This window comes from Telopea speciosissima, chromosome 4, assembly GCF_018873765.1.
Source record: "Telopea speciosissima isolate NSW1024214 ecotype Mountain lineage chromosome 4, Tspe_v1, whole genome shotgun sequence".
Lineage (NCBI taxonomy): Eukaryota > Viridiplantae > Streptophyta > Magnoliopsida > Proteales > Proteaceae > Telopea > Telopea speciosissima.
The window spans coordinates 23,942,067-24,007,027 of NC_057919.1; the positions used below are offsets into that span (position 1 = coordinate 23,942,067).

Below are 64,961 nucleotides of genomic sequence, written 5' to 3' on the forward strand. Positions count from 1 at the left end.
CACGTGTGCTAGGAGGACGACCATGAAGAGACTAACACCTATCCTTGGTGTGCCCAGTTCTCCCACAATGATCACATTTAAACCTGTCTCTCCCAACTCCACTAGCACCAACTGTCTCCACTGCACTGGCTGCCTCATAGTTAGGCCCTTGGCCTCTACCACCTCCATGGCTGTCTCGGAAAGAACTGGAATTGAGGGCTGACCTCCCATGAGATGATGCTGGTGTTGGGTTCGTAGTAACACGCCGAGTCTCCTCACTCTGTAAGTAACTACAGACCTCACTAAGAGATGGAAGAGGACACCGGCCTTAAAGTTGGAGTCTGATGGGCTCATAGTCAGGGTTCAGACCACCAAGTGAAGAGAAGACCCGTTCCTTTTCAAGGGTCTGATACACCTTTGCATCATCCTCTGGGTTGGTCAAATGGAGATCTCTGTAGTGGTCATACTCCTCCAAAAGACAAAGAAAGGCATTATAGTACTCAGAGATAGTTCTGTCCTCTTGCCTCATGGAGTGAATCTTTTGGTGAAGCTGATAGACCTTGGCAGAGTCACCCACTCTGTCAAAGGTCTGAGAGACACTATCCCAGATGGCCTTGGCAGTCTCCTTTCTTATAAATCTTCTCCCAATCTCGGGCTTCATGGAGAAGATCAACCATGTCATGACTGTAGAGTTTTCAGTCTCCCATTTCTCATAAGTAGGCGCACTAGGCTGCTTTGATAGCACCTGTAATGTACCCAAGTTTCCCTTTGCTCCTAAGGGAAAGCTTCACCGAATGTGACCGGTCCAAGTAATTAGTGCCATCAAGTTTCACAAAGGAAATCTGTAAAGGTGTGCTTTCATAGACCAACTGAGGGGCTGTGGGAGAAGGTTGGGAAGGAATAGGCTGTGAATCAACCGCACCAAGCCCAAAAGTCTTAGATTCAACCATCTTAAAAATACCTTAGGATATCAATTCAAGTGGGGACTGGGGAGTACACACTCTACCCAAATAAGGATTCCAACTAAAGCAGAAAAAATCCAGCAATTAAAACAAAGGAAAGAGCTTCACCCTAGCATCCAACAAGGGATAACACCAACTGAAACAAGCTTAAGCACCTCACACAAGCTGGTTCTAAGCATTTCTCAACCAAGACAGCAACACATTGCAGTCCAAATGCAAGAGGAACAGACAAACTGCAGTCTCGATATTACCTGGGCAGGAAAAGAGTTCCCACGAAAAAGAGCCCTGCTCAAACAGGGCTGTCAAGTTGCAGAGGGGACCAGATGAGATGAAAAGAGCACCCTTAGGCGATCCTATTGAGCCATTCCAAGGCTGAAACTCAGGCCGAGAGAGAGAGAACCAGGAACTTCAAGCTGAGGCTGGTGGTAACTGTTGGAGTCGCTGGAATGGCTTCAAAACTTCACGAGAGCTTTAACAAAGCTCAAAGAGCATCTTTAAACATCTGAGCAGGTTATTTCCAACCTATTTCATGCTCCTATACCAGATTTTTTACATTGGTGACTTCTCCTTGAAACCCTTTGAACCCTAGGATTCCAAAGAGAAGAAAAAGAATAGAAGAAAGAGGCTAAATATGACTCTCAAACCAACTGCTCTGATACCAAGTTGAGATTCAGGTTAAGGAAGCATGGGAGAAAGGAGGAAGATATTGGAGAAGAAGGAGGAAGAAGGAGGAGACAAGAGAGGGAAGAGGAGTGTATTTCGGTGGAATGTTGTCTGTTGGAGAGACTTCTCCAACACTTCTATATTACTTCAATAGAACTACTAAAAGTATTACATCCACCTCCCTAGGGAGGTAAAAGGTAAAAAGACATAAAAAGATAAAATACATAATAAGGCAACTAGTCCAAAGTCTAGTTCCTAAACTACCCTTGTTACATATCTACTATCAACTCTAACATAAGGCAACTAGTCCAAAGTCTAGTTCCTAAACTACCTCTGTTACATATCTACTATCAACTCTAACACAAAGATCCCAAGTGGAAGGCTGCTATGGTAGAAGAAATGCAGGCCTTGGATAAAAATGGTATCTGGGAGCTTACTCCTTGCCCTATAGAGAAGAAATTAGTTGGCTGCAAGTGGGTATTCACAATCAAGCAAAGGGCTGATGGCACTGTTGAGAGATACAAGACACGCCTGGTTGCAAAGGGATTCATCCGAACTTATGGGATCAACTACCAAGAAACCTTCGCTCTTGTAGCAAAGATGAACACAATGAGAGCATTACTGTCTTATGCTGCTAATTTGGGTTGGAATCTCCAACAATAGGATGTAAAAAACGCCTTCCTGAATGGGGACCTTGAAGAAGAAGTTTACATGGATTTGTCTCCTGGTTTCTCATTCCCGTCAGCTGCTGGTCATGTCTGCAAGTTGAAGAAGTCCTTATACGGACTCAAACAATCTCCTAGGGCATGGTTGGGTCGGTTTCTAAAAGCAATGCAGAAGTTTGGATATCGACAGAGTCAGGCCGATCACACTTTGTTTGTGGGAAGAGATGGAACCCGGATTACAGCCCTCATTGTGTATGTTGATGATATAGTGATCATTGGGAACAACGATGATGAAATCTCCCATTTAGAATCACTACTTGTAGGGGGAGTTTGAAACTAAAGATTTGGGATCTCTTCGGTATTTTCTTGGAATTGAAGTTGGAAGGTTAGATAAGGACATTTTCATCTCCCAACGGAAGTATGTCTTAGACCTTCTCCAAGAAACCAACATGTTGGGATGCAAGCCTGGAGATTCCCCTATTGAGGTCAATCATCAGTTGTGTAGTGACATGGGTGGCCCTGTTGACAGAGAGCAGTACCAGAGACTCGTTGGACGGCTGATTTACCTGTCCCATACTAGACCTGATATTGCCTATGTTGTGGGCATCATCAGTCGCTTTCTACATGATCCTAGAACAACTCACCTAGAAGTAGTGAATCATATACTGAGGTATTTAAAATCTGCCCCTGGGAAGGGAATTCTCTTCTCCAATAATGGGAACCTTCGACTAGAAATCTTCACAGATGCCGATTGGACTGGATCCATTGACGACAGGCGATCCACCTCTGGTTATTGTTCCTTCCTTGGTGGAAATCTTGTCATATGACGTAGTAAGAAATAGTTTGTTGTCTCTCGCTCCAGTACAGAAGCCGAATTCTATGCCATGGTACAGGGAATTTGTGAACTTATTTGGCTCAAGGGAATATTGAGTGATTTGGGAATCGTTTCCGAAGATCCTATGCACCTTTATTGTGACAACAAGGCTGCCATCTGTATCGCTCATAATCCTGTCCAGCATGACCGCACAAAACACGTGGTGATCGATAGACACTTGATCAAAGAAAAGCTTGAACAAGGAGTGACCTGCATTCCTTTTGTTTGTTCTGTTATTCAGTTAGCTGATGTATTCACCAAGGGCCTGAATTGTAAGGTGTTCCACTCACTGGTCTCCAAGTTGGGCATGTTTGATACATTTACAACAACTTGATGGGGAGTGTTGAGAACTATGGGATTGGAATATTATTGCTTGTCTTAGGGTTTTATTATTTTTCCCTCTTTACTATTTTGCCCCTTGGGTTGTAATTCTCATTATAAATAAAGTGGACCTCTGTCATTTGTGAGAAGTCCCATTATTCTCATTCTTTGATCCCGAACTGTTTATAACATCAAATTATATCTATCTGCTTGCAGAATCAGCATGTCCATGGTATCCTAAAAGCTGATGGAAAACAATTCATACACCAAACTTGTTTTTTTGTTCAGTTGGGCTTTATATTGAGTGAATATTAGTTTGATATATCCAAACATTTGTACTTACAATGCTTTTATGAGTTCTTGGATTTTCATTTTAGAAATTTTGTGCTCTGAAATTGTCATTTTTCAGCACGGTTAAATGTTTGGGTATTTCTTATTTCATATGCACGTACAAGTGTCAACTAATAAATGTATAAATATGTACACTTTCTTTGTAAGCAGACAGTTCTCTCTCTCTTGACCAATTGAATTTGTATTGATCTGATTATTTCCTGTTGGTATTTCAGGAGAGGAGCTGGTTACTGGGTTAGTTAGGATCAGAGAGACGGGTTGATTGGACTTTTTTTTCCATAAATACATTGGGTTTAATGGTTTCTCATATGAAAACCGATTGTCTGCGGTGGCGGAGAGGATGATCTTCTAAATGTATGGCAGATTTACTTTCCAGATGAAATTCACAAGCTTTAAGGATTTAAGCATTGGGCAACATGTGAACTGTGTATTCTCTTTATGATTACAGTGGGCTTTAGATATGGTTTTTAAACAGGTCCCAGGTATTTTGCTTGGAAGATGAAATTAGGAAATTTAAATTTATTGACTGTAGTACCTGTTCTCCTGTAGCTGAAACTTCTGGATCAGTGTAAAATCAACAGATTGATTCCAGGTGGTTGTAATTTGAAAATCTATTTGCAACCAGATGGCAGTGTTGGAAGATGAATAATGGATCTATGTTTGGAAAGAGAGATTTTTTCTGAAATTTCAGTGTAGTCTCTTCCTTTAATTGTTTCCAATGGCTGGTGAATCAGACAATGTGAAAAAGACAGTGGGTGAGGGAAAAGGGGTGCATGAGAAGTCTGTATTCTTGCATGGAAATTTGGATGTATGGATTAAGGAAGCAAGATCTCTTCCTAATATGGACTTAGCATCTGAAAGGATGAGAAAATGTTTTACGATGTTTGGGGCTTGCATTTCTCCCTTTGCCAGAGAACTCAGAAAGAATCTGCGTCAAGTTATTACAAGTGATCCTTACGTGTCGGTTTGCCTAGCAGGGGCGACGGTAGCTCAAACTAGAGTAATTGCCAACTCTGAGTACCCATCATGGGAAGAGCATTTCTACGTCCCAGTGGCCCACCCTATATCAAAAGTGGAATTCCAGGTTAAGGATAATGATGTTCTTGGAGCTCAGCTAATTGGAGTGGTGGATATATCTGTAGAGAAGATCCTGCAAGGGGACAAAATTGATGGTTGGTTTCCTATTGTCGGTCCATATGCCAGTCCGCTTAAACCATATCCTGAATTGCATCTTTCTTTGCAATTTAAGACTGTCAGAGATGACCCTTTATATAAAGATGGTGTTGGTGCTGGGCCAGATTACTCCGGAGTGCCTGGAACATACTTTCCACTCCGCAAAGGTAGTAATGTGACCCTTTATCAAGATGCTCATGTGCCTGATGATATGCTACCTGAGATCCTACTAGATGGTGGAAAAATTTTTCAGCAAGGTAAATGTTGGGAAGATATCTGCCATGCCATATTGGAAGCTCACCACCTGATTTATATTGTTGGATGGTCCATCTACCACCCTGTAAAACTTGTAAGGGAGCCAACGAGGCCATTATCCACAGGAGGTGAACTATCGCTTGGTGAGCTGTTGAAGTACAAGTCACAGGAGGGAGTTCGTGTGCTTATGATGGTTTGGGATGACAAAACGTCTCATGATACATTTCTTCTTAAAACGGTAGTGACCTTTACTTGTTCAGTATCAGCTATTTTTAATCCAAGTCTCAGTGTTTAAATTTTTATTTTTTTCAAAGCTATTCAACTTGTCAATTATTTTATTTGTTGATGCAACTTTTTGTTTCCATTCAAATATATGGCAGCTTAATGCCAGTATATTTGCTCTTTGTCAATATGTAAATCTGTAATTGTTCTACACCATTTTTTCAAGTTTTAGGTACACACTTGCATATGCATGGACTCACATGTACTGCCATAGTTCTCCTTGAGTATGGTAGTAAGGAACTTGTCTGTTAATGATTGGTTCCCAGAAGGATGGTGTCATGTAAACATGTACTAATATGTATCATAGAGTTGAATGCAGGAAGGTGTCATGGAAACTCATGATGAAGAAACTCGAAAGTTCTTCAAACACTCAAGTGTCCATTGTGTGCTTTCTCCCCGTTATGCCAGCAATAAGCTTAGTATTATCAAGCAGCAGGTATATAAACATTTCCTTTGGGTACTAAGGAATAGAAATTGTAGTCATTAAAAAAAAAATCACTTTTTTATTAATATAGCTAGATATTTCGTGCATTTCTATAATTTATTAAGAGCTTCCTTCCATTATTTATCAAGTTAAAAGTCCAGTTGCTTAGAAGCATATAGAGTGAAAATGACGTAAAATCAAACAATCTTTTTCACTTTACTTCTAAAAACGCACCCCACTTATAACTTTCCTTTCTTATTTTTTCTTTTCACTTCCCATCATTTCACTTCTAAGTGAATGGACCTAAGCTTTTGTTGATATTAATATAAGTTAATGAAAAATCTCTCTGCATTCTTTTTTTAAAAGTATATTTCATTGGGCATTTCTAGTTCAGGTTGTTGGAACCCTCTTTACACACCATCAGAAGTGCATTATTCTTGACACCCAAGCTACTGGAAACAATCGGAAAATAACCGCGTTCATTGGTGGTCTCGACTTATGTGATGGTCGCTATGACACTCCTCAACATAGGCTCTTCAGTGATCTTGACAGCGTCTTTGCAAATGATTTTCATAATCCTACATTTCCTGTAAGTTCTTCTCTTGTTACAATTTAATTGATAGTCTTGGTTGAGTTTGATGCTGAGATTTAACATCATTAGTAAGTCAATGCGAAATAGCCTCTTTGCGAAAGCAGGGGTAAGGCTGCGTATGTTATGACCCTCCCCAGACCCTGCAGTGGTGGGAGCCTTGTGCACTGGGTACGCCCTTTTTTTAGTAAGTCAGTAATTCCTTATGAACTGAGGGGGGAGGGTGTATATGGCACCATAGACTATTAACATTTATTTGGATTTTGGAGAAAAAATGATTATGTGATATCCATATTTCCACTATTAAGGTTTGGTTTTGACCAGTTGAACGCTAGTTTGGGCTTTCCACATTGGTGCCTCAACACCATATCTAGTAGTTTACCTTTGATTTTTTCCTTGGCGTTGACTAATATGGCATCATAATCCTAACCTTAGTAGTAAATTTGGTTCATTTTGGCCAAAAATTCTAGTCTGTTTCAGTGGCCAAAATGAATGACCATTTTGCCAAAATCTTTTCGTTTTAATATTTTGATAATTTCGATCATTTATGTCTGTTTCAGCCTGTTTCAGTCATTTTCAGTGTGTTTTGGCTATTTCGGCCGAAACGAATGGTAATCATGGATTTTGTTAAATTATGTACTCCTGAATACCATGGGGGTATTCTGGTCTTTTGGGTGTTTTATTTATTTTTTATTTATGTATTTATGAGCAAGGGTAGAAATGTAATTAGGGCTGTGACACTGTTTAAGTGAACAGTGTCGTGAGTGTTTCCCCTTGTAATCTCTTTTATTATTATTATAAATAGAGAGTTTGATTGATCTCATTAATCATTTAAGCATTATTCCACAAACTTGTTTTGTTAACATGGCATCAGAGCCAAAATTTCTCTGATCTAAGTTTTCAAAACCCACCCCCTTCCTATCGTTTTTTCTTTCCTCCCCTTCTCTCGATTTCTTTTCTCTCCTTTTTTCCCCTTTACTTCTCCTCCCTTCCTAAGGGCAGCACTACAGAGGTGATCATATGATCTAGTTGCTGCCCTATTCCCACCTCTGTTTTTCCCCTTTATGAGATAATTTATTTGGTTCGATTGCTGCTGGTTCTTGTCTGCGATTTTTGGAGTTTCCATAATTTTGAAGCCCTAGCCACTGCCATTGATCAAGGCTGGTTTTCTGCATATTGGACACTCATCTGCGATTTGGACCAGCTGCCCTCAAGCCTTTTTTGGTTGTTGAAGACCCCTTCTCCCAATCGATTCCTCTTTTTTAGGGTTTTCTAAAACCTTGATCATTATCGATTTTTGGGAATTGGGCTGTTTGCTGCTATTTTTTTATTGGAGCTTCTTCTCTTCATCAAGGACATCCTCTACAGGTTCCTGGACAGATTCGATCAAGCTTCTTCGTCAATTTTTTTTGGATCCCCATCACCACATCGATCTCCAATTTCGGGTTCTCTTCCAAAACCCTGACATTGTCGATCTTTGTGGAAGGGATCTCTCTGCTGCTGCTGATTTTTTGGGAGCTGTTTTGCCCTTCATACTGGGCTACTCGACCTTGATTTCAGCTCTTGGTTTGGTGTAATTGCTGGTTTTTCATTCTCCATAGCCTTGTTGCAACTATGGGTGACTCCGCTGATTCCACTGCAACTTCTAATCAACCTGGACAGGAAAAATCAGATGATCATATTTTTCAGCCCAATCCCATCAAACTTGATGGCAGCAACTACCTATTGTGGTCTCGGTCAGCCTCTTTTGCTATTGCTGGCCGTGGTCTCACTGGCCACATTGATGGCACTGTTCCCATGCCTGCTGCCCTGACTCGCTGGCTTGCCAACAATGGTGTTCTCATGTCTTATTTGATTGGTTCTATGACTTCGGACATTGCACATGGGTTCCTCCTGTTTGATACAACTTCTCAGGTTTGGTCAGCCTGTAAGGAAATGTACGGACAGCTTGGTAATGATGCGCAGGTCTATGAACTCAGGAAGAAGGTTCTTCATACTACTCAGCGGGACTTAACAGTCTCTAAATATTATGCTACTCTGCGCAACCTTTGGCAACAGTTAGACCACTTCTCTAATTACCAACCTGATAATGCTACTAATCTGGTTGCCTATAAGAAACATGTGGATAAAATCAGGGTCTATGACTTCTTGGCTGGGTTGAATGTTGAGTATGACCCAATTTGTGTTCAAGTGTTGGGCCATTCCCCTTTTCCCAAACTTGAGCAGTGTTATGCCTTAGTCTCCTCTGAAGAAAATCGCCGAGCTGCTATGTTGCACCCTGCTGTCCCTGATAGGTCAGCCCTTCAGACTACTGTACCGGCTCCTTCTACACCAGTGGGCACTCTCTCTGTGGGTGGTACTACTATCGGCACTATTACTTGTGAGCATTGTCATAAGCCTTATCACACCAAGGACAAATGTTGGAAACTTCATGGGAAGCCTGCCGACTTTGAGGCTAAACGGGCTGCCAAGCGAAAACCAAAAACCAAGGCCAATCACTCTGAGTCTGTCATTGCAGCCCCTACTACTGACACTGGCCTATCTCAGGAGGATTTACAGGCATTCCTACGTGTGCTAAAGTCTTCCACTGCTGCTGCCTCTACTACACCAGCTACTGCCACTTCGTCTACTCCTTCAGGTTCACACTTTGCTCGGTCATGGTATTAAATCTCGTTTCGTTTCGATGTTTCGGTCTGACTGAAATTTCCGAGATACCGAAATTTCGTCGAAATATGGTATTTTTCTGTGGGTGTAAAATGCCAAAATGATCGAGATTTCCGAAATTTTCGAAACGAGATTACCGAAATTACCGAGATTTCCGAAATATTGCACGTGACACTTTTAGTGACTTTTTCAATATCTCGCGATATATCGTGAGTCCACGATAGTTCGTCGATATCTCAAGAGATATCGTTGAAATAAGGTATTTTTCCATTTCGGATTGGTATCGTATCTCGGACAGCTCGAGATATACGAAATTTGGCGAAATATCGCCGAAATTTCGCGAGATTTTGAACCTTGTGCTTGGTCAAGTATTTCGTTTGGTGGTCATTGTGCCTCTGTAGCTTCCCATCCTTGGATAATTGATTCTGGAGCTACAGATCACATGACCGGGTCCTCTAGCCTCTTCCATCGTTATTCTCCTACCTCTGGGAAAGACAAAGTCAAGGTGGCTGATGGTTCCCTTTCCTACATTTCTGGAAAAGGAATCACTAACCTTCTTTCTGTTAGTAGTATAACTCGTGATCTTAACTGCAAAGTAACCTTTTTTCCTTCCCATTGTGTTTTTCAGGATCTGGACTCTGGGAAGACAATTGGATTGGGTAAAGTGCATGGTGGCCTATACCTGCTTGACGATGGACGTCTCACTCCACCTTCATTACTACCACTACATCAAAATTCCTTAGTATCTTCTGAAATTTATCCGTGGCACTCTAGATTAGGTCACCCCCCCTTAAGCATCTTAACATTTTTATTTCCTACTTTGGTCAAACATTATGATAAGACCGATTTCTTTTGCGAGGCTTGTGTTCTGGCCAAACAGACACGTTCAACTTATTCTATTTCTAATAAAAGGAGTTCTTCACTTTTTCACTTAGTACATTCTGATGTTTGGGGCCCCAGTCGTAAGACTTCGGTTTTTGGTCACCGTTGGTTTGTCTCTTTTATTGATTGTCATTCTAGACACATATGGGTTTATCTTTTACACACCAAAAGTCAAGTTTTTTCTTGTTTTCAGCATTTCCATAACATGGTCAAAACTCAGTTCAATGCTACTCTCAAAGTCTTGAGAAGTGATAATGGGACTGAGTATACAGAGACTCAATTTCAGAAATACCTTGCTGATAATGGGATTGTTCATCAGGCAAGTTGTGTTGATACCCCAGCCCAAAATGGTGTGGCTGAAAGGAAGAACCGACACTTGTTGGAAGTGGCCAGGGCGTTGATGTTTTCGCGCCATGTTCCCTCCCAATATTGGGAGGATGCTATTCTTACTGCAACCTATCTTATTAATCGGTTGCCTTCTCGTGTTCTTGACTCCCGCAGTCTGGCCGATATTTTACATGGGAATTCCACCTTTATGGTTCCTCCCAAAGTTTTTGGTTGTGTGTGTTTTGCCAGAGACACTAAACCTCATTGCAAATTTGATCCTCGTGGGTTAAGGTGTATTTTTTTGGGTTATTCTCCAACCCAGAAAGGTTATAAGTGTTACCACCCTCCTTCTCGTCGTACTTTGGTCAGTATGGATGTGGTCTTTCATGAAAGTCTTGCCTATTATCAGTCTACACATCTTCAGGGGGAGAATTCTGGTTCCAGTGAAGATGTGCTTGTGTTTCCTCCCCTTGAAATTCCTCCTTTGGCTGCTGCCCAGCCTCCTACCGCTGCTGCTCCGCCTTCTTTGGCTGCTGCCCAGCCTCCTTTGGCTGCTGTCCCTTCATCTGTAGGGACTCCTTTACAGGGGGAGTATGTAGGAAATAATGGTAGTAATGATCATTGTCAGGGGGAGTTGACTCCAGTCCAGAGAACCATCAGTGAATTTCAGAAGAAAATTGACAACTCTAATATCATCACCTATAAGAGACACTCCAATAGAGGGCAGCATCAATCCACTGTGGCACCAATACCTATCCAATTGCCAACCCAGGAGTCAGATCCTCCTCCTCCTTGTGGTGAGACCTCTCCTTCCAATCTACCTATTGCTCATCGAAAAGGTACTAGGACTTGCACCCTGCATCCCATTTCTCGCTTTGTTTCTTATAGTTCTCTTTCTCCATCTTTTCGTGCATTTGTGTCCTCTCTTTCTTCTATTCCTATTCCTAAAAACTAGCAGGAAGCATATACAAATGGAAAGTGGAAGGCAACTATGTTGGAAGAAATGAGAGCTTTAGAAAAAAACAACACTTGGGATCTTGTAACCCTCCCTCCAGGAAAAAAACCAGTGGCATGTAAGTGGGTGTTTGTGGTCAAACAAAAGATTGATGGGTCTGTGGATCGGTATAAGGCATGTTTGGTTGCAAAGGGCTTCACCAAACATATGGGATTGACTATCAGGAGACTTTTTGCCCCTGTTGCAAAATTGAATACAGTTTGGGTTTTACTATCGTGTGCAGTTAATCTTGGATGGGATCTCTAACAGTTGGATGTGAAGAATGCCTTCCTAAATGGGGAACTTTGTGAGGAGGTATACATGGATATTCCACCAGGTTTTTCTTTTGACAATAATGAAGGCAAGGTGTGCAAATTGAAGCGAGCATTGTATGGGCTGAAGCAGTCACCTCGAGCATGGTTTGGTCGGTTCCACAAGGCAATGACATCTGTTGGCTACAAGTAAAGTAATGTAGTCCTAGGTAGGAGTAATCCCACTAGGAGCCAGGGTAATGGGTTCACCTAACAAGGCTGGCCGATTGGGACAGCTTAGGCTAATTAGGGCAGATTGAGGGTTAGGGTTAGGGTTTCAAGCTAGGGTTTTATTTGGTAATGATGTGCAGGTTTTTATGAGTCTATTGGTGTAGGTTTAGATCAATTTGGATGAAGTTGGAAATCTAGGGTTTCAGGTTAGAGGCCTTATGAAAATGGACTGTTTGTGAGATCTAGGGTTTAGGGGTGGATTTTGGGAAAGGGGTTTATAGGGTATTAATGGGCAGGTCTAGGGGGTTATTTTGGTATAAAGAAGTTAGGGTTTGCGAAGGTTTTAAAATTCTGCAATTTAGGGCAGAATTGGATTTAGGGTTTTAATGGAGGTTAGGGTTTGATGGATGGAGGGGAGTTTGGACTAGGTCTAATGAAAGGGAATGGTTGGACAGATTAGAAGAAGAAGGTTTGAAATCAAATCTCAGATTCAAACTTACTGGATTTAAAGAGATCTTCAATGGTAGCAACTTTGAAGATGAACAATGGGGTCTCCCGATCTACAAGATGCAAGGAGATAAGTAGCAGCCCTCTCGATCTTCACGATGCAAGGAGTCGATTGGAGATCCACCAATCCCTTCACCTTGATATTACTCACAAGGCACACTCACGATGGAGCAAAGGCAACAACAAAGGCAGCAGGCATAAAGCTGAGTTTTTATTAATCAAATTCGTGTTCTATACATGGCCCCTTTAGAACCTTATATAAAAGACTCAAAATTAGACTTAGACACTAAAAAGGAATGGCCTAACCCAATCCTTAACCTATTAGCTAACTTAAACTGACTAGGAAACTGAAATAGACTCAAAATAGAGTCCTAATGACTTAAAAACAACTTAAACTACTTAAAATAAAGAAGATTCCCTACTAGCCAATAGGATATAAGAACCTCTTAGCCAATAGGATCACTTCACTTAAATTAGACCAATTGAACCAATTGGATGCAACCAATTTAAACCGGTTCAATTAAAAACACAAAATAAAACTAAGTATTGGGCTAATCCCGTATGTAACCTATGTACCCCTAGTTTAGGTTCATTAAAGTGGCCTAATACATAGAAAACCCTTGGGAACAAAGGCCCAACATGTATATAACCCAACCTTAGGGCTATTTCTAAAGAAATAATCCAATATCTATGATGAACCTGCATCATAAAGTAATGCTGATCATACTCTCTTTATAAAGAGGGCTGGTGAGAAGCTCACTGTTCTTATAGTGTATGTGGATGACATTGTGGTTACAGGCAATGATGGGGATGAGATCAGCTGGTTGAAGAGGTTTCTTAGGCAGGAATTCGAGATTAAAGATCTAGGGCCGCTATGGTACTTTCTTGGGATTGAGGTTGCCAGATCTTCTAAAGGCATCTTTCTCTCCCAAAGGAAGTATGTCCTAGACTTGTTGGCTGAAACTGGTCTATTAGGATGTCACCCTTCAGATACTCCTATGGAGGCTACTGTTCGTCTCAAAGAAAAGTAGGGTGAACCTGTTGATAAAGGCCGGTACCAACGTCTAGTAGGAAAGCTGATTTATCTCTCACACACTCGTCCAGATATTGCTGTTGCTGTGAGTACTGTGAGTCAGTTCATGCATGATCCCTATTCTTCTCACATGGAGGCTGTTCTTCGGATTCTCCACTACTTGAAGTCAGCTCTTGGAAAAGGCATTCTTCTGTCTCCTAATGGTAACCTACGGGTAGAGGCGTATATTGATGCTGTTGGGCTGGTTCTGCAGATCGGAAGTCTATCTCTGAGTCTTGTTCTTTTGTAGGTGGCAATTTGGTCACTTGGCGAGCAAGAAGCGAATGTGGTGGCTCGTTCTAGTCTTTGAAGCCGAGTTTTGGGCTATGGCACAAGGCATTTGTGAGTTACTTTGGTTGAAAGGCTTGCTACAAGATCTTGGTGTTCCTGTTCATCTTCCCATGATGTTGTACTGTGATAATAAAGCTGCAATCAGCATTGCACATAACCCGGTACAGCATGATCGCACTAAACATGTTGAAGTGGACAGACATTTCATCAAGGAAAAGCTGGAAGAAGGGTTGATTTGTGTTCCCTTTGTGAAGTCTGTTGATCAGGTTGCTGATATCTTCACTAAGGGATTATCTGGGAAATTGTTCCATCCCATTCTAGTCAAGTTGGGCATGATTGATATATTTGCACCAACTTGAGGGGGAGTGTTAAATTATGTACACCTGAATACCATGGGGGTATTCTGGTCTTTTGGGTGTTTTATTTATTTTTTATTTATGTATTTATGAGCAAGGGTAGAAATGTAATTAGGGCTGTGACACTGTTTGCGTGAACAGTGTCGTGAATAGTGTTTCCCCTTGTAATCTCTTTTATTATTATTATAAATAGAGAGTTTGACTGATCTCATTGATCATTTAAGCATTATTCCACAAACCTGTTTTGTTAACAGAAAGCTTTTTTGTTTCTAGGTTAATATTGCTTGTTTTAGTTGGGCCAAATGAAAGTCCTTTCTGAGTAAGCTTCAATATACCCACTTTGTTGCCCATTTCAAGATCTTCTTGATGTACAATCCAATTTTATGTACACTCAAAAACTCAGGACACATCATAACAAAAGAACTGCGAAGTCCTCTAATATAGTTATCCTCAATTGCTATTGCTCGAAGTGCCCTTGGCACAATGACAAGCATAGTTATCAAGGCGTCACCAAGGCGTCGCCATGGCGTGCAGACTCCTTGGTCGCCTTGGATGCCTTGGACGCCATGGCGGCTGCCTTGCCGCCATGGCATCGCCGCCTTGTTTTTTTACCCTCTAAAACGCCATGGTCGCCTTGCCGCCTTGATAACTATGATGACAAGTAGTGTGCATGGGCTCTGGTCACAAAAAGCACAAAAAAAAATAAAAAAATAAATAAAGTGGGGGTGAGCTTGTAAGTTCAATGAGTGCAACTACAGTTATACCAATAAACAGGCAGCTAAACTCATTATGCATTAACAATTATAGGAAACAGGTTATGTAAACAATTCATATCATTTCAGACAATTCAATCTCAAATTATAACAACTTTTCTTGGTCTAGTCATCTTTGTGATTGTCATTTGCACAACAAAAAGTGAGGTAAAACATCTCCATCGCAAGTTAGGCGGGGTAAAATCTCTCCATAGTTGGCTAGGCGAGGTAAAACATCTCCATTGCTTTCATTTTAGAACCAAACTGTAATGGTCACCGAAATGAAATTTACCACTAAGATTCCCACACTTATTTCAATTTACATTGAGTGGGGCCTATTGGGATGCAAGATTGTTGGCCAAGAAGACATGCCAAAAGTTGGTACCATTACATATTGTCTTTTCTGGAACTGAAGGTTGTACTTGTCTAATTGATTGTGAGAGTTTTACTTGTTCAAATCATCAATTGGCATGGAATCTGCATAATAGTTTCATATCCATTAAACAATATGAGACTTTAGTTATCTCATAAAATTAGATATGTGTGTCAAGTCTCTTCTTCTTCACACCTTGATGCCGCCCAACTCTTTTTATTGTCTTTCCTTTTTCAGGGCAAACAAAGGAGAATAAGTGAGGTAACTAGTACCATAGGTAGTTCCCAGTTCCCCCATAGCCATATATTATCACTCTGTTGGCTTGTTTGCTTTCAGGATATCTTCTTGTAAATGTTAAAGAATTAGGTGCTTATCACTGTACCATGTTTAACAACTATTAGTGCATATTTTTTGAGGACTACATTCGTGCCTCACTGTCTTCCTGACCTATTTTTCATGCTCAAAGCTAATTTTGGCAAATATCTTGATGTATGTGCCATCCAAGATTTTTATTTTTGACAGCTCCATTCCTGGTAATGTTCACAGTCCCGTGCCCGAGGACCAAGACAACCCTGGCATGATTTACATTGTAAAATTGAGGGTCCTGCTGCACATGATATAATGACAAATTTTGAGCAAAGATGGAGAAAAACTACAAAATGGAAAAAGTTTGGGATAAAGAAAGTCACACTTTGGCATGATGATGCTATGCTAAAGCTAGAACGCATTTCATGGATACTCACTCCCTCTACTTCGGCTCCTGATGGTGATCATAATATTTGGGTTTCTGAGGAAGGCGATCCAGAGAATTGGCATGTCCAGGTCTCTCTCTCTCTCTCTCTCTCTCTATATATATATATATATATATATATATATATCTCTTTCTTCAAATTTATCATTTGTTTTTTACTTTTTTATATTCTCCTAAAATACTGTCAAATCTTGACTCGTGATAATGTAATTTTCTAGATATTTCGGTCAATCGATTCAGGATCGGTGAAGGGATTCCCGAAAGTTGTTCAAGAAGCTGAGGCACAGGTTAGAACGGATACCCTTGGACTTGGCTTATTCAATGTCCACTACTGCTCTATGGATCTCACTATCTGCTTTCAATTTTTTTCGATTAGGTTTACATCAGTTCAGTTTACACATCTAGGTCTATTTCAGTATTATATTCTTTCTTTTTTTTTTTTTTTTGTAGAATCTTATTTGTGGAAAGAACCTGAAAATAGACAAGAGCATACATTCTGCATATGTGAAAGCAATAAGATCAGCACAACACTTCATTTACATAGAGAATCAGTTTTTCCTTGGTTCTTCTTACTACTGGCCATCATACAAAAATGCAGGTTTGTGTATGTCAAGATCTCACATTTTTATATTTTGGTTTTGCAGAAATATATTTGGGTAGAAAAAGTAACAGAACAAAAGTATTTGTAATCAGGTTGTCTGGATGTTTTTTGGTGAGGTATGCTCAAGGATTGAGATCTCAGTTTCGGACCTGGTTTCGGTCAGGCCCAAAACCAAGACGTGTCGGACCTTGTTTCGAGGTTTCGACATTGGGATTTGACCCTGGGCCTCCCTGTGTTGAAACTCAGGGTTGAAACTTGGGTTTCAACCATGGGTTTTGTTCGGCCAGGCCCGAAATCGATACAACCCAGAGAATTCAGTCGGTTTCGACCGAAATTTAGTCCATGGGTATATCTAGATTTTCACAATTATCACCATTATTAGATTCTGACATCGGATCCATTTCCATGATTTCTGTACTTTATCGGATGTTATAGAGATTCAGCATGTCTATACAACAACAACAAACTAAGCCTTATCCCATCTAAATGGGGTCGGCTACATGGATCCTTGCACATCAAAGTGAGAGAAAACAAGAAATGAAGACACAAGAGATGGAGAAATGAAAGTAAGAGGAAATAGGCCCAGCCCAGGAAGTCAAGGAAATCTCAGCTATATGGGGTCGGCAACATGGATCTTTTCCTTCCAAAAGGCTTTATCTGAGGTCATACTTGGTACAAGACCCAAGCTACTCAAGTCATTCCTCACAACCTCTCTTATGGTCATTTTGGGCCTGCCCCTAGCTCTTTTAGCTCCTTCAATCAGAATTAGATCACTCCTCCGTATTGGGACATCCTCAGGCCTCTATTGATCATGGCCATACCACCTCAAACGACATTCTCGCAGCTTGTCATTGATCGGGACAACTCCCAAATCTGCTCTAATACGATCATTCCTTACTTTATCCTTCAAAGTCTTTCCGCACATCCATCTCAACATCCTCATCTCTGCCACACATGGCTTCTCTATATGACACTTCTTAATTTCCCAACATTCTGCCCCATACATCATAGCCGTTCGGACAATCGTCCTATAGAACTTTTCTTTAAGCTTTAAAGGAATACATCGGTCACACAGTACTCCGATTACACCTCTCCACTTCATTCATCCTACTTTAATTCTCTGTAAAACATCATCATCTATTTCACCTTCTTTATTATGGTTGACCCCAGATATCTAGTCACTTTGCGGTATCTCTCTCTCCTCAATTTTCACCATATCATTATCCATCATAGAGTGACTAAAGTTACACATCATATACTCCGTCTTTGATCTACTAATCTTAAAGCCTCTTGTTTCAAGCGTTGATCTCCACATCTCTAACTAAGCATTGATCCCTGCTTTAGTTTCGTCTACCAAAACGATATCATCGGCGAAGAGCATACACTATGGGACCTCGTCTTGAATGCTCTTGGTTAATTCATCCATGATAAGTGCAAACAAATAAGGGCTTAGAGCCGATCCCTGGTGTAACCCAATCGTAATTGGGAATTCCTTGCCCTGGCCTCCCACAAATCTCACACTAGTCACCACGCCCTCATACATATCTTTAATTACATCAATATATTTACTCGACTCCCCTCTCTTCATGAGAACATGCCGGATTAAGTCTCTAGGGAATCTGTCATTTGATTTTTCCAAATCAATAAAGACCAAATGGAGATCCTTCTTGCTAACTCTACATCTTTCCATGAGCCTCCTCAATAGGTAAATAGCTTTTGTCGTGGATCTACCTGGCATAAAACCAAATAGATCTTCGAGATATGTCTCTCTTCTTAGGCGGGCTTCAATAGCCTTCTCCTATAGTTTCATAGTGTGACTCATTAGTTTTATGCTTCAATAGTTATTATAATTCTAAATCAAGGTTTAAAATCTCGTTTCATTTCGGTATTTCAGTCGAAATATTGTATTTTTTTTGCAAGGTTTCGGGAGGTCATTTCGGTGGGTTTTAAGCCAAGTTAAGGCTTGAAACTTCATGGAAACCCTATTTTAGGCTATATAAACACATGTGAATGTTCAAATTGCAAAAATAGTCACCCAAAGTGGTGTTTTGGATTTGCACCATTGATTGGCAGTATATGATCGAATCCTAATGTATAACTTAGTTAATTACACATACATTACACATAGACATTGTTTAAGACTTTAAGTACTAGAGGACATAATAACTAATAAGCAATTTAAACAAGTAAATTCACTTGGAAACATAAATTTAATGACTCATAAGTCATAATATTAAGTACAAGAAGTCAATAACATCAATATCCCAAATTCCCAATTCAAGTCAAGTAGTCATCAAGTGACTCAAATGTCTACTAGTAATAATTACTCCGCCGTCCAGGATCGGCCTCACTCATAGTCCGATGGAGTCGACGTGCATTGTTCTTCGACTGTAGGACATATGAATGCCACGTCATAGTCTGGGAGAAGAAACGAGTGTAGTCATCCATAGTTGCCATGTAAATAGCATCATCAACATGATGAAGGTAACCTATCCTAGGATATGGGTCACCAAAGTGTGAAGAACCATGACTATTCACTGATCCATTGTGATATAACGGCTTTGGAAGCATGTACGGATACGGCTGGTGGGTTGGGTAGGAGAAGATGTCATCCACAAAAGAAGATACCTTTTTTTTTTTTTTATAGATTTTTGCTGTAGGAAAATCAAAAATTTGAAACAGAAAAAAAAAAAAAAATATATATATATAAAAAAATATTTCGACACCGTGAGGTTGTAGATCGGCCTCCGGTGTCTGACATATATTAATTTCATCACAAACAAACATGTATTGGTCATATTTTTCAAAAAAAAAAACATTGTCGGAGAAAATGGTTTTACCTGAAATAGTGGAAAGGCTTCACAGATGTGCTAAGAAGGTTCAATCCTGTGTTCTCTAAGTGCTTCCGGCTTAAATGCGGCAAAGATTCGAAGGCCGGTTCAAAAATCACAAAAGAGAAGTGAAGGAGGAAGAAAATGAAAAAAGTAAGCCTTGTGAGCTCTCGGTCGAAAGACTCACAAGATTTTGACATTTTATAACTTGGGTTTGTAACATCTTGCCGATATTTCGGCGAGATGTTACAAAGTACCGAAATTTCACGAAATGACCGAAATTTTGGTCGTGTTATTGTGATTTTTCAATTCGAAGGTGTGTTACGTTTCGGTATCACCGAGATACTCAAAATTCTCGAAATCTCGATCGAGTTTTAACGAGTTTTTGTACTATGCTCTAAATATTGCCTTTATTTTTGTAGATCGACACTACAATGCTTCTCCTCCAATCATCCGGCATTTTCCTTGAGTCCATAATCTTGTTAAACAACTTGGTTAACCAGTATACCCCACAAACTCCTAGGGCCTTCCACATTTCAATTGGGATCTCATATGGGCTCGATGTCTTGCCTACTTTTATCTATCTTAAGGCTTCTTTAACCTCCGTTATATCAACCTTTTGAACATATCTATGGCGTGTGGTGTCTTGATGAACAATGTAATCATCCGGGTCGTTCATAATTGAGCTATCTCCATTTAATAGTTTAGAAATGTACTCATCCCATCTCCTCATAATGTCCTCATCTCTTACCAATACTCTTCCATCCTCACCTTTGATACATCTCACATGGTTGAAATCTCTACTCTTCCTTTCTCTTATTTTAGCTATCTATAAGATTAGCTTTCTCCCCATCCTTTGTGTTTAAATTACGATAGAGGTCCTCATATTTCTTCGCCCTAGCCTTCCCCACAATCTTCTTGGCCTCGTTTCTAGCTTCAATATACCTCATTTTATATTCTGTTTCTTTAGTCAGTTGCCATGTCTTAAAATACTCTTTCTTGGTCTTGATGGCTGCTTGGACTTCAACATCCCACCACCAAGTTTTGCTAGGAGTCTGACGTCTACCCTTCGCTTCCCCTAGGACTTCTTTGGCAACCCTTTTAATACAAGTCATCATCTCGATCCACATGACATTGGTGTCTCTCAAAGTCCCACTTCCCTTGTTTGAGCACATTATCATTAAATTTACCTAAGGACTCCTCCTTTAATCTTCACCACCTTATCTTAGGGTACTTGGGTTCCCTCTTCCTATGCTTCTGAGCGTTGAGACAAATCCAGGACCACCAGTCTATGTTGGGTGGTTAGACTCTCCCCAGGAATAACCTTACAATCTTTACACAACCTCCTGTCTGCCCCTCTAGTTAGGAAGAAATCAATTTGACTGGTATGATTCCCACTTTTATATGTAACTAAGTGCTCCTCTCTTTTTTCATAGATAGTTTTCACAATGAATAGATCATAGGCAACCACAGTCTAAAATTGATGTCCCCTCTTCATTCCTCTCCCCAATTCCGAAGCCTCCATAGACACCTTCATAACCTCTACGATTCCTTCCAACATGTCCGTTCCGGTCACCTCCAATAATAACCGATTCATCCTGGCCAAAACCCTACACTAAATCATCCATGCGATCCCAAAATTGACGCTTACTACTTTCATCCAATCCTATTTGGGGTGCATACATGCAAACAATATTGAAAATATTTTTCTCCAACACCAGTTTGATGGATATAATCCTATCTCCTGTTCTTTTTACCTCCACCACATCATTCTTTTGGTCTATAATCCTATCTCCCATTCTTTTTACCTCCACCACATATTCTTTAGGTCTTTGTCCACTATTATTCCTACTCCACTTCTATTACTTTGATCTCTCGAATACCAAAGTTTGAAGTCGTCCAACGCCTTAGCTTTGTTATCCCTCCATCTAGTCTCTTGGATACATGCGATATCAATCCTTCGTCTCCTCATAACATCAATCAACTCCAGGCTCTAACCCGTTAAGGAACCAATGTTCCAGGAAGCTAATCTAAACCTTTGTTTTTGGGCTGGTTAATTTCCTCTCACATGCCCTTGCCTACTTATCATCGTATCCAGACGTCGACATAGTGCGTTGCATACGGGGGAGTCCCTATCCAAATAAGGACGAAAAGACATGATAACAAGAGAAAAAAAAAAAAGATCCATACAGAAGGTAATTGGCTGGATAAAATAAAGTGCCGGCTGCCTACCTGACACACCATTATAGGAAAATATATAAATATGTTAGAAAAGTATTCACAAAACGGTTATAAAGGAGAGGACAAACCTAGTGTGTTACCAACACTCTCAATAGATAAAATAAGAAGCATAATCAAGCGTAGCAACACACAGAGATGGTAAAGCAGTGCGTGATACTAAACAGATAAAGATTCAGCATGTCTATGCAAGGTACTAAGTAAATACAAACCTAAACAAAGAATAGAGAAATGAAGAAAATTAACAGGAGATGATACAAACAATGATAGGAGACATACACACATTACAATTAACATAGAAATTGCATATAAATGCAAGCACATAACAAAAAAAAAGAAGAAGCACAAATAACTAAGGAAAGATAAATATAAACACAAATAGATTACCTAAAAATAGAACTTTTCTACTTAAAATAAACAAAAAGTTGAATTTAAACAAACTATACTAAATTGCCTTGCGTCAAAAATTTCATTAAATGACTAATTTGGATATGCTAAAGATATTACAAATTTAAGTGATGCACTGTGAGGTCAATCCAAACAAGCCCCTTATTGGTCCACATAGGTTCGGTTATATGAAGCTCAAACCGAGGCCTATTCTGGCCATTGATTTGACTCGTAGACAGGTCCACACTTGGGCCCATCTATGGGATATTTTAGCCCATTGGTCCAGCCAGGATTCTGTCCCAGATAGCCATTGATTAGCAGTTTTTAAAGATGTTTTGCTGCCTAGTATGGGAGAGAGAGTTCTAGGAGATTAAGGAGATATTCGGTGGGCTCCATTGGGTCCTTACGTGGAGAATAATCAGGGGAAATTTTCCAGACGTGATAAAGTTATTCTGGAGTTGGGATATAGCTTGAGTGGGAGATAATTCAAAGTTAGTAGCCTTACATAGAGATCATAGTTCAAAAACTCGTCTCATTTCAGTGTCTTGACCAGGTTGAGACAACCGAAATCTCGGTGAGAAAGTGCATTGTTTTTTTGGTTTTGGTTTGATGTTTCAGTGGGCATATGGCCATAGTTGGCTCTGAAACTTTAGGGGAAGCTTGTTTTAGGTTTAGTAAACTTATTTAAATCTTCAAATTGTAACAAAAAATTAAAATCCAATTTGGTGTTTTGGATTTGCACCCTTGGTTGGCAGTAAACGTCAAACCCTTATGCAATATTTCTTATTTTACACAATGTTTGAGTGCTATGAGAGATAATTGGCAAGTAAAACAAGTAAATTATGCAATAATGGATGATGACACATAATATTGAATAATTATTTAAGAAATAGTTAAAGACTTAAAGTAGAAACTACAAAGTACAGTGAACAATGCATATTACATAGACACCCAACCCAAGTATAGTGAACAATACATATGTCATTCTTACCAAAAAAAAAAAAAAGGAACAATACATATGTCATAGATACCCTAATTGAGATCTCGGAAAGCTCAACCAAAATCTCAGAAAACTTGATCTAAACAATGTAGGTTTGATATTCCGTATGTAGTTTCTGTTGAGTTACGTAGCAGCAAGGGCATTCTGGGGTTTTTCCCCCATAGCCAACTCAAGCATTCAGTTCTATTGGCTGTTAACATGGTATAAGAGCCAGAATTCTGATCTAGGTTGCGGTCCTCATTTTTCCTTTTTCTGTCTTCTTCTTCCCTGCTCTTCTCGATTTTATCCTAATCCACCCCCTTCTTCTTACCGCAACTTTTTTACAACCTCTCTCTCTCTCTCTCTCTCTCTGTTCTTCTCACCACTGAAGGGCAGCACTATGAGGTGATCTCTTCATGATCTAGTTGCTGCTCTCCACCTTACCTCATTCCAGATTATGTTTTGATTGAAGATTAAAGGTGCTGACCAGATTCTGTATTCGGTTCTCCTATATTTTAAAGATCGATTTTTTTGCCTTTTTTGGAGATTTTTTCTGCTACTATTGGTCAGCATCTGCTCCTGTTTGAAGACTGCAGATTTGAATCAAGACGAACTCAGATTCTGCATTCGGTTCTCCTATATTTTAAAGATCGTTTTCTTCCCTTTATCGAAGATCGATTTTTTGCCTTTTTTGGAGAATTTTTCTGCTGCTATTGGTCAGCATCTGCTCCTGTTTGAAGACTGCAGATTTGAATCAAGACGAACTCAGATTCAGCCTTGCAATTTTCTCCAGAACAGGTTTTTGACCTAATTTTTGACCAAAAAAAAAAAAAAAAGGGTTTTTATTGGCTCATCAGAAAGTGCTGATTTTTGGAGGTCATATTTGCCACTACCAGAGGGAGACTCGAACCACTTTTTGGCTTATTCCGATGGTTCAATTTGTGGGAATTCACAAACCCATCTCTAGGCTCGATTTCTTCACTGGTTGAGCAGTTTGGTTGACTCCAGTCTCTTGTCACTATGTCTGACATTACTACAGCTTCGTCTGGATTGGATGGATCTGGTCGTTATGAGTACCTCCCTTTTGCTGCAACTAACATCAAGTTAGATGGGACCAATTACCTAATGTGGTCTCGATTTACTTACCTCACTATTGTGGGTCGTGGTTTTACAGGACATCTTACAGGTACCATTGTTGAACCTGATGAAGGTCCTGCTCATGATCGTTGGCTCTCCCATGACTCCTTGGTACCGTCTTATCTTCTTAAGTCCATGCATCTTATTGTGGCACAGGGTTATCTTCTATTGGACACTGCTGTCCATATATGGAAGACTGCCAAGGAAACTTACTCCCAAGTTGGGAATGATGCTCAAGTGTATGAACTGCGGAAGAAGGTTCATGATACGAAACAGAAGGAGTTATCTGTCTCTCAATATTATGCAGAGCTCCATAGTTGCTGGCATGAGCTTGACCACTACACAGATTATTAGCTCACCATGCCACTGATATTATTGTCTACTGCAAACATGTTGACAAAATTCGAGTTTATGATTTTTTTGGCCGGTCTCAACGTTGAATATGATCAGATTAGAGTACAGATTCTCAGCAAAGATCCTTTCCCTACCCTGGAGCAAGCTTATGCATTGGTTCATATTGATGACAGCCGCCATTCATCTATGCTCCACCCTTCACCTACAGGCCGATCGGCTTTACATACTGGGTCTGGTTCGAGTACTACCACTGTTGACACCTCCAAATCTGTTAAGGAGCCTGTCAAGTATGAACATTGTGGTAAGCAGTGGCACACTAAGGCCACTTGTTGGAAGTTACATGGGAAGCCTGCTGATTTGAAAGCAAATCATAAACTTGGTGGTGGTGGCACGGGTCTGATTTTACAGACACTGGCCTCTCTCTAAAAGGTGTGTTGGCATTCTGCTGCCCTCTTAAGGTACTCTTGGGCTCCTCCTCTTTTGTTGTGCCACCTAGAGTTTTTGGTTGTGTGGCCTTCGCTCGCAATCATCATGTGCGTGCCAAGCTTGATCCCAAGGGGCTTTAGTGTATTTTTCTCGGCTATCCTGCCACTCAGAAGGGATATAAGTGCTATCATACCCCCTCACGGAAGTTGTTTATCACCATGGATGTAGTTTTTTACGAATCTGAGCCTTATTATCCATCTACTGCACTTCTTCAGGGGAGTCTTCTTCAAGTGAAGATGTGCCCTTAATAGCTTCTCTGGATATGCCTATGGTGGAAGATACTTCTATTGAACTTGAGGAGGGTGTGACAGGTCAGGAACAGGAGCAACCTTCAGTCCAAGGGGAGCAACATCAAGAGAGTATGACAGTACAGGAACAAGGACAGCCCACGGTCTAGGGGGAGCCGTCTGTTTTTTCTCCGCTAAAGGTTATGGTCCATAATCTGAGTAAGAAGCAAGTTAAAACGACCACCACTATTGCACCTAGCCAACCATCCTTACCATAGCCAAGTCTTTCCAAAGATCCCACTCTATCTAGTGAGCCTTCTCCTCCTAGTAATCCTAGTCTTAACTTACCAATTGCTGTTCGTAAACACCGTAGAACTTGCACTCAACATCCCATTTCTAATGTGATTTCATGACTCCCTTTCTCACTCTTTCTATACTTGTCTCTTTGCTGTCCTTTGTTTCCATTCCTAACAACTGGCAGGAAGCATTAGCTAATTCAAGGTGGAAAGAGGCAATGAATGAAGAGATGAGGGCCCTTGGGAAGAATGACATGTGGGACTTGGTACATCTTCCTCCAAGTAAGAAACATGTAGGCTGCAAGTGGGTTTTTGCAGTCAAGCAGAAGGCAAATGGAACAGTAGACAGAATATAAAGCAAGGCTGTTTGCTAGAAGATTCACTCAGACATATGGGATCAACTATCAAGAAACCTTTTCTCCAGTAGCCAAAATGAACACTGACTGAGTCATCCTCTCATGTGCAGTCAACCTAGGATGGGACTTCAGTAACTTGATGTCCAGACTGTGTTTGTCCATGGAGAACTTGAAGATGATGTGTATATGTATATCCCTCCTTGATTTGTGTCACACGAAATCCATGGGAAAGTTTGTAAGCTGAAACGGGCTTTGTATGGTTTGAAGCAGTCTCCCAAGGCATGGTTTGGACACTTTTATGAATCCATGGTGTTTATTGGCTATAAACAGAATAATACAGATCATACCTTGTTTATTAAGAAGTCAAGTGGACACATTACAGTCTTGATCTTCTATGTAGCTGATATTGTAATTACTTGAAGCGGTGTCGTTGAGATATCTCAACTGAGGACTTACTTGGGAACAGAGTTTGAGATCAAAGACTTGGGTAAACTGCGATATTGTTAGAGTTACTAGAATTTATGTTCTAGGGGTACTTTAGGAACTGGACTTTGTCTAGTTCCCTTATATTGTAATTTCTCCTTTTAACCTTTTACCTCCCTAGAGGGGTTGGATGTAATATGTTTAGGGTTGTTAGTTGAGTAATATAGGTGTGGAGAGAATCATCTCAAACACAACAATTACAACCAAACTCTTCTCTCTTGTCTTCTTGTTCTTCTCCTTCTTCCCTCTTTCTCCTTCAACTTCCTCTCTTCCTATCACTTACATCTATAACATAAAACTCAACTTGGTATCAGAGCATACAGGTTTGAGAGTCGTATTTCCCTCTTCCTGCTTTGTTTTTTCTCTCTCTTTGGAATCCATTATGCCCAAGGATTCCAAAGAAGAGACCTCTATGTGAAACAACTGTTTAGGTGTTGAAGGAGTATGGAATAGGTTCTTTATAACCTATTTAGATGTTTGAAGCCAGCCTTTGAGCTCTATTGCAGTTCTCTTGAAGATGCGAAGCTGTCTTGAAGACTTGAAGCTGCTCCTAGCTTTTCCACCAGTCAACAGTTGCAGGTCCAAGTTCTCTCTCCTTCGGCATGTGTTTGGACTTATGGATGGACCATTAGAATCGCCCAAGGGTGCTGGTTATGCCCCTGCTGTTCCTTTTTAGCTGCTTGAAGAAGTTCCTTGAGTTTGGCTCAGTTTCGTGAAACCTAACAGGGTAAAGCTGATTCCTGTTTCCCTTTTGCTCTTACATTTGGTCTGCAGTATATGGCTCTCTTGATTAAAACCATATCATGGACAGTCTTGGCAGTATGTTTTGAGTTTGCTTGAGTTGGTATTGTTTCTTGGAAAGAGCTAAGGTGGATTTTACCTTAGTCTATGCTGTTTTTTCTTCCTTGCTGGATATTTTCTTTGTGTGGGACTGCATATTTTGGTTGAGTGTGTACTCCCCATCTTATTTGGATACCTAAGTGTATGGTCAAGTGCCATTTTCCTTACATTATGGTTGATTCTGATGTCTCCGGGCTTGGTTCGGCTGTTCACAGCCCACTCTAGCAGATCCTCATTTAGTTTATGAGAACACCCATCTACAAATTTCCTTTGTGAAACTTGATGGCACTAATTACTTGGACTGGTCACACTCTTTGAAGCTTTCCCTTAGGAGTAAAGGGAAACTTGGGTACATTACAGGTGCTATTAAAGCCCCAGAGCCTGGTTCACCTACCTATGAAAATGGGAGATCGAAAATTCTACAGTTATGACATGGTGTTGTAATATGGGTTCAGGGGTAATATTGTCCTTGTACATATAGTGTCTAGGTTCATTATGCACATGTTAAATGTGTTAGTTGAGTGTTGAGCAAGTCATTCCATATTTGTAATTTTCTAAGATTATAAATAAAGGCATGGCCACTGTCACAGAGACAAGCCAGTATTCACGGAATTCTATATGGTATCAAAGCCAAAAATATTCCGGGAATATGGGAATTAATTTTTTTCAATTCTTTCTCCTCTCTTCTCCAACATGATTCTGCCCTAAGGAACTAGCACCGCCAGCCCCTCCACCACCAACCGCTACTACTGCCAGCCCCTCCACCATCTACCGCTACCATCGCCAACCCCTCTACCACCTACCGCTAGCTCCGCTAGCCACCGCCAGCCCCTCCACTACCTAGCACCACCTCCGCCAGGCCCTCTACCTCTACCGCAAACCCCCGACAGGCCCACCACACCCTTCCGCCACTTTCGCTAGGCCTCGCCGGCCTCTCCTGCCCTTTCCGCCACCTCCACCAACCCTGTAGGTCTCTGGCCTCCTTTTTCTCTCGTGCGAGAGGTTTCTCCCTTGCTGCCCCTCTTATACATCCCCTTAGTGGTGAGTTGACTCCCATCGAGGGTTTTTTCCCTTTCCTACATATGTTCTGAGTTTCTGATTTTTTTTTTTGAGTTTTATTTCACCGTTTTTTTTACCAGCCACCATGCCTGACATTTCCGAGAACTCTTCTGCTTCCTCTGGTTCTGATGGTTCATCGCAACGTGACTTTCTTCCTTTCCCGGTGAATCCTATCAAATTGAATGGCAGCAATTATCTTTTATGGTCTCGCTCTTGCTTGTTTGCGATTGGTTCCCGTGGTCTCTTTGGCTACATTACGGGCACTCAGGTTAGGCCTACGGCTGGTACTGCACTTGATCGATGGACAAATTTCAATTTTCTGGTTATGCCCTATCTGGTAAATTCCACGGAACAAGACATTGCCGGGCGTTATCTCCTCCTTGATTCGGCTACTAAAATTTGGAAGACAGCCCAGGACACCTATTATCAGGTTGGGAATGCTGCCCAATGTTATGAGCTCCGTCAGAAGATCCATTCTACCAAGCAGATGGAGTTATCTATTTCTTAGTATTACAATACAATGTGTACCCTGTGGCAGCAATTGGATTTTTTAGGCATATTTTGTGCTACCACTGATGTTGATTCTACGACCTTCCGGAAATGGGAGGATGGTTTACGTGTTTTTTATTTTTTGGCCGGCCTCAATATTGAGTTTGATCACATCCGGTCGAATATTTTGAATAGGGATCCACTTCCCACTCTGGAGCAGGCGTATGCCATCCTTTCAGCTGAAGACAGTCGGTGTACAGCCATGGTTCATCTTGTGACTCAGAAACGATTGGCCCTTGTTTCTGGTTCCCAGCCTTCCCGTGGAAATTCCTATCATCCTGCTACTACTGATCGGCCAGCTGGTGATCGCCCTCGATTAAGTGCGATCACTGTGGGAAGGAATGGCACACCAAGGACTGATGCTGGAAGCTTCATGGTCGCCCTGCAGATACTCAGGGGCATTGGAAGGGTGGTTCCAATCGGCCCAGTAATACCCGTGCTCATCAGACTGCAACTGAAGACCAGCCTGATCAGTCTCTTTCCTCAGTAATGGCTGAATTACACAATCTACGGGATATGGTGAATCGCTTGGACACATCTTCTTTTGCATCTGTATCTCCTTCCATGGCTGCCTCGGCTCTGTCTCTGCCTACCCCTTCCAATCCATCTTCTTCCACAGGTATTTCATTTGGTGGGAATTGCACCTGGGTCATGCCTAATTCTTGGGTTATTGACTCTGGGGCAACCGACCATATGACAGGTTCTTCGTCTATTTTTTCCACATATTTTCCTCTATCTGGTCATTCTAAGGTTCGTGTTGCAGATGGGTCTCTATCTCCTATCTCGGGAAAGGGATCTGTTCAGTACACTTCCTCTTTGACTCTTTCTTCTGTGTTTCATGTTCCTAAGTTTATAACTAATTTGCTTTCCATTAGTAGCATAACTAAGGATTTAAACTGCAAAGTAATTTTTTTCCCAACTCATTGTTTATTCCAGGACTTGGAAACGAATGATACGGTTGCATGTGGTAAGGTGGTTGGTGGTCTGTACATGCTTGGCGATTCTCGGACAGCTTTGACATCTCAGCCGGCATCTTCTACTTTTGATTCTGCACTATTTGAGTTGAATAATTGGCACCGTCGTTTGGGCCATCCCCCATTTGGAGTTCTATCTGATTTATTTCCTAGTCTAGTGAAACAATGTGATAAACACAATTTTTCTTATGATGCTTGCATTTTGGCCAAGCAAACTAGAAGTATTTTTCCAATTTCAGATAATCAAAGCTTGATTCCTTTTGGTTTAATCCATTCTGATGTATGGGGGCTTGCCCGATATGTTTTTACTTCTGGTTTTAGATGGTTTGTCACCTTCATTGATTGTTTTAGCCGGACAACTTGGGTTTATTTGATGCATAGCAAATGGTCTAGGCCAGTTCAATGCCAAGGTGAAGATTCTTCGATCAGATAATGGTAAAGAGTATATGGATGGTGCCTTTCACTCGTATTTGGACTGCCACGGGATCATACACCAGACTTCTTGTGCTGCCACTCCTGCTCAAGATGGGGTGGTTGAACGCAAGAATAGACATCTATTGGAGGTTGCTCGTTCTCTTATGTTTTCTATGGTTGTGCCTCCTCATTTCTGGGGTGATGCTGTACTCGTCGCCACTTATCTAATCAATAGACTTCCCTGTCGGGTCTTACATGGCAGCTGTCCCTTGGATCTGCTAGTTGGGAGATCCACTTTTACTGTGCCGCCAAAAGTATTTGGCTGTGTCGTGTTTGCACGAAATCACCATATACACGGCAAGTTTGATCCCAAAGGGTTACGGTGTATTTTTCTTGGTTATTCAGCCACCCAGAAGGGATATAAGTGCTATCATCCTCCTACAAGAAAGGTGTTTTGTCACCATGGATGTAGTTTTCCGGGAGTCTGAGGCTTACTTTCCGCAGCCAGTACCTCTTCAGGGGGAGATTCTAAGTAATGAAGAGGTCCCGCTGATTGCTCCTTTGGATGTTGAAATACCTACTATAGAGGATGTTTCGGTTGAACTAGAAGATGGAGTTACAAGTCAGGAACAAGAAGTGGGACAGACTGAGCAGCAGGTGCAGGGGGAGAAAAATGTGAAACAAACATACTCTCAGGGAACTGATTTTCCTTTGGATGGCCCTCGATACAAAGAGAAAGAGACCACCACCACTGCACCACCTACAAAATCGGCATCTATTCCTACTCCAAGTCGTGCTCCTAGTCGTATTTTTGGTAAGCCTCCTCTTGATCCCAGTCTCGATTTACCCATTACTATTAGAAAACCAAAAAGAAGTTGTACACAACACCCCATTTCTAACTTTGTGTCATACAACTCTCTAACTCCTGGTTTCCATGCTTTCGTATCTTCTTTACCTCTGTCTCTATTCCTAACAATTGGCAGGAAGCAATAGCTGAACAAAAATGGAAGGATGTAATGAATGAAGAGATGCTTGCCCTTGAGAAAATCAGACCTGGGATTTGGTAAGTACCCCTTTGGGAAAGAGACCTGTTGGTTGTAAATGGGTCTTTGTTGTGAAGCATAAGGCTGATGGCTCAGTAGAAAGATACAAAGCACGATTAGTAGCCAAAGGGTTTACTCAAATCCAAGGAATTGACTATCAAGAGACCTTGTTCCTGTAGCAAAGATGAATACTGTGCAGGTCATTATTTCTTGCGCTGTGAATCAAGGATGGGAACTCCAACAACTCGATGTGAAGAATGCCTTCCTACATGGAGACTTGGAAGAGGATGTTTACATGGAGATACCTCCTAGTTTTACCTCTTCAGAGACTCAAGGAAAGGTGTGTAAGTTGAAGAAGGCTCTGTATGGTCTGAAGCAGTCACCAAGGGCTTGGTTTGGCCGATTCCATAAGGCTATGGTTGCATATGGGTATAAGCAAAGCAATGCTGACCACATATTGTTTGTTAAAAGGGTGGGACAGCAATTGACAATCTTGATTGTCTATGTTGATGACATAGTAATCACGGGCAGTGATGCACAAGAAATCCAGAAGCTAAAAACTTATTTGGGCATAGAATTTGAAGTCAAGGACTTGGGCAAATTAAGATATTTCTTAGGGATTGAGGTGGCCTATTTAGCTAAGGGCATATCTCTCTCCCAAAGAAAATATACTGTTATGAATGAAACGAGATGCTTGATGTAAACGCGATACCTCGGACCATACATTTAAGAGTAATGATAGCGTATTAAAGGTTAGTTGGCGATCTATACCTCTTACATACCCGACCAAATATCACTTCTTGTGAGTGTTTGTCAGTTCGAGAACTGCGAGATCTCGCGAGATTCCGTTCTCTGCTTGGATGTACAAAAACTAATTCTCGACCGAGATCTACCGAGATCTGTGATATCTGAAGGTGAAAATCATGGTTTTTAGTACAAAAACCAATACAGAGATCTCGCGAGATCTCGGTTGACAAGATGCTAGTTAGTTGTATTTAGCCCATTTTCACCAAAACCATTTCCAACATAAGAGAGAGCGAAAAGTTCTTAGGCTTAAACAGGAAAAACCTCTCCTTAAATTTCTTCTTCTTTCTTTCGATTGTTGGATGGAAGTGTTTGTTTGGAGGTTAGATTGAAGTGCAGTGAAGATTGAAGCGCCAATTTGGAGCATCATCACCTATTTGCAAGATTTCAAAGGTGTTTTCTATTTCTTCCCCAAATCTATGGAGTTTGATTGATGTGTGCTAATTAGAATGTTTTGATTGCTAATTTGCTATGTTTTACTAAATTATATATAGATTATGTTGTTTTAGACTTTTAGTACGACTCGTCGCTAGCCACCAACCTATGGTCCAGTGAAACTCATATTTGGACTTGTTTTTTGCAATCTGGGCATGCCATTGTGTTTAAATGGCACTGAAATAGGCTGGATACCAAGTTTGGACCCCAAAATATGTGTACAACCCACCGAGTTGGGGGTCCGAGTCAAAAAAAAAAATTGCACCCGACTCGCCGAGATCTCGGCGAGATCTCGCTCGACTTTCGGTTTGGCCTAGCCGAGATGCCACCGAGACCAGTTCTCGAACCTTGTCGATCAATATATCGTGATCCCTACACTTCTCACTGAAGGCAGATCGACGGGATACTCTAGTATCTCAAGTCCTCTCTTGGAAAAGGGGTATTGTATTCTCCAAATAATCATCTCCGGATAAAACCTTTTGGGATTGGTGTGTGGTTTGTGATTACACTTTCATTAAAAAAAAATAAAAAATCATCTCCGGATAGAAGCTTACACTGATGCAGATTGGGCTGACAACCCTAATGATAGGAAGTCAACATCCGGGTATTGCACATTTGTTGGAGGAAACCTAACTACTTAGAGAAGCAAAAAATAAGTTGTTGTAGCTCGATCTAGTGCTGAAGCTGAATTTTTGGCTATGGCACAAGGTATTTGTGAACTCCTCTGGTTTATAAGGAAAGAAACTGCCAAGACAATCTGGGATAATGTCTCCCAGACCTTTGATAGAGTAGGTGACCCCACTATTATGATTCCTATACCATTTGCTCTAGTAAGGATAAGGTTAGGGTAGTTGACGGCTATCTTTCCTCCATATCTGGTAAGGGTATTATCCCCGTTACATCATCTATTTTCCTTACCTCCGTTCTTCATGTCCCTAATCTTACACTTAATCTTTTATCTGCGAGTCATTTGAATAAATCTCTGAACTGTTGTGTCACATTTGTTCCTTCTCATTGTCTTTTTCAAGATTTGGCGACGAAGAGGATTATTGGTAGTGGACGTGAGGAGCAAGGCCTTTACTTTTTTCACCCTTTTTTGCCCAAAGCTCAGTCCTATGTGTGTGGACATAATGATAGTAGTTCTGTGGAGTCTGTTATGTTATGGCGTCGTCGTTGTGGCCATCCATCTTTTGTTGTAATGAGGAAACAGTTGCCTCACTTATTTTCTTCTATTGCTTCTTCTCATGTTTTTCAATATGAACAATGTATGTTTGCCAAACATTGCCGTTCTTCTTATCCATATCATGGTAATAGAACTGCTGCTCCTTTCCATATAGTGCATACTGATGTTTGGGGACCTTTCCCTCCTACCTCTCTATTTGGCTTATCGTTGCTTTGTGTCATTTGTTGATGATTTTTCTCGTGCTACTTGGACTGTTCTTATGAAACATAAATGTGATGTTTGTGATGCATTCAGAATTTTTATCAGATGGTTCTTACTCAGTTTCATACTCGTATCATAATTGTTCGGTCTGATAAAGGAGGAGAATACATGTTTGGTAGCCTCCAAGCCTTCTTTACTAATAATGACATTATCCATCAGCTCCTGTATGTTGACACCCCCAACAAAATTGGGTTGCTGAGAGGAAAATCGCTATTTTTTGGAGGTCACCCGTAGTCTCTTGTTTGGCATGCATGTTCCTAAGACCTTCTGGTCTGTAGCTCTTCTTACTGCTTACTTTCTCATTAATCGCATGCCTACCAAACTTCTTGATTTCAAATCTCCCTTAGAAATCGTATCTCCATAGGTTTCTGCTTTCTCTCGTCCTCCTAAAGTCTTTGGCTGTGTTTGTTATGTGCATGTTAACAAATCACATCGTACTAAACTTGATCCCAAAGCTCTCGAGTGTCTCCTTCTTGGGTAGTCTTCTACTACCAATGGTTACAATTGCTATCACCCATCTTCTCACAAGTGTCTCACCTCCAAAGATGTCACTTTCCTTGAGTCTGTCCCTTTCTTTGCACCATCTCAGCATCCTCTTCAAGGGGAGAATTGTGGAAGTGAACAGGCTGCTGATTTCCTTCATTATCCTCTACCTATCTCTCCCGTTATGCTTGACATTGGAAAGCACAGGGTTGTGGATGTGGATGTGAATACAGATTTGGTTGTTGACAATGGTTTTGGTGAGGAGAAGGATTACCACATTAAATATAAGAGAGGTGAAGGCTTGCATAATGAAGGAAAGAAGACCTACCAAGAGTCCTCTTTGGATCCAGCTCTGCATCTTGAGATTCATTCTCCATCAGGTGACATCCCTTCTACTCCATCTGATTTAGACCTTCCTATTGTTGTTAGAAAAGGGAAAAGACCTTGTACTAATCCTATAGCCCAGTTTGTCTCCTATGATGCTCTTTCTCCTACAGGTCTTGCCTTTATTGTTGCTCTCTCTACTGCTTCTATTCCTAAGAATGTTATTGATGCTATGTCTGACCCAAAATGGAGACAAGCTATGTCTAAGGAGATGATGACACTTGAGAAGAATGGTACTTGGCAATTTGTGGATCTTCCCAGGGGGCGTGTCCCAGTTGGGTGCAAATGGGTCTACACAATCAAGTATAAATCTAATGGTACTATTGAGAGATACAAAGTAAGGTTGGTGGCCAAGGGGTACAGTCAAGTCTATGGAATTGACTATCAGGAGACATTCGTTCCTATGGCTAAGCACAACTCTATAAGAGTTCTTTTATCAGTGGCTGCCAATAAGGATTGGCCATTATATCAGTTGGATGAGAAGAATGCCTTTTTTCATGACGACTTGGAAGAGGAAGTGTACATGCAAACCCACCAGGCTTCAAATTGTCTTCAGCTGAAGGGAAAGTGTGCCTCCTCAAGAAGGCACTATATGGCCTCAAACAGTCACCAAAGGCATGGTTTGAGCACTTCCGGCAGACTATTCCGAAGAATGGATATTCCCAGAGCCAAGCTGACCACGCCCTCTTTACCAAGTGGGGCAACGGTACTATCACAGCCCTCATAGTCTATGTTGATGATATTGTGGTCACTGGAGATAATACAATTGAGATAGATAAACTAAAAAACTACTTGGCTCAACAATTTGAAATCAAAGATCTGGGTCCCTTGAGATACTTATTAGGGATTGAAGTATCAAGGACCAAGAGAGGAATCAACATATGTCAACGGAAGTTTGTTCTTGATTTGTTGACAGAGACAGGGATGTTAGGATGCAAACCAGTAAATTCTCCTATTGAGCAGAATCACAAACTAAGAGAAGATTGTGGTCCTTATCTTGTTGATGCGAGAAAGTATCAGAGACTAGTAGGGAAGCTTATCTACCTCTTTATGACTCATCCAGATATCTCTTATGCAGTGGGAGTGGTAAGCCAATTTATGCATGCCCCCAAGAGTGGTCACTTGGATGTTGTGTATCGCATCCTCAAATATTTGAAGTCTTCTCCTGGGAAAGGACTGTTGTATGCCAGGCACAATCACTTGAGAGTAGAAGGTTTCACTGATGCTGATTGGATTGGATCCATCACAGACAGGAGATCTACCTCTGGTTATTGTACATTTGTTGGAGGAAATTTAGTCACATGGAGCAGCAAAAAACAACCTGTTGTGGCCCGATCTAGTGCAGAGGCAGAATTTAGAGCTATGGCTCATGGAGTGTGTGAACTCATTTGGTTAAAACGATTGATGCAAGAATCGGGGTTTGGCACTGAAGGTCCTATGAGGCTCTACAGTGATAACAAGGCAGCTATCAGTATTGCTCACAATCCAGTGCAACATGACAGGACAAAACACATTGAAGTGGACTGACACTTCATCAAGGAGAAGATAGACTCTGGCTGTATTTGCACTCCTTTTTTGAGGACTGGTGATCAACTGGCAGACATTTTCACCAAGGCACTTGCCTCTCTTCAATTTGGTACTCTCCTATGCAAGCTGGGAATGCATGACATTTATTCTCCAGCTTGAGGGGGAGTGTTAGAGTTACTAGAATTTATGTTCTAGGGATACTTTAGGAACTGGACTTTATCTAGTTCCAAGGGTTGGATGTAATATGTTTAGGGTTGTTAGTTGAGTAATATAGGTGTGGAGAGAATCATCTCAAACACAACAATTACAACCGAATTATTCTTCTCCTTCTTCCATCTTTCTCCTTCAACTTCCTCTCTTCCTATCACTTACATCTACAACATAAAACTCAACTGATATTTCCTTCACATAGAAGTTTCATATTCAGCTCAAGGTGTCTCCTCTCTCAATGGAAGTATACTCTTGATATCTTATTAGATACAGGAATGTTGGGTTGTAAACCAGCAGATACGCATTTAGAGCCTAACTCCCATCTCAAGGACAATGATGGTGAACCAATTGACATAGGTATATATCAGAGGTTTGGTTAGAAGACTAATATATTTATCCCACTCTCAGCAAGACATAGCTTTTTTTTTTTTTTTTTTATGAATAAAAAATTCATTAACCAAAAGGAAAGACAGGGGGAGGGAAATACAAGCACGAGCTAAAAAACAAAGCCCTGCCTAATCAAGGCAAGGACTTACAAAAAAAGGGGAAGAGCCATCCAATGCGAAGGAAACTATCCAGGATCTATTGGCTCACAATGGAGGGCATGAACTCTGAAATCCGAGCTTAGTGGCAAAGTCTTCTCCGAGAGGGCAAGGAATAGGCAATGTAGGGATGATTTTTAGGAAAAGGAGGGGAGTTAGAGTGACAGTGGCAAAAAACTCAAAGGGACAGGGGTAATAGACTGGGGCGCAGAGGGGTTTAGGTCCAAACGGGGTTAGCTGGGATGGATGGGTTAGAGTCTGAATGGGTAAAAGGGACTGGTCCAATAAGACCAACAGGATCAACCAAAGGAAGGCGGGTCATGGGCTGGGCATGAGAGTAAACGGCCAAAGGGGGAGTAAGGACCACGGGAGGGCCCATTCCAAGGGGAGCAATAAGGCATCGAGGGACTAAAAAAGGATTTAACTTGCCCTTTGAGGAGGGGGGTAATCCGCAGGTTCAAAGGGATAGACCTGGGAGAACACGACAGAGGTTGGTTGTTGGGATGAGAGACGTTAGAGAGAGGGGAAGGGTTCCCAAATTGCATAGGAGACTCAGACTGTTGGGGCAGGGGGGATCGTTCACCAGAGAAGGCGATCTCATCTCAGAGGACTCCTTCTCTAGATCGGTAGCAGGGGTATCCTAGAGTATAATGTTAAGATCTTCAGGATCGACTTCTTCAAAGGCCAGGGCTACAAATCGGTTGTGACCAGAGAAGAGTCCGCGAGCTCCGGTAACATGAAAACTTAAAAGGACGGTGATTTTGGTGTTGCCGGGTTCGTGTTCGACCTTTGCAAATTGAATGGCTCCTACGACGAAGGTTGTCATAGGTGGTATGGTTTCCACAAGCACCTTCAGCAGAAGCTGGGGTCTCTTTTAGGGCTCCTATCATACCCCGGCCTGGTTAATGAGGGCCAAATGCGACTGGATGTCTCTGACATCCAACCAATCCCAAGGATCGCAAGTGCAATACTATTCACGACAATTATCACAATATACAGTAATTTAAACACAGCGGAAGCAATTAAATAATAGAGATAATGTCAATAATAGAGAAGGCTAAGTGATAATGCATTCATATATATTAACTGAAGTTTGAGTTACATCTGTACAATTCATACCAGTAACCCAAACAAAAGATACAAGATCTATATAATAATAAAATATACAAAAGTGTTGTATAAACATAAAAGAGTGGGGGAGATAGCCTGGACTGTCAGGCACATTCAAGAGAAAGCACAGTCGTCACACGAGCACGAGACATCGTGCTCCACATACAGCGGAGCCTTAACTCTAGGAGCAGTAGGAGGATCCAGAGCAGAAGTAACTCCCACAGAAACACAGGCAGCAGTAGAAGAGTCATCTGAAAAATAAGGACGTCCACAGGGGTGAGCTCCACTGAGCCCAGCAAGGGAAACACACAAGCAAATGTAGATAGTCCATGATGAATGACCTAAGTTAAGTATGCTCCTAACATTGATACTAGGTCTCATGGGGTATAAGTGCTACTGTAGTAGATATGATATCCTCGGTCCCGGAAACACATAACCAGGCGTCGGTCACCCGAGCGATACCATTCTACTATGGTGGGGACCCGGCAGCTCAGGCATTACACATCTGACCATAACGAACCCCCAAATGCTAACCCCACTGTTTATTCCCATTCCTGTAGTACTCTTCGGATATGGGACAGTAAATGGCATTCCGGAATCATCGCTTTGAACCTACCACAGGTTATCCAACATCAATAAGAGGTAATACAGTAAAGCTGTCCAACAACATCATCATAAATCATAGTATTTCCAAGAACAAGTAATATATGCAAATACAATATGAAAATGTAACCTAAATCATGCACATCTAATGCAAAGAAGTTAAAGCTAATAAAACTACATGAATAGAGTTATAAGAATGATGCATGATATGGCAGCCACAATAAAACAGAAATTAATATCATAAACATACCAAATTAAAGTCAAAATCCCTTACCTAAGGTTGGATGAGTATCCAAACCAAATTAGCTTCCAATCCCACAATAACAACCTTATAAGCTGGCTTTACAGTCCTAAATAAACATCAAGTAGTATGTATTAAGTATAGCAGAAAACCTAGGTCAATACCCTAAACAACCAGACTAACCAAATCACAGCAGGGGGCAGCCGGATGTAACCTGATACAGGGGCCGGACATCCGCCATGGTGCCTGCAACTCCATCCGGCTGCCAGTTCAGAATTGGGGGTTTGGCTGGATTTGCATGGATCTTCACATGCATGGGCTTAATTAGATGGGAGAGTGTACAATTAAGGTGGGTATAGTGAATTGGGCCATTTAAACCCAAAAACATGTCCCAATGTGAGGGTTTAACCAATTCCTATGCTAGGGTTTAATAGAGTTGTGACCCTAATGGAAATTGAAGGAGAAAGAAAGAATTTAGGTCAAAAACAGAAATAGGCTCAAGGGCCTACCTGAATCTGAAGATGGAGAAGACAATGGCAGCCCAAATTCCTAGCTTGTGGAGGAACTCCTAGTTCCAAGCTCCAAATAGATCTCAAATGTCAAACCCAAACCCTCTTCTCTTCTCCTTCCTTTCTCTTCTTCTTCTTTTCTTTTCTTCCTATTCTCCTCTTTCTCCACTTCTTTCTCTCTTGGCAGAATTGGTTCTTGGTTTAGGAGAGAGAAATGAAATGAAGGGCTAAGTCTTTCTTATATAGGAAGGCTACACTGAGGCTTGTTTGGTTGGACATTAATAAAATCAGATTTGAGAATGGATTCTCAAAACAGATTCTTAAGGTGTTAAGTCAAGAATGACTTTAATTTATGTCATGGGAAAAGAATCCTACGCCAATAATGAGAGCCCGGCTGTAATGGTACGTGGGCAGCTCACTCCATACGGGGATGTGGGTCCCACAAGAGGAATTACTATTCTGCCCCTATATACTATTTAAATAAAAATACTTTAAATATACGTACAAGAAGAGATTCTCACCTATAATTTGGCCTAGAGTAGAGTGAGGTTTTGCAGGCTATCAATCCAGCATGCAAAGCTTATGTGTTGTCTTCCGCTAGACACCTCAGACTCATTAGAGACCAAGTTAGTTGGCTGTTCGGAATGCCTTTATAGGCGAGTCACGAGATTGGTCTGAATTTTCAACCGAGATAGCCCACAACATAGAGGCTAGCATGGGCATTGAACCAGAACCTGAAATCACACAGGTTCCAAAGTTTAAATTTATAGCGGGTTTCACATTCCCCCAATCTTATAAGAATTTCGTCCTCGAAATTGACGTAGAAGATAATCCGAACAGTTGAGGTTACTTCAACTGCTTCATGACTTACACTCTTAAGTTGTTTTCTGTTTTGTGTACCATACGATCTACTAGTCGATGGCTTTTGTTGACCGGTTTCGGGTCAGGCAGTATTTTAAACTGACCAAAGACATTATTCTCATTTCCAACTCTCCTATTCTTTCTCTAAACACATAAGAATATTCAAGAGGGGGGGTCCTAGAGTATCTAAGGTAACTTGGGGACAATCCATTACAAGGCTCACTCACCATGTCGACAAAGTAGTTATCTAAACCTAAAAGTCCAAAGAAAATATTCTCATTCTTATTATTATTATTGTTCTTTTTATTCTTTAGTGTTCATTTCTGTTCTTCTTTTATTTAAATTCTATTCTGTTCATGATATTTGCATATAATTCAATCATTATACTTTTATTTATATTTTCGAGGTTTGGGTTGTAGTATATAAGTCTGTACAACTCTTGCTTACAGGGCTTCCCTTATGAAGACTTTCACTTCTGGTTCTGCAATACCTAACTCAACTGTAGGATGAATTGGAATATTGATGGGATCCATGGTGTTCACTCCCAAACGGAGGGGACATTCGGTGACCCATTACTCCATTCATACCTATTGTTGAGTAAAGCATTGTCAAATCTTTCAGTTTTAGTCCCTTTCTGTTCTCAATTGTTCTTGTCTTGACTGCGTTATGTTTAAAGTAAAGGAATTCAACAATTTTAAGAAGAGCTTGTTATTCTAATACCTACAAGGTGTTTGACTGGATGCCTAAACTAGCATTCCTAGGTCTTTCGTTATAAAATCCCTAAATTTTTTTATACCCTTCAATTCTGTATGGTGGTTTGGAAACCTTTTTTCTGACCATGGGATTATCCATCAGGTGGCCTATGTTGATTCCCTACAACAAAACAGGGTTGCTGAAAGAAAATACCGCCACCTTCTGGAAGTGGCTCGGTCTCTTTGGTTTATAATGCATGTTCCAAAAGCCTTTTGGTCTAATGCCTTACTCACTGCTGTATTTCTTATTAATCACATATCCATCAGTGTCTTGAACTTCAAGGTTCCTCTTGATGTCTGACCCTCACTTTCTTCTTCTTTCTTTCTTCCACCAAGGGTGTTTGGTTGCATTTGCTATGTACATATTAGCAAATCTGCCTGCACTAAATTGGATCCTAAGGCCCTGAAGTGCCTCTTTCTTGGGTATTCCTCTACCTCCAAAGGATACAAACGTTATCATCCTCCTACCCGTCGGTGGCTTCTCTCAAAAGATGTCCATTTTTTGAACCACACCGTATTTTCAGTCACCTCTTCAGGGGGAGTGTTCATCCCTTAGTGGTGAGGTTGAAGAGGTTCCTGAGTTTGTTCCCTTGCCTTCCTCTTCTCTTGTTCCTATTCCTCCTTTTCAGATTGACAAGGGAAAGAAAAGTTCTATGGATACTGTTGCTGAGGGGGGGCCTCCTAGTGTACAGGTGAATGGAGAACAAGGGGAGCTGCTGGTGTATACAAAGAAGACGAGCCACAATCCTTCTTCATGGCTTCTCATAAAGAAGACCTGCCAAAATCCTCCTTCGTCTCCATCCATTGAGACAGGTATACCTTCCTCCACTTCCCCATCCTCAGACCTAGATCTTCCCATTGCTCTTCGCAAGGAAACACGGGCATGTACTAATCCTATTGCCAAGTTTGTTTCCTATGATTCTATCTCACCTACAGGTGTTGCCTTCACTGTGACTATCTCCTCCATATCTATTCCTAAGAATGTAGTAGAGGCTATGGCTGACCCAAAATGGAGAGAAGCAATGAATACAGAGATGGTGGCTCTTGAGAAGAATCACACTTGGGATCTTGTTGAACTCCCAAAAGGGAAAATCCCTGTTGGATGCAGATGGGTATTCATGTCAAGTTCAAATCTGATGGTACTGTGGAGAGGTATAAGGTAAGACTTGTTGCTTAGGGTTATACACAGGTATATGGCATTGATTATCAGGAGACCTTTGCTCCAGTGGCCAAGCATAATTTCATTCGTGTACTTCTCTCAGTGGCTGCAAATCTTGATTGGCGATTGTACCAGCTTGATGTAAAGAATGCATTCTTACATGAGGACTTAGAAGAAGAGGTCTATATGCACTCTCCTCTTGCGTTCAAGCATCCTGGTAGCAGTGGAAAAGTATGTCATCTTAGGGAGGCTCTTTATGGACTCAAACAGTCTCCTAAGGCTTGGTTTGAGAGGTTTAGACAAGCTACCTTACAGAATGGATACACTCAAAGTCAAGCCGGTCACACCTTGTTTATACAAAAGAGGGACAGCACTATTACAGCTCTCATTATAAACGTTGATGACATTGTAGTCATGGGAAACAATGAGGCTGAAATCTCAAAGCTTAAACTTTACTTGGCTCGACAGTTTGAGATCAAAGATCTCGGTCCATTGAAGTATTTTCTGGGGATTGAAGTTTTAAGATCCAAGCAAGGAATCAATGTTTGTCAAAGGAAGTTTGTCCTTGATATGCTTACAGAGACAGGCTACTTAGGGTGCAAACTAGTCTCCTCCCCTATTGATCAGAATCACAAACTAGGGGAAGATTGTGGTGAACCTCTTGTGAACGCTGAAAAATATCAAAGATTGGTAGGCAAGCTAATCTATCTTTCCCTTACCCGACCTGACATAGCCTATGCTGTTGGAGTAGTAAGTCAGTTGATGCATGCACCCAAGATGGGACATCTTGATGCGGTTTACAGGATCCTCAAATATTTGAAGTCATGCCCTAGAAAAGGTCTTCTCTTCTCTAGAAATGGTCACTTAAGGATTGAAGCATACACTGATGCTGACTGGGCTGGATCTATTTCTGATAGAAGATCCACCTCTGGATGCTGTACCTTTGTTGGTGAAAATTTGGTCACCTAGAGAAGTAAGAAGCAACCTGTGGTGGCTAGGTCGAGTGCAGAGGCAGAGTTTAGAACCATGGCTCACGAAGTGTGTGAAATCTTGTGGTTGAAGAAACTTGTCCAAGAATTGGGATTTGAGACTGTTAAACCTATGAGCTTATACTATGATAACAAGTAAGGGTGTCAATTTGGGACCGGAACCGGGAACCGTCCCGTTAAAACCTGGTACCGGACCATCCCATTAGTAAATGGGACGGTACTGGTATCTGATTTTGGTACCGAATGATAAATAGGACGAGACGGTTCTGGGACGGGATTCCCAACAGTACCAGTACCGAAATACCAATTAGGTACCGGATGGTACCCAAACTACTAGTACCGTTTAAAAAGAAAGCGTATATAAGATCTTTTAAAAAAAAAAAAGGGTATAAGAATTACGACTCATTAGGGTTTCACTAATTGCCTTTTGAATACGAAGAGGAAGAACAAGTCAATAGCCATAGCTTGAAGTCTCTCCTCACAGAATCTACTAAAGTGCTATTCCCTCCTCCCTCGACCAACTACATCTACCAGGTTCTTCCTTTTTGCACTTCGTACTTTGTACCATACTACCATGTGACATGTGTGATAAATAGAGTTTTGTTTGGGAAAATCAAAAAGGAAACACAACGGGATTCTTCCATTTTGTAAGACTTCTCTAGATTTAAAAAAATGAGAAGCTTATTATATGTGATCTTAGGAAGTTTGAAGAAGTAAAACTATGATTTCAGTAGACAACTTAGATTTCATGATAGTGAAAAAATTCCACAACACTAATATACCCGCCTTGTTAGAAAAAATTAAACTTCTCCCTTTTTCTACAGTGCCTAGAACCATTTAAGAACCGGTACCGTCCCGTCCCGCTAGTAATCGGGACTGGGATCTAGGTTTGGTCCCGTTAACTAAATGGGACGGCACTGGGATTGGCACTTTTGGTACCGGTACCGGAACAGTCCCGTCCCAAATACCGGGAACCATCCCAATTGATACCCTTAATAACAAGGCAGCCATAAGTATTGCCCACAACCCAGTCCAACATGACAGGACAAAGCATGTTGAGGTTGACAAACATTTTATCAAGGAGAAGATAGAATCAAAAATCATTTGCACTCCTTTTGTGAAGACATATGGACAAGTGGCCGACATCTTCACCAAAGGACTTAGCTCTTATCACTTTGATTGCTTGTTAGACAAGCTGGGCATGTATGACATATGCCATCTAGCTTGAGGGGGAGTGTTAAGAATAGTAGTCAGGGGTATATTTGTATATAACCACATCTTTTATATGTTCTTTATGACATGTGTATAAGGCCAAGGGCCTCTATGTAATTATCTATTCTTTTCAATATAAACAAGTTTGTCTCTAGTTTGAGACATAACACACAAAACCCAAAAATCATGTTTGCTCTCTTGGAGCTTTTCTCTCTTCTTCTTCTACTCTAAAACGTAACATAATTATCACCCACAATTGGGGCTTGGTAGGGTTTCCTTACCTTTGGCAGTAAATTTGATGTTGTTTGAAATGCTGATTCCTGTTACTGTATCTTTCTGCTGAATGATTTAGATTGATTAGATGGTTGAAATTAGGTGTCCTCTTGATTTAATGTGGACTATTATGCAAGGACAATGTTTGTGATCTGGGTGCTTCTCAGGTCCTTGACTATCTTCTTCTTTGCTTGCATCTCCTCTTGAAATTCCAGGACACGCAGAGGAGAAATGATTGTGCTCTTTGTTTTTCTTTGGCTGTGTATATGCTATAATTGGGATTTGTCTCTTCTCAGTATGTTATAAGGGCCTTATGCTTATTGCACAATCAACTATACGTCATGATGTTTTGCAGGTGAGCTGTGATGGTTTAACAATGCTCTGTGTGGCTTAAAGAATTTAAACTCTCTCTTGTTACAATCAACAATCTGCTATGATGTTTATGTTTGTAATGAATACTCTGAAGCAGATACATGTGTATATATACAATGCATGTGCCTACAAAGAATAGGCTTTTGAGGTTTTTGTTCTACTGTTTAAACAGGTGCAGATAATTTAGTGCCTATGGAGATTGCCCTGAAAATTGCTAGCAAAATCGCTGTGAATGAGCGTTTTTCGGTGTATATAGTTATACCAATGTGGCCTGAGGGTGTCCCAACCAGTGCTGCTATGCAAGAAATTCTTTATTGGCAGGTTGAGTTGTTTTCCTCCTTTTTCCATAGGGAAATTTTTCAAGCATTTTTATGGGATATGATCCATATAAAATAATATCAAATGGCTATAACTAACTCTCACATTTTTTTCTTAAATCCCCTTATGATAGTAAGAATGCTTAACTTAAACCCTTCAAACTTCTATTCTTGCTCATTAACATATAATTTTTAAGTTTACATTCACTAAAGTCATGAAATAAAAGTGGAAGAGAATAAACTATTCATAATACATTTTTCCAATAGGGAAAGTATACTTAGTATAGGAATTATAAATGGAGGTTTTAGAAGCCTCATTCTGAGTAAAACTTATTGCACTCAATCTTTATTTATTGAATGTTGTTATAACTATAATGTTCCTATAATCAATAAACTACATAAGCATCATAGTTGTCAAGGCGTCGAGGCGCCTTGCTCCCGCCTTGATTTCTGGGGTCGCCTTGGTCGCCTAAGCGACACCTTGTTGCCTTGTTGGTGTCGACTTGATTTTTAGCCCCCTCAACCACCTTGATTCGCCTAGCCGCCGTAACAATTATGATAAGCATATCACCTTTTGAGTCAGTTGCAACCTAACTGTGCAAGGAAAACATAAAGTGTCACATGAGAGATGCCAAACAGATCAAGAACATGGAGTTTACTGAGGAATTTCCTTATTTTATCCATATGATGAAACATGGGGATTATTGAGGCCTCTTTATTCTTCATGATATGTGGTATTGATGCTCTCCTTTCTGGTTATTAAGATCTTTAGCAAGATAAAGTTTACAAACAAGACCATTATACATGATGCTTCTTATCTCAAGAAACAGAACCACTTCTCTTTTGCCTTTTTTACTTTTTCGGGAAATGTAGCCAACTTAAGCTCAAGTGGTAAGAATTCCGACTGAAGCAGCTTGTTTTTTTGACATGGACTATTCGTATGGTTATTCTGACTGTTTGACAGATGGGGAATAACTTGGATAGGCACATGTTAGAATTGAGAGCCTAACTCAACCATATGGCTCATCATAAGTCTTTCTGCATTTCCCCCTTGTTTTTTTATGGCTTCTGTACTGCACCTAATACCAAATTAAAAAGTTACTTCTTCAAAACTTCAAGATAATATGTGGAGAAATCAGATTGGTCTGAAATAAACCCCTACTTAGATGATGACATGGACTATGTCCACTAGATTTGAGCCCATCAGCTAATTTCATGTGGACGAAAAGCCATTTCTGCTTTCCAACAGGGCTTCAGTTAGGACCACCCTGCTTCCACTTTACCTCCACTTCTTTCTGGTTGTCCAAAAAGAAACACTTTTTTAACCTTTGTTGTCAGTCACCAGAGTTAGCAACAAAGTAATACCATGTCAACTTACCACCATAAGCAACTAGACAAGTCTGGCACCTGTATTTTATGCTCTGATCCAGTAGATGTCAACATGAGAATATAATTCCATATACTTCTTGATGATGTTTTCGTTTGATTCTGTTAATCCAAGTGCTCCTATCTCTATACCACCTTACCTTTCTGAAATGCAGACTTTGAAGACAATACATGATAACCTACTGGTACTTAAAATCCTCCTTAAATTTCTGCAGAGTCAAACAATGGAAATGATGTACAGGATTGTTGGGCAGGCACTTGAAAAGGCAGGCCTAGCTAACCAATACCATCCGCAGGATTATTTGAACTTCTATTGCCTGGGTAAGCGTGAAGATGGTGCACCAGAAGGTTCCGCACAAACAAATCCGTCTTCTGAAAACAGTGCACTGGTGAGGTGTTCTTCTGTCTGCAATGTTTCTGTTACCAGTACTTTTTTTTTTGGTTGGGTGGGGGAGAGGGAGAGAAGTTACCATCGCATTCTAATCAAAATTTTCGTAATCATTCAATGTTTAATCTCAGTTGTCTGAAGAATTTTGTAATCCATATCAGCAGTGTTAGTATTAAAGATTCTTCAAAAGCCTCGCCTTTGAAATAAGAGGTGGAAGTAAAAAAAAAAAAAGACTATATTTTGGGGTTCGCCAAGTCCAGCACCTTGTACTTTTGTAGGACTTAACATGGAGGAAAGCACTTGAGGCAATTTGGAAGGTTTCATCTCAACAATATGAGGTGTACATCATTGATGCATATACCCAACATCAAGGTTTTAGGTCTCGGTTTCGCCAGGCCACGAAATCGTGATCTCTCCAAGATCATGTATTTTTTTTTTCCTGAACTCGATGGTAGGTTTCAGCAGCCATATGGCCAAGATAGGGGCTGAAACTTGACATTCCCCTTATTTTAGGCCTTCTAAACACAGTGGAACCATTAGTTTTTACAAACAAGTTTAGATCGGTGGACAATGTCTGACATATAAAAAATTCATAGTCAACAAACAAGTTTAGATCATGTTTCTATGAAAAATATAGTTTTTGAGATGAATAGTTACCTTAGGTTCTTGAGATGCAGCTTGGAGGAGAGTAGCAGCTTCAATCTTCAATGAACCAAGCTTTGATGGTGTTGGAGGTGTGATATGCCAAAAGAAATGAAAAAAAATTAAAGCTTCAATGGATCGATTGTAATGGAAGATTAAGTAGTCAATAGCAAGGAGGAAGGAGAAGGGAAGAAGAGAAGAAGAGTTGGGAGAGAATCAGTTGTGTGTTGAGAGATTCTCAACACACATATTACTTCATTAATAAACTCTTCTAAATTACACAGGTCTCGCTAGGGAGGTAAAATGAAATAAAACAAGAACAAGAAAAAATACAACTTGGTCATGTCTTCTAACAGGACAATGAAAGAACTACCCTTATACAAGATATTCTAACACTCTAACACTCCCCCTCAAGTTGGAGAATAAATGTCATACATTCCCAGCTTGCACAATAGGATACTAAATAGACTACGAGTGAGACCCTTGGTGAAGATATCTGCTACTTGATCACCCGTCTTCACAAAGGGAGTACAAATGCACCCAGAATCCAGCTTCTCTTTGATGAAGTGACGATCAACGTCAATATGCTTGGTTTGATCATGTTGAACCGGATTATGCAATGCTTATGGCAGCTTTGTTGTCACAGTAAAGTCTCGTTAGCTCTTCAGTTTCAAAGCTCAAGTCTTAAAGAAGCCTCTTCAGCCACATAAGCTCACACACTCCATGAGCCATGGCCCTAAACTCGGCCTCTGCACTGGATCTAGCTACAACTGGTTGTTTCTTGCTCCTCCAGGTAACTAGATTACCACCCACAAAGGTACAGTATCCAGAAGTGGATCTCCTGTCAGAGACTGAACTAGCCCAATCAACATCTGTGTAGCCTTCAATCTGCAAATGGTCATGCCTGGTAAATAGAAGACCTTTTCCTGGACAGGATTTCAAATATCTAATGATGCGATACACTGCATCCAGATGTCCACTCTTGGGAGCATGCATGAACTGACTCACCACCCCAACTGCATAGGAGATGTCTAGTCGAGTCAAGGAGAGATAGATTAGTTTCCCAGCTAATCTTTGGTACTTACTTGCATCTATAAGAGAAGAGCCACATTCATCACCAAGCTTATGATTCGGATCAATGGGGCAAGTGGTTGGTTTGCACCCCATCATCCCTGTCTCTTTCAGAAGATCCAAGACAAATTTCCTTTGGCATATGTTGATTCCTTTCCTTTATCTAGATACTTCAATCCCCAAGAAGTATTTCAAGAGTCCAAGGTCTTTGATCTCGAACTATTTAGTCAGATAAGACTTCAATCTGTTTATCTCAGCAACATCATTCCCAGTTACCACGATGTCATCAACGTAGACAATGAGGGCTGTAACTGTGCCATTACCCCTCCTGATAAACAAGGTGTGGTCAGCTTGACTCTGATAATACCCATTCTTTAGAATGGCTTGTCTAAATCTCTCAAACCAGGCCTTAGGGGACTGCTTGAGGCCATAGAGAGCTTTCTTCAAGAGACACACTTTCCTTTCAGCTGAGGGACACTTAAAACCAGGTGGAGGCTGCATGTCCACTTCTTCTGCTAAATCTCCATGAAGAAATGCATTCTTCACATCTAATTGGTACATTGGCCAATCTTTATTGGCTGCCACTGAAAGGAGAACCCTGATTGAGTTATGCTTGGCTATAGGGGCAAAAGTCTCCTGGTAGTCAATGTCGTACACTTGACTATACCCTTTTGCAACCAGCCTAGCTTTGTACCTTTCTACTGTACCATCGAATCTATACTTGATTGTATAGACCCATCTGCATCCAACTGGAGTTCTCCCCCTGGGAAGATCAACAAGTGTCCAAGTATTGTTCTTCTCTAGAGCCACCATTTCCTCAGTCATTGCTTGCATCCATTTTGGATCGGATAAGGCCTCTGTGACATTTTTGGGAATGGAAGAAGACTCTAGGGCAATGGAAAAAGCAATACCTGTAGGAGAAATGGAGTCATAGGAAACAAACTGGGCTATGGGGTTGGTACAGGCTCTCTTCTCTTTTCTCATAGCAATGGGAAGATCTAATTCAGAAGGAGGGGAATTACCTGACTGAGGAGGATGAGACTGAGGATGTGGATCCAAAGAGGGGTTTTGGCAAGGTTGCTTATACCATGGTTGTTTCCCTTTCCCCTTTAACAAGCATTCACCTCTTGTGAATACACCATCTTCTTTGAATCTTATTCCCTTGTATTCTTTTTTCCTGCTAGCATCACCACCACTACTAGCATCAATATCAACAACACCATCAGCTTTCCTGCTAGCATCACCACCACTACTAGCATCAATATCAACAACACCATCAGCATCAGTATCATCAACAACATCCACTTCTTTGTACTTTCCAATATCAAATAGGAATGGGGAAGTGGAGGTAGGTAAGGGAGATAGAAAGGGAATGACATCAGCATTCTGTTCACTGCTAGTACTCTCCTCCTGAACAGAATGTTGAGGGGAAGAAAAATAAGGGATAGACTCAAAGAAGGTGACATCTTTGGAGAGAAGTCGCCTTCGGGAAGGAGGATGATAGCACTTATACCCTTTGGTTGAATTAGAGTAGCCCAAGAAGACACACTTGAGAGCTTTGGGATCAAGCTTGGTACGGGCTGATTTGTTGACATGAACATAACAGACACAACCAAAGACTCTTGGAGTCGAGGAGAAAACTGAGGATTGAGGAGAAAGAAGAGCCAAGGGGGACTTAGAGCCAAGGAGAGGAGTTGGCATCCAATTAATAAGAAAGGCAACGGTAAGAAGTGCATCAGACCAGAAAGTCTTAGGCACATGCATACCAAAGAGAAGACTCCTGGTGATTTCCAGCAAATGGCGGTTTTGCGCTCAGCCACCCCATTTTGCTGTGGGGTGTCAACACAAGCCAGTTGATGGATGATGCCATTATCAGTAAAGAACTGTTGGAGCCCCCCATACATGTACTCACCCCCCTTATCAGACCTAACAAGTTGGATTCGAGTACCAAACTGAGTACGGATAAGTTGATAAAAATCCTTAAAGGCATCACAAACATCACTCTTTTGTTTCAACAAAACAGTCCAAGTAGACCGAGAATAGTCATCCACAAATGAAACAAAGTAATGAAATCCAGACAAAGTAGTAGGGGAAGGCCCCCAAACATCAGTATGAACAAAAGAAAAAGGTGCAGTAGATCTATTACCACGATAAGGATAAGAAGTACGACAATGTTTAGCAAAAATACAAGATTCACACTGAAAAACATAAGATGAAGGAAAAGAAGTAAACAAGTGGGATAACTGTCTCCTCATAACAATAAAAGAGGGATGACCCAAACAGTGATGCCAAAGCATTACAGACTCCGAAGTACTACGGTCACTCCGACCACAAACATAAGTTGCAGCAGTAGATTGAGCAGGTAACCGTGGCTCAAGAAGATAGAGTCCTCCTTTCTTAGTCCCACTGCCAATAACCCTCTTTGTCTCCAAATCCTGAAATACACAATAGGAAGGAAAGAAAGCGATACAACAATGTAAGGATTTGGTGAGATGACTCACGGATAATAGGTTAGTAGCAAAATCAGGAACATGAAGGACAGACTCAAGGGAAATAGAAGGAATAACTCGCACATTACCCTTACCAAAGATAGAAGAAAGGGAACCATCAGCAACCCTTACCTTGTCCCGGCCAGAGCAAATGGAGTAGGAATCAAAGTACTGTAACATACCAGTCATGTGATCAGAGGCTCCGGAGTCAATGATCCAAGTGGGTGTAGTAAGAGGAGTAGATGAGACCTGCAGAGCTGAGGCAAAAGTAGTAGATCCTCCAAAGGTAGAACTAGTAGCGGACCCTCCAAGGTGAGACATCAGCCGACGGAAGGCTGCAATATCATCCTATGAGAGGGAATCAGGAGCCGGCTGGGGTCCAGGTGGGTCAAACTCAGATGTCGCAGAGTGAGCCCAAGCTCCCCCTCGCTTGCCTCCACGGGTACTAGATGAACCACCACGCATACCAGGGGGCTGTCCATGTAGATCCCAACACCTGTCCTTGGTGTGTCCAAGCTTGCCACAATGATCACATTTGAATCGCTCACGGTGATCTCCACGAGTTGGTCCTTGGCTTTTCCCCCCACTTTTCCAGTCTCTGTGGGAACTAGAAACAAGAGCAGATCTCTGTGGATGGTGCAACATCCATGGTGGTTCTCCTGGTTTCCTCACTTTGCAAGTAGCTGCACACTTCATCCAGAGATGGAAAGTAAGATCTGTCTAAGATTTGCAGGCGAAGAGGCTCATACTCTGGGTTAAGACCACCAAACAAAATAAGGATCCTTTCCTTTTCTTGGCTCCTGTAGACCTTTGCCTGATCATCAGAATTGGACAACTGGAGGTTGTTATAGTGATCATATTCCTCCCATAAGCTAATAACAGAGTTGTAGTACTCTGATATACTACTATCACCCTGTTTCATATGGATGATCTTTTGGAGGATTTGATACACCTTTGTTGCATCTCCAACTCTGTCAAAAACTTTGGAGACACTGTCCCAGATATCTTTCGCAGTCTCCTTACTCATAAACCTCCTACCTATCTCAGGTTTCATGGAGAATATCATCCAAGTCATAACAGTGGAGTTCTCAGTCTCCCACTTTAGATAACCTGGATCAGTTATAGCAGGAGCTATGATAGACCCTGTAATGTATCCCAATTTTCCCCTACTGTGTAAGGACAACTTCACAGATCGTGACCAATCCAAGTAGTTGGTATTATCCAACTTCACGACAGAGATCTGGGTGTTGGGGTTATCAAAGGAAGCCATGGTTGGGAACCCACTACTCAGGCTGCCAGCTGTAGTAGGTCCACTGACTTCAGAATCTTGTCCAGACACAGTAGACATAATAGGCAAACACTTCAACAATCAACACACTGTTTTTGCTCAAATAGGGAGTATACTCAACCCAAATAAAGAAGGCAAGCCAATACACAAATAGTGCTTAATCAACCAAATCACTAGGCTGAGACCAAGCCTAGAAAATAGCAGGCATACAGAGAGCAAAAAATAAGCATAACTCAAACCAAATCCTTCTAACAGCCAAGGAACTTCAGTATAACACCCAACAAGTGTACCAAGATGCACACATTCCATTCTCAGCAACAAACAAGCATCCGATGCAGCAATCTTCGAAAAAAGGTCACACAAAAAACAGAAACAGAGCTGCTAATACCTGTACAGCAGCAATCTTCCAATCTTCCACCTTCAAGAACAAGCTCTTAGGGCTTCAAAACAACACTCCCATACGACTTGAATGAGTCAAGTTCCAAGGCAAACCAATCTGCCAAAGGCAGAATCGAACTTGAAATAGCCCACTGGGCGGAAAAACAGAGTTTGTTTCCAAAGTTTCACAACAGTTGGGAGCTAAATACCTTCATACCACTCATCACACACATACCACTATCAACACTATTTTACCTGCTAACATTAACTTCCAATTCCCTGGTTTACTGATCGGAGGACTTTTTGAACCTGCACTTAAACTAGCTCAGTGGCTTTTTACATTTTGATAGATGGCCATCATATGTTAACAGATGCAGGTAGCCTAAACACCACTGATGGTACTGAAGCTGCGCTGATAGGCCTTTACCATGGATGGTTCACTGCATGGGATGCAAACATTAGGCTACGGGGCATATGGACTGTTGATAGGACTTTATATAATTTGTTTAAATATCCTTTCTCGCTCCCCATCCCTTGGGCTTCCACCGGCGTTTACTGTGAATTGTTAGATTCGATGTTGAACTCTGCTAGCGTAGGTTTAAACTATACCCCTCTAACCCTTATAAACTCTAATACTTAGGACTGTTCTTAGGCTTGTAGTCTCTTTTGGTGTGTTTTTGCATACGTTAATTTTCCATCAAAAAAAAAAAATACCCTTCCTCTCAACAACCAAGAGGTTAGGGGTCTGAGACAACTTCCCTAGGCGATTCAAAAGCGCTAGGTCTCACTCCAAGAGATGGAGAGAAGAAGGAGAACCAAGGCACATGCTTCACAGGTTGGCGGTAGCTTGGCAGGCATCTTCCAAAGCTTCAAAACACTTTAGCAGCTCCTAAACCTCCCTCCATATGGACTTGGTTTGAAGAATACTACTCCCAAGATTGTAGGAAGTATAGTATCTCACATATACAACCTCTAATGGAACCCCCTTTACATTTATAGGATTCCAAAGAGAGGAGAAGACAACCACTGAGCTGAGCCGACTCTCAAACCAGAGATCCTAGCTCTGATACCAAGTTAAAGCTTCAATGGATCGATTCTAATGGAAGATTAAGGAGTTAACAGTAAGGAGGAAGGAGAAGGGAAGAAGAGAAGAAGAGTTGGGAGAGAATCGGTTGTGTGTTGAGAGATTCTCAACACACATATTACTTCATTAACAAACTCTTCTAAATTACACAGGCCTCCCTAGGGAGGTAAAATGAAATAAAACAAGAACAAGAAAAAATACAACTTGGTCATGTCTTCTAACAGGACAATGACAGAACTACCCTTATACAAGGTATTCTAACACTCTAACAAAAAAAACCCCCGAAGATGGAGTTTCCCCTTCACAGAGGCAAGACAGGTGAGAGAGAGGCGAGAGCAAGTCGAGATCTCGTTGAGTTATGTGTTTTATGAGGCTTTAATAAGGTCTGGTCGACCGAGTCGAACCGAAACGAGACATAAGCTCGAGATCTCGGTCAAGATATGGTATTATTTATGTATCACATGTAATCTAGTCTCGAGATGCTATGAAACCGAGATAAAAGCAAGATCTCGCCGAGATCTTGAACTATGCCCAACATCATCAAAAATAGTGGGCCATGTGCTTTTTACATGGATCCAACACTATTTTCTGAAACAACATTAGTGCTCCTTATGTTAAGCCTTATATATTAGTATTTTGGACTTCACGCTTTTCTTGGAATTTTTAAATCCTTTGGTTTCATTGATCATACAAATAGGATGTTAAATAAAGTAGAATGGCAGAAAAAGATTCATGTAGCTACACCAAATAGTTGGGGAAGGTTCAGTTGAGGTGAGTTTGTTTGAATTGACCATGTACCAAAACTGTTCTTTAATCTTTTTGCCATGTGTCTGTGCTCTCTCTTCTTTTTTTGCCTCAACGAGAGACTGAATAAGATGTTTTGATACATAAGTTTCATGAAAACATCGATGGATGCCTCATTATCCATGTGAGTCATCAACTAGGACATAACAATTTTCTTCAAAAAAATGACTGGTTCATATCACCAATGAGTAAAAAATCCAAATTTATTTATTAGTATTTTCGTGATCTTAACATACTTCCTAGATCATGCTCAAGGTACTTTTAGGAAGATATATGCGTCCTTATCTTTCCCAGCTGAGTGTGATCTGGATTGGTTTTGGATTGCTTCACACTAACAGGATTGGATAATCCATATTTAGCTGGGAGCAGTCCAGGCCAATCCTGATCGAGACCAAGGTCTACCTGTCCTTGAAATGAGGCAGTAATGAACTGGAGAAGCTTTTTCCTGCATATGTAAGATTTGTTCTGTTCTATAAATACACACTTTAATATGAAATAATGTACGAGCTTGATTTTGTAAAATAGCTCAACAGTATAATCTTTCTCCCCATGTGTGATTATACAGGGATTAGCTCAAAAGTTTCGCAGATTTATGATTTATGTCCATGCCAAAGGGATGATAGTTGATGATGAATATGTAATCATGGGATCTGCAAACATTAACCAAAGATCTTTGGATGGTTCAAGGGACACAGAAATTGCTATGGGCAGTTATCAACCATGTTACACATGGGCAAGAAAGAATTGTCATCCACGAGGCCAGGTTTGGAACTTTGATTCTTCCATTCAATTTTAAATAACAGGTTGCCAAGTTTAGAGTGCTTAGTAAATGAAGCTGATTTAGAGTTGACCATTTTTCTTTCACCATTTGTTTTTTAAGGCATCTGCTGCAGCCAAACATTGGTTAATCTTCCTTTTAGTCTGTGTAACATTTGTAATAGTTGTATGGCCCCGTTGCAAGATGCTTCTATACATGGTCCTAATGAAAACTGTTGAACTAAAATTCAATTCTGTCAATCTGCGCACTGCAACAAAACAATGCTAAAACTACCACTTGCCAAACTCAAATAACTACCCTTTGCCAAATTAAAGTACACTCAAAAGGATCTTGCACACTAAATTCTAGGTCCAAATTCTCAGTTTAAGTCGAGTTTCAACCCTCCCCAAAAACAGGGTCAAATTCTGTCCTGTCTGCATGTGTGACCCAAGTTTGCATTAGGTTGCCATACCAAATGAATTTGGATGGAGCCCAATTCGGTGCAGTAAACTGTCCCCAAGTCATTCACGTACACACAAAATATGGGGTCCAAATTCCTTCCCCATAAGGAGATCCACATGTTCTCTGATCGGCAGACTGATTCTGTCCTCAACAGGTTACATGGTTTCATCCACCCATGAACTTGTATCCAAGTTCTAGAATTCTATCCTTATAACAGTAATATAATCTGATGATATTAATTGTGAATTCAATCTCAGATTCGCAAAAACGCAAACTAAGGATAAAAATCAACTAACCTGATATTGCTTGCTTGAACCGATTTAGTTTCACATAGAATATTAAATCAAACCCGCACCCAAACTTACTGTTTATGGGGCGTCGTTGGCCAAATCCTCGGAGATTTCTCAAGTTCTTCTTTTCCTCCCTGCTCTCCAGGTCTTCCAGACGTGAAAAAAAAGAAAGGGATTAAGAACAGATGTTGTTGTATTTATTCAGCCCAGGAGGTAAAGAGGGTGCATTGCAGAATATCTTCCCTGCAGATTTCTGCTCGGCCCTCATCTTGCAAATCGCAAGAGCCTCCTTGCTCTCTTTTCTTAAAAAACTTGGAGAGAATCCTGTTCTTTTTTTTTTCCTCCAGATCTCTCTCTACTTATTCTTCAAGGCAGCACACACACAACAGTACTCTCTCTTTTTTTTTTTGATAAAATATTTTATTGACGAAGGAACAAAGTTCCTGCAGAGTCCAAATACAACAAAGAAGAGATGGACGAAGGAGGGGAATCAGACCAACAACAACAATGCTGAGCAGCCGCTGCCGAAGAAGCAAGACTATCAGCTACAGAATTGGCTTCCCTAAATGTATGTATGAACTGAATTTCTTCAAAAAGGGGAATGAGCTGTAGGCAGTCATGGATGATTGTAGCAATCCTCCAAGGATGAGCAAGAGAGTTGCCTTTTAAAATGTGAATTACAAAGAGATTGTCACTCTCAATAATCAATTTCCTGAAGTTCCAACTGAAAGCAAGTTGCATAGCCTTGCACACCGCGATAGCTTCTGCAACAAAGGCATGATTCCGACCAATTCCAATAGAGAAGCAGCCAAAAAAAGTGGAATAGGCATTACAACAGTACTCTCTCCTCTGTTTCTTCTTGTGGATTCCTCTTTTCCTCTCTCTCTTTTTGTTTTTTTCTCTTCTCTTCTCTTGCTTGCTGCTTGGGTTGGAGTTTAGAATATGATAGACCCCATTTTTAATCTCCAAAAACCGACTTTAGAAAAAGAGGTCTCACACACAAACTCTCTCCCTTTTTACTTCTCCTATTTTCTCTCCCTCCTCTCTCTCGACTCCCAACTTATCTCAACTGGCTGCATGAGTTGAGTAGGTCTCTCTCCTTTCTTTTTTTTTCCTTGCATTTTCTTCTCCCATTGTCTCTCCTTATCTTTTCAGACTGCCCTCCTCTCAAACTGACTGCTTAAGAATATTTCACGTTTCTGAAAACCTCCTTATTGATTAGGGATTAACTTTCTTTCTTCTTTATTTACCTCAACCGACATTAGAAAGAGAGATCATACACGCACAACCCTCTCCTCCTTTTTCTCCTTTTAAAACCTGGTTCCAAGGAGAACACTGAAATCGTATGTACAAGAAGATCCCATTCAGTTCAGAATAGAAAAAAACCCAATTAAATAGACTTTTTAAGAATCCAAATAATAAAAGAATTTTTATTTCAGTTGTACTCACTGTACTTTTACAATCAGCTGGGTTTAGGAAATAATAATGTGACAAAATTTTCAACTGTTCACCCAACCCAGCTGGCCGAGTCTATCTCAATGCATGCTGGATAATTTAACTAGAAACTGGCCAAATCATAACAAACTGCTGGCCAAAACCTGCTGGGCTGTATTAAATAAAATGGTCTAGAATGGCCTATTTTAGTAGACCGGAATTGGTTTGGTTCAAACTGAACCACTAGAGCAATTATGTTGGACCAATAACACATGAACCATTCAACTGAACCAAAATTGACTTGGTTCAATTACCAACATCAGCCACCTGACATCATGCACACACAACTTCACATACATACACTTCATATTACAGTCGACTTTTCTCAAACAATTCTCAAAGCATTATTATGACACATGGAACATTCAGAATGGAGGAAAAATAACATATGACGGACTAGATGATCAGATAAACATGTCAACCAAGTTTGAGACTAACCAAACTGCGACATGGCAGATTTAGCTTGCCTTCACAGGCCACCACTTTGAGCCACATAAGGATGATCTGGTCAAGCCAACCATTGATTAGTCTAGAGTCTAGACATTGGATTAGACACATGTTAAGTTTCAGATGCCATCTCTACCATATGACTTACCCATAATGTATTGAATTTTTACCTTTGTATTATCCAAAGACGATTTCAACCAACTGAGAAAATGCCTCTGGGCTGAACTTACCTAATGAAAAGATGGTGAGATGGACATGTACATAAAATTTGAGCACCAACTGAGCTGCCACATGACAGATATTTAGGGGCATGTAGACAATGTTATCTTGACTGGCTGCCTTTTGGTAGGTAAACATTTTCTGAATAGTTCTTTGCATGAAGTTCATTCACCCCTTCTATCTTGTGCATGGCTTGTGGCTCTTGGGTAATAGATGTGAACATTTTGTTTTTTTGATGAAAAAGTGTGAAGCTTATATGGATGTCTTCTACCTAATTGATCTATTTGCAATAAATTGCAGGTATATGGTTATCGGATGTCTCTCTGGGCTGAGCATCTTGGTATACTAGAAGAATGTTTTCGCGAACCACAAACTCTTGATTGTGTTATGTGTGTTAATAAATTAGCACAACGTAACTGGAAGTCATATGTGTCTGTGGAGAATAATAATGAAATGAAGGGACACTTAATGTCATATCCAGTCAAGGTGTCCAGGGATGGGAAGGTTGGGCCAATGCCTGGCTATGAAAGCTTTCCTGATGTGGGAGGTAAGATTCTCGGAGCCCCAACCAATCTTCCTGATGCTCTAACGACATGAGAAGTCCATTGTACTCCAGAAGAAAATCACCTAAGGTCAACCCCAAAACCCATGGAAAAAAATCAGACCTTGAGTCTACAAAACCACTGAAAGATATCATAGTGGCTCAAAGACATGGTGTAGATTATAAATTTAATAGAATCTGATTCAATGGTGAACCCCAAATGAACAATGCTACTACTCTGCCTGCCTGACAGAGACTTATTCATTCTGGGCTGATGTGTATATGTATAGTTATTAAAACAAGAAGAAAAGAAGCTCCTATCTGTGTAGCATATTTTATTTTCATCTTAGTAAGCATATCTAAGAAACTGTTCTTGGCTGTACTATTGTGATTGATGGAAGCATATTATCTTATTATGTAGATATTTACTAATAATTTTTTTTATTGGAAAGTAATAATTATTTTTTGCAATGAAGATCTATAACTTTAAGTCTAGAATTCATCATTTATCTTAAGAAACCTAGTTTCACCTATTTCTGGATAAGCTGACAATTCAGAATATTGAATTATCTGGTAGGATATTGGGTTGTTAATGTATAACTGAAATCAATGGGAATAAGGACCAGTGGCTCTAAGTAGTTCAGTGTGGTCCATTTTGATATGCTCCTAAATTTGATGAAATTTCTGAGCGTGTTTGTCAAATGAGATGTATCAGTGAAGCAAACAAGCTTAATTACCGTCCAGGACAAAATAAGATCATGTCATTTCATGATTCTTTGGACCATGGATTTTGTATAATAGTTTGTCCTTTTTTTTTTCTTTTTTTTTTTTTTTTGGGGGGGGGGGGGGGCGGAGGGGGGGAATTTTGCTGCTACACTTGTAGCAGGAATGTCCCTTCTATAAGGCTTGCAGCCAAGGAAATGGAATAATTCATTTCCCCTTCGGGTTCATAAATACCCTCCTAGGTTTTAGTATTTTCTAAAATACCCTATAAGATCCCATTTCTTTGGCTGCCAGCCTTGTAGCAGGAACATTCCTTCGTCCGTTGGGGGGTGGGGGGAGAGAGATTTGGTAGGGATTTGATGAAATATTGCTGCACTGGAAATAAATAAAAATTAAACGTAGTCAAAAGGAGAATTCTATCCGACCTAGAAAAGCCCCACCCCAAGAGTAACATCATCTAGAAGAGAGAGAACATCTCTCTATTTCTAGAAATAAACTCTAAGACAAATGGGGAAACAATCTGTTTCTTTCATGATATTATTGGCTATCTCCAACAATCATTCCTCCATGGGGTTTTTCTCACTTTGATTTTTGACAAGTGAGGGAGTGTACTTTTTCTTTGAACGAATCCTAAATTCCCCCAAAAAAAACTCATTTCAGATTCTTACAATTTCTTCAAGCCTTGAACCAAACCATCAGCATTCCCACCTCCCAAAATGAATAAATGAAAAAGTATTAAGGTACCAACGAAACCAATTATGTACTGCCCTTGGCCTCATCCCTTTGGCTACCATAGCATTAGCAATGCTGAAAACTTGGTTTTCACAATCTTCAATTCCAAAATGCTGCCAGCATGTCTCCAGAAATTGTATTGGATAAATGCTCTTCATAAGCAACGATAAATGTGGGGCAACTTATAGCAGTACCACTGCATGTTAGGTTTTTTCCTTCGTGATCAACTATTCGCCTAACCCAAGATAAGCCCCACTCGTGAGTCGTGATTCATTGCGACAGAGCCGTCAGAGTAAAGGGACGCCCAAAAGCGTGGAATATTCGGAGTCTTCTTCAAGACGAGAGAGAGATGTTCCAGGCGATTTCCATGGTGGTTCCTTGAAGATCTATCTCAAATCATCGACAATTTCTTCGCCGGAGATCAAGGCTGTTGAAGTGAGGACGTTGGTCGCAGGCGCTCCAGTCAGAGATCATGCTCTGTTTCATTCTTTTTAAATTCCTTTTGTAATTTTTTTGGTATTGGATCTGTAATAAATCCCTACCCCTGTTCGTCTCACTGTGCTACGGAGAGACTGATCGAGAGCAATTCTGGTTCTGCAAATCCAATTGATTCCGGGTGAGTACGAAAATAATGTGGAAAGACCCTACACAAGAGAAGATAGAGCACGAAAGTCTCTAAGAAGAAGAACCCATGAAGCCATTTGATGAACTCAAAATCACCCTGACCAATCAGGGACTGCCACGTGTCCTAACCCAAGAAAGAGGGCCAGCACAGGACAAGAACCAAGTAGGCCAATCTAAGAGAGAACCGGCCCAAACCGGACCCAGGCACAAACCGCATGACCCCGAGCGCGGATCAGCGTTGGGCGCCGACTGGCCTGGGCGCGGATCAGCTGAGCGCGGACTGCCTGAGCGCGGTCTAGACATGGACGAAGACCCCGAGTACGGATTCCCTGAACACATCATCCCCAGGCACAGTCTCCCTCGAACACGGCAGGAACCACCGCCATCAACAAGACACAGACCACATCTCCAAGGACTCTAGGCCACCGCCTATCAAGTCACGTAGTCTGAAAGGACTCATGTATCAGGAACCTCATCTACCACGTAGATAGGTCAATCCACCAAGGATACTAAGTCTATCATGACACTACGTCTCTTAGGAAAACGATTGCCGTGACACCACGTTTCACGGGAAGACAACCAGTCAAGGATGAGCCCTGCTACTCAGGGACTCTATCACCTACGACGGACACTCTACATCAACTGGGACTCTCCACACCGCCATGTTCTACTATAAAAGGCAAGGTACTCAGCCCCATCAAGAGACATCTTAACTCATCTTAAATACTACTATTCATCTGTTTGCTCAGAGAGATCTAACTTAGGCATCGGAGAGTCCTAGGCTAGAACCACACCGGTTCTCCTTTGTCATCTATGGTCTTTTGCAGGTTACGGCACTCGAAGGACCGCTGAGCGATTTCTTGACGCAACAGATTGTGGGAACGACGCTAACCATCACCTTTACTAGCCAGTTTCCATATCTGTTCAACCATGGCACCGCGAGGCAAGAAAACTGCTCCCTCCACCAACAATGCCCCAAGGGAGGGGAATGGATCACCTCCTCCAGAGAGCTCACGCCGCAGAGCCAATGACTAGGACCATGTCCCTCTGGAGAGGGATATCCCAGACGATGATCATGTTGCGGTAGTCGAACCCAACAACGAAGTGGTGGTGGAGGTGGTACCTGACCCCAATGCCCCAGCAACTATGGGTCAGATCAATGACCTACAGCGACAGATCCTCGAGGATCAACGACTCTTCGGCGACTACCTGAGGCAGCGTGCAACATCACACCATTGCAAGACGGACCCTCGACGGGAACAGAGCCCCAGGAGGTCCTCTCCCAGGGGTGATAGTTCAGAGAGGCACACCAGGCAGCGGGGAGAGCCTTCCTAACCTAGGGGGTGATCGAAGGATCCTCCAGCACGGTCAAATCAGGGGAGAACACCATCACACCGATCCGTGGTAGCTAACCTAGAAGGGTCCATCCGGAGGTCGATGTTTGATGGTCGACTAGGAAGAACCTATGTACCAGAGCAAAGTCGAACTTACCATGGAACAAGCCCCTCGCGGTCAAGACAAGATTCATCACAACGTGACCCTTCACCATCTCGCCAACAGTTGAGACAGGAGGGGACTTCCAGGAGAGGACAAAAGACTCCGAGAGTTGGACGAGAAGCTAGAAGGGTTGAAGAAGCAGACCAAGGGTGAGACACACTCAATCCCTAGACAACACCCCTTCTCAGAAGAGATCATGTCAGCCTCACTCCCATCCAGGTTCAGGCTACCCACCTTTGAACTTTACAGTGGTACCACCGACCCTGATGACCACATCAACTATTTCAACGGGATGATGACCCTCTATGGTGGATCGGATGTGGTTTCCTGTCGAGCATTCCCTGCATCCCTCAAGGGTGCAGCAACCTCATGGTTTTCCAGACTGTAACCACGGTCCATTGGGTCGTTGCAGAGCTATGCGAACAGTTCGTGACCCGCTTCCAGAGCAGCGTCAAGCAAAAGAAGACCACGGTCAATCTACTGAACGTGATACAAAACCCTGGGGAGTATGTCAGCAGGTTTACCAAGGAGTCCTTAGAAGTCAGAGACCTAGACGATCAGACCCAGCATGCTGTCTTGGCTGGGGGCATCCGAGACATGGAGTTGATCAAGGACTTGGCGCGTCATGAGACCAGGACTATGAAGGAGCTCCTGGAGCGATGCAACGAGTTCGCCAACATGGCCGAGATAGTACAAGCTCGGAAGAAGGCAATTGAAGCCAAGCCACAGGACAATAATAGGTCAGCAACAGATGACCGTAAAGATAGTAAGAGGTCAACGACCGAGCACCGACAAGAGAAGAGCGACCGTCCATCAGAAAGAAGTGACCGCCGCCCAAAGAGGAGTGAGAGAATAGGCAGTCCAGAGTTCACACCGTTGAACACCACCAGGTCCCAAATTCTTATGCAGATCTAGGATCGTGATCTAATTCGATGGCCACGACCCATGCTAGCAGGACTTGAGAAGCGCAATCCTAACAAGTATTGTCTCTTCCACAAGGACTATGGGCATGGCACAAAAGACTGCTACCAACTGAAGAGGGAGATAGAAGGCCTTGTGAGAGCAGGGAGTTTGGACAAGTACGTGAAGGGAAGACATGATGGCCGTTTGGGCCAAGGAGATCAAGGACGTGACCGAGAAAGAGAACCAAGGAGGGAAGAAAGAAGAGCAGACCAAGATAGGGAGAGAGACCGCACTGATGAAAGAAGAGATGTAGCAGAGCCCAACGGCACCAAGGGAGCCCCCATCCTCACCATAGTTGGAGGACCGGGGCAAGAATCAACCAGGAAGGCTAAAGCCCATGCCAAGTTCGTGGGAGTAGCAGAGAAGCCAAGCAAGATGGCAAAGATCGAGACGGTGATCTCCTTCTCAGATTCAGATTTGGAAGGTGTGAGCTTTCCACATGAGGATGCCCTGGTCGTATAGGTAGAGATAGCCAACCGACCCATACACAGGGTGTTGATAGATACAGGGGCGTCCGTGGATGTACTCTCACTGGAAGCCTACCGCAAGTTCAGATTTGAAGACGATCAACTCAAGCCAGAACCCACCCACCTCCATGGATTCTCAGGCGCCACAGCCTCCATCAGCGGCACCATAGAGCTACCCGTCACCTTTGGAGAGCTCCCTCAACAGGTGACCATCATGGTAAACTTCATAGTCGTCAGGTCCGTGGTGTTGTTCAATGGCCTCCTAGGGCGACCTTCCCTGATAGCCCTTAATGGTGTGGTGTTTCCACTCCACCTGAAGATGTAGTTCCCCACTGACAACGGAGTGGGGGGGAGTTTGAGGTGATCAGAAGAAGGTCAGAGACTGCTATGCCACCTTCATGAAGAAGAACAACGGCAACACACGGGGGATGGCACTGTGCATGGAGAACCTGGTCAGTGACCAGAGAGATGAACTAACAAAAAAGAGAGGAAGACCGGTGGAGGACCTCATCCCCTGGCCACTCAACAAAGACGACCCTTCCAAGGTCGTACAGGTTGGCTCATTATTGAGCGATGAACAGAAAGAAGAGTTGGGTCACCTCCTCCAGACTAACATGGATGTCTTCGCATGGTCAACTGCAGACATGTCAGGCATACCCAGATCCATAGCAGAGCACAGATTGCATGTAGACCCAACCAGGAAGCCCGTCCAGCAGAAGAGAAGAAATTTCACCCTCGACCGATA

General features: G+C 41.4%; 1 protein-coding gene across 4 annotated transcripts; it reads left to right on the plus strand.

Moving 5' to 3' along the window:
- Nucleotides 1-4,031: 4,031 nt before the first annotated feature.
- On the plus strand, nt 4,032-59,339 carry LOC122660397 (phospholipase D delta-like). Of its 4 annotated transcripts, none has more exons than XM_043855691.1 (11): nt 4,032-4,297; nt 4,408-5,481; nt 5,845-5,961; nt 6,344-6,538; nt 15,785-16,060; nt 16,208-16,276; nt 16,440-16,587; nt 45,326-45,474; nt 47,072-47,245; nt 55,566-55,763; nt 58,970-59,339. In XM_043855691.1, the coding sequence occupies exons 2-11, from the start codon at nt 4,534-4,536 to the stop codon at nt 59,264-59,266; spliced, it is 2,571 nt and encodes an 856-aa protein (XP_043711626.1). In that variant the 5' UTR covers nt 4,032-4,297; nt 4,408-4,533; the 3' UTR covers nt 59,267-59,339. The 4 variants fall into 4 exon arrangements, with proteins under 4 accessions (XP_043711626.1, XP_043711625.1, XP_043711628.1 ...); XM_043855690.1 differs by having other exon boundaries at nt 4,032-4,169; nt 4,291-5,481; XM_043855693.1 differs by lacking the exon at nt 55,566-55,763 and having other exon boundaries at nt 4,032-5,481.
- The last annotated feature ends 5,622 nt before the right edge of the window (nt 59,340-64,961 follow it).

Coding starts and splice junctions, on each gene's coding strand:
- LOC122660397 (XM_043855691.1), top strand. CDS start 4,534: ATGGCTGGTGAATCAGACAATGTGAAAAAGACAGTGGGTGAGGGAAAA. Junction 16,277..16,439: donor TTCAAGAAGCTGAGGCACAG/GTTAGAACGGAT, acceptor TTTTTTTTGTAG/AATCTTATTTGTGGAAAGAA. Junction 55,764..58,969: donor ATTGTCATCCACGAGGCCAG/GTTTGGAACTTT, acceptor AATAAATTGCAG/GTATATGGTTATCGGATGTC.